At 61.7% G+C, this 56,816-nt stretch overlaps 6 protein-coding genes across 14 annotated transcripts; 1 reads left to right on the top strand and 5 right to left on the bottom strand.

Moving 5' to 3' along the window:
- Window positions 1-2,564: 2,564 nt before the first annotated feature.
- LOC311201813 (UBX domain-containing protein 6-like) lies at window positions 2,565-9,803 on the bottom strand. 3 transcript variants are annotated; one of them, XR_014617885.1, is made up of 12 exons: window positions 9,683-9,803; window positions 9,309-9,463; window positions 8,988-9,049; window positions 8,723-8,854; window positions 6,254-6,351; window positions 5,225-5,300; window positions 5,053-5,137; window positions 4,648-4,867; window positions 4,440-4,570; window positions 3,202-3,347; window positions 2,794-3,097; window positions 2,565-2,713 (listed from the first exon to the last, which is right to left on the bottom strand). XR_014617885.1 is itself a non-coding variant. In XM_084276273.1 (11 exons), the coding sequence occupies exons 1-11, from the start codon at window positions 9,763-9,765 to the stop codon at window positions 2,585-2,587; spliced, it is 1,317 nt and encodes a 438-aa protein (XP_084132399.1). In that variant the 5' UTR covers window positions 9,766-9,803; the 3' UTR covers window positions 2,565-2,584. The 3 variants fall into 3 exon arrangements, 2 of the variants coding, with proteins under 2 accessions (XP_084132399.1, XP_084132400.1); XM_084276273.1 differs by lacking the exon at window positions 2,794-3,097; XM_084276274.1 differs by lacking the exons at window positions 2,794-3,097; window positions 9,309-9,463; window positions 9,683-9,803 and adding an exon at window positions 9,236-9,270.
- Window positions 9,804-11,958: 2,155 nt separating this feature from the next.
- HDGFL2 (HDGF like 2) lies at window positions 11,959-23,794 on the top strand. 3 transcript variants are annotated; one of them, XM_084276536.1, is made up of 16 exons: window positions 11,959-12,097; window positions 14,562-14,638; window positions 14,720-14,858; window positions 16,704-16,883; window positions 17,961-18,077; window positions 18,242-18,313; window positions 18,515-18,656; window positions 18,873-18,948; window positions 19,056-19,341; window positions 19,998-20,095; window positions 20,622-20,692; window positions 21,041-21,111; window positions 21,325-21,426; window positions 21,535-21,739; window positions 22,439-22,562; window positions 22,777-23,794. In XM_084276536.1, the coding sequence occupies exons 1-16, from the start codon at window positions 12,026-12,028 to the stop codon at window positions 22,871-22,873; spliced, it is 1,929 nt and encodes a 642-aa protein (XP_084132662.1). In that variant the 5' UTR covers window positions 11,959-12,025; the 3' UTR covers window positions 22,874-23,794. The 3 variants fall into 3 exon arrangements, with proteins under 3 accessions (XP_084132662.1, XP_084132663.1, XP_084132661.1); XM_084276537.1 differs by having other exon boundaries at window positions 17,958-18,077; window positions 22,780-23,794; XM_084276535.1 differs by having other exon boundaries at window positions 17,958-18,077.
- A 1,400-nt stretch (window positions 23,795-25,194) lies between these two features.
- On the bottom strand, window positions 25,195-27,880 carry LOC311201941 (perilipin-3-like). Its single transcript, XM_084276433.1, has 8 exons — window positions 27,870-27,880; window positions 27,591-27,648; window positions 27,196-27,391; window positions 26,859-26,941; window positions 26,472-26,769; window positions 26,148-26,338; window positions 25,946-26,068; window positions 25,195-25,867 (listed from the first exon to the last, which is right to left on the bottom strand). Exons 2-8 carry the CDS (start codon window positions 27,639-27,641, stop codon window positions 25,523-25,525), a joined length of 1,287 nt encoding a protein of 428 aa, XP_084132559.1. The 5' UTR covers window positions 27,642-27,648; window positions 27,870-27,880; the 3' UTR covers window positions 25,195-25,522.
- A 1,170-nt stretch (window positions 27,881-29,050) lies between these two features.
- LOC311201884 (perilipin-3-like) lies at window positions 29,051-32,966 on the bottom strand. Of its 4 annotated transcripts, none has more exons than XM_084276356.1 (8): window positions 32,930-32,966; window positions 31,782-31,837; window positions 31,490-31,688; window positions 31,292-31,374; window positions 30,838-31,069; window positions 30,182-30,363; window positions 29,754-29,867; window positions 29,051-29,674 (listed from the first exon to the last, which is right to left on the bottom strand). In XM_084276356.1, the coding sequence occupies exons 2-8, from the start codon at window positions 31,824-31,826 to the stop codon at window positions 29,237-29,239; spliced, it is 1,293 nt and encodes a 430-aa protein (XP_084132482.1). In that variant the 5' UTR covers window positions 31,827-31,837; window positions 32,930-32,966; the 3' UTR covers window positions 29,051-29,236. The 4 variants fall into 4 exon arrangements, with proteins under 4 accessions (XP_084132482.1, XP_084132484.1, XP_084132483.1 ...); XM_084276358.1 differs by having other exon boundaries at window positions 29,051-29,662; XM_084276357.1 differs by having other exon boundaries at window positions 31,490-31,685.
- A 793-nt stretch (window positions 32,967-33,759) lies between these two features.
- LRG1 (leucine rich alpha-2-glycoprotein 1) lies at window positions 33,760-35,244 on the bottom strand. Its single transcript, XM_084276229.1, has 2 exons — window positions 35,187-35,244; window positions 33,760-35,018 (listed from the first exon to the last, which is right to left on the bottom strand). Exon 2 carries the CDS (start codon window positions 35,007-35,009, stop codon window positions 34,023-34,025), a length of 987 nt encoding a protein of 328 aa, XP_084132355.1. The 5' UTR covers window positions 35,010-35,018; window positions 35,187-35,244; the 3' UTR covers window positions 33,760-34,022.
- Window positions 35,245-35,862: 618 nt separating this feature from the next.
- On the bottom strand, window positions 35,863-55,445 carry SEMA6B (semaphorin 6B). 2 transcript variants are annotated; one of them, XM_084276410.1, is made up of 17 exons: window positions 55,415-55,445; window positions 43,201-43,349; window positions 42,838-42,967; window positions 42,492-42,552; window positions 42,332-42,394; window positions 41,850-41,951; window positions 41,613-41,703; window positions 41,399-41,518; window positions 41,207-41,295; window positions 40,896-41,113; window positions 40,636-40,767; window positions 39,859-40,008; window positions 39,031-39,225; window positions 38,515-38,655; window positions 38,163-38,240; window positions 37,846-37,904; window positions 35,863-37,756 (listed from the first exon to the last, which is right to left on the bottom strand). In XM_084276410.1, the coding sequence occupies exons 2-17, from the start codon at window positions 43,313-43,315 to the stop codon at window positions 36,765-36,767; spliced, it is 2,736 nt and encodes a 911-aa protein (XP_084132536.1). In that variant the 5' UTR covers window positions 43,316-43,349; window positions 55,415-55,445; the 3' UTR covers window positions 35,863-36,764. The 2 variants fall into 2 exon arrangements, with proteins under 2 accessions (XP_084132536.1, XP_084132535.1); XM_084276409.1 differs by lacking the exon at window positions 55,415-55,445 and adding an exon at window positions 47,043-47,051.
- Between the last annotated feature and the right edge of the window lie 1,371 nt (window positions 55,446-56,816).

Below are 56,816 nucleotides of genomic sequence, written 5' to 3'. Positions count from 1 at the left end.
GGGGCTACACAGCACAGCTTCCCCGTCCGGGAAGCTAAGCAGGGACCACCTCGGTCAGCGCCCGGATGGGCGATCTCACCCCGTGTTCGAATCCCCGCACCTGACAGTGACCCCCCCGCGCGCCCCCTCCCAAAATCTGCCCCCCCGAGGGAGTCCCATCGCCTTCGGGGGTTCCCCGGACCTGACAGTGCCCCGGCCGACCCCGCGACGGGCGGCGGAACCCCCCCCCTCACCGGGAGGGAGCGGCCGCCCCGCAATGGCGGCGTCCCTCGTTAAAGCGCCCTGCCGCTCGCGCTGCGCCGCCCGGCCGCAGTCCGCACGCATCGGGCTTTGCGCGCACCCGCGCAGGAACGCGGCGAGTGTGCACGGAGGCAGCAGAACGCGGCGGCTTCCGTGCGCTGCGCCACCCGGGCGCAGTACCGCGGCGTGTCCGCAAGGCGGCAGCACCGAGCGGACTACGCGCGATCGTGCCTGCAGCTGTGTTTAAACCCTCCCCTCATTGGACCACGGCACTCCAAAGCGCATGCGCAGGCTCCTCCGGGCAGCTTCACTGCGCCTTACTGCGCATGCTCCTCGGTCCTCCGGCGACTCCGCGTCACGGTCGCTAGGCAACGCCCGGCCCCGCTCCACACACAGCGAGTCCCGCGCGGCAGCGGGAACCGGCGCCGACCCGGCCAGGAAGTTTCCCGCCTCAGCTGCGCCGGCCCTTAAAGCGAGAGCAGCGCTGCTGACGCACCCCTGCTTTCACCTGCTGCCCAGCAGCCACACACCTGCCCGCTTCTCCTGCTGCCCGGCTCGGAACAGGCGGGGGGGCACCCAGGAAGCTGGCAGGGGACAGGGACAGGGCACGTCACCCGAACTAAGCAGAGGGCGACGCCACACCAATGACACCGTGCCCAGCGTAAAGGGATGCTTGGGGCTGGGGGGCAGCTGTGGGGCTGGAGCGCACGGCGACAGGCCGGCTCTGGGGACAGGCCGGCTCCGGGGCAGCTCTGAGCTGTACAGCCTGAGCCCTGCACTTTGGGGAGAAACTGCACCGCCCATCACCAGCTTCAAGTTATCTTCCCACAAGGTCCTGGTTTTGCTAATTCTCTCTCTGTTACTTCTGGATAAACTCTCCTCAGCCCTGCACACTGGAACTGCGCCTTTGGTTTTCTTTTCCCTCCCTTTTCCAACCTCCTCCCCTTGCAGAGAGGGTTGTTATTTGCCCCTTCCTTTTTCCTTCCCTTGCCTCTCACCCCCCCCTTCCCCTTCCCCTGCTCTGTTCCTTTAAGGAGCAGGCAGCTGCGTGGATCTCAGCTCTCAGCCAGGGTGAAACCACGACAGTCCTTAATGAAGTACTATTGAAATTTTGATATTCCTTTGCAATGGAAGGTATCTAAATTATCTCTAGAACGAGTGGAGGGGAGTTGAAATAAGCTTATTGTGATGGCATGGGGCTGGGGGCTTGGGAATTGCTCTGTTCATAATCCATAGCATGGCCTTGGGTATAAATGATGTATAATTATATTTGAATATCTTCTATATCATCCTGTTTGTGGTCTTACTTGCTCCAAGGAACAGCAGAGGGGCTTTACCTTCAGAAAAGAGAAATGCACCATGATTTTGGGGATAGAATGGTATTAATTACACATCAGGTTCCTGGTAAATGATCGGCCTCCTCTGCATCTCACTGTATGGGAAGCTTTAGATGTAAAAGCTGGTCTCCACCCCACAGGACACCTTCAAGATTGATAGATAAAGGACTGAGTGAGCGTTGGACTCAACTACTGAAGCCATAGAGAGTTCAAAGCCCCAGCAAGGGGCCCCTTAGGGTTAGGGGGGGGGGGGGGGGGGGGGGGGGGCTTGCTGGGGCTTTGAACTCTCTATGGCTTCTGTAGTTGATAAAATTAGATCCCTTGACCCCTGGGTGTAGTTTGAGGTCTGATCTCTCACCAGTGGGCAGCACAAGGAGCTGTTACCAGTCTCCTGCTCTGTCCCTGAGTCTGTCTCTGGGTGCTGTGAACTGAAAAGTTGGGTGATGCCACAGCTCCACCAGTAACACCAGTGCCAGCCCCAGCACTGGCTGGAGTTCCTCTGCATTACAAGTGCTACAAGTCAAAGATCTCAAACTGGGTCTTTAAATACTCCATTTAATCAGACTAAATAGGACTTTACCTAAATAAACTCTCTCCAATAGGAGTTACAGTGCACACAGAAGCAAGAGGGAAAGCTGAGTTCCAAGCCCAGCCTGCTCTCCAGGCTCAATCTGGTGGGAATCCAGCCTGGTGCCAGCACCTAACCCCTCCTCGGAAAGAGTGTGCTGCTTCCTTGCAGCCTCAGGAACACCTTGAGCACTGTGAGACCTGGGCTTTAAAGCCAGCCAGAGCAGTCCTGTAGCACCTCACTGGGCAAGGCTGCTGTAGTATCTGGCTGCTGGAGCTGTGGAGGTGCCTGCAGGGAGGTGTGACAGGGCAGAACAGACACTCTGCAGAGATAAACCAAAGTCCTTTCTGAGGTCACACAGCTGGAAGCCCCAACAGTCTGTGTCAGAAAACAAGGGCAGAGTCTCTAACAGCCAGGACTGAATCCACTCCCCTTTATTTCATGAGAGTGTCTGGACTCTGGAGAGAAGTTTGGGTTTCAAGGGGCTGGTTGGCTGCTCCTCTCCTGCTGCCTCAACGTCTGCCATGACTGCTGCGTCCCAGGCAAGAGTCAGGAGGGCTGAGGGCACCTGGAACAGAAAAGACTCTGGTGTTAGGCCAGGGCAATGTTATCCTTTGACCTTGTAACATGCTGGGTGTGTTCACAGACCTGGAAAGACTTGTTGAGAGTGCTTCAGCTAAAAAGGACAAGGGTGGACTTCTGCAAGAAGCTCCTTAGGGGATGCTCCTTGGGGCTTTCTGGGTTGGCCTTGGGCTAGAGCTGCACTTGCTTCACAGCTGCTGCCTTCCCTCTTTTTCCACTGTGGCGGCTCAGCCTGACAGAGCTGCTGGCAGCTCCCACAGCTACTGTTTGCAGTTCCTTCCAGCCCGACCTAGCTTCCAGCCAGAAGGTTCCAAGCAGTTACTTAGTTGCTCAAGCTTAAAAAGAAGGGGGCAGAGCACAGCTTCTGGTACTGAAAGGAGAAGAGACAAACTTCTAAGGTCAGGACCAGCTGATGAGTCTGTAACAACCTAAAGACCCTCCCACAGAAGGCACCAGCTCTCTCTTTGTACTCACCAGCCCACATTCATTGAAGGCCAAGTTCTCATCAGCCAGTTTGCTGCCTCCAGGTCCCAGCAGCTCAAAGGGCAGCCAGTCATCTCTGAGTGCTTCTCTCACAAAGCTGTAGAGTGCAGATACTGATTCCCGTGCATAAAAAGTCCCTGCCAGGAGCAAACAAGGTGAAAGAGAGCCAGAGTTTCTCATGCACCTCCCCATCTAACCTTTTGTGGTGGGTTTCGTGGGGCTCATGTACTGACACCAACTTAGGAATTACTTCAGTGGCACAGAACCAGCCTGATTCAACTGAGAAGTATAAAAGCAGAACCCCCAAAGAAGAAAATAAATTAATAAAATTATACTTTAATTGTCCCAAGCCCTGACCAGCCTGTAACAAAGAATTGGGAAAGCCTGAAATGATTCCCAGAGTTCTACTGCAAAATCCAAAGAGGGTTTCTGCTGCTGTAGAGCCTGATGCCACACAGGCAGCCTCATGCTGCTTCCTGTAATAAAATAGATCTAACGAGTCCAGCTCGTTGGCAGTAGCCTGGAAAGAGCAGGATTTAATTAACAGTGCCTTGAGATTCTTCCCTCTCTGCTCAAACCTGGCTGCTGGTCCCAACCCCGGGGCCCTGAGGGAGGTGGGGGGCTCAGAGATTGAGAGATCAGAGGGCTGGAGCAGCTCCCCTACGGAGAGAGGCTGAGGGAGCTGGGCTGGGTCAGCCTGGAGAGGAGAAGGCTGTGGGGGGACCTCACTGCAGCCTCCCAGTCCCTGGAGGGAGCAGAGGAACAGGAGGGGAATCAGCTTGTTAAAAGGGGAGATAATGGCAGGACAAGGGGGATGGAGTAAAGCTGGAGGAGGGAAGGGTGAGAGGAGATATTGGGGGAAGTTCTTTGCAGAGAGAGTGGTGAGGGGCTGCAAGGGGCTGCCCAGAAGGGGGTGGGTGCCCCGTCCCTGGGGGTGTTCAAGGCCAGGTTGGCTGGGGCCCTGGGCAACCTTGTGTAGCTCCAGGCCTGGAGGTTGGTGTCCCTGCCTGTGGCAGGGGGTTGGGGCTCTGAGACCCTTGGGATCCCTTCCAACCCAGACCAGTCCGGGATTTTATAGAAAAATATCGCCCCCACTCTGCTTTTTGTTGCTTTATTCTACCAGCTGTGCTCAGCCCACCTCAAGCCTCCTTATTATTCCAGCTATTAACACCACAAGTGTCCTCAGAAGCTTTTGGAGGGTGTACAGATAGGGTAAGGAGCCTTTTTACCTTGCAGGATGTACCCATCGGGAAATCGCACTCGCACCAGGGTGTAGTTGTACTTCCTCATCTCCCTTTGTTCTTCTTTCTCTCTCATGGCTTTTGTCCTCAGCATGGAAGCCTTCTCCACCGCTTCTGTCCTGTAGAGAGAAAGCAAGTGAAGGAGAGGTACAAGCCCCCTTCTCTGGGTGCTCGGGGCTCTCTGAACCCCCCTCACCGCAGCTGCTGCTCTCGTTTGATCTCCTCTGCTGTGAGGTTGTAGAAGTCGTTGGGCAGCTCAAAGTGAGCAGCTTCAGGGGATGGTTTGAACACACAGAGCTGCCTGTCCAGCTGGGCTCGCACAGGCTCAGCACTTAATAGCTGCTCTTTGAAGTCCCTGAGGTCTTCCAGCTTGGTCAGCATCTCTTCCTTCAGCACGTAGTACTCCTCTGTGGTCTCTGCAGCCAAAGGGGGGTGGGATTTGAGGCTCTTGCTTCTTATGTTGGAAATACAAGAGCAAAGATCTCCCAGAAATGTAACATCTTAACAGGGAAACTGCAGGGTGAGAGGTTATTCCTGTTCCAGCACCCACCACAGCCTCCCCCACCACCCAACCCTAGTTCCACATGCTTTGATTTCTTACCCTGTCCTGGAACAGGCAGTGTTTTTGTCTCAAATCCAATAGACTGGAAAAATCTATGTATCCCTTCCAGGCAGCTTATCCTTTCCTGGAAGAAAAGGGAAGAATTTAAAGGTAGGCTGCTCCAGGTGAGGCCTTTCCTAGGCAGAGCACCTACAAATAGCCTTGATCTCACCTGAAACACTTTGTTCTGCAGTTTGATTTTCTGGTACTTCTCTTCTTCTGGATGGAGATAGATGTTATCCAAGTACCTACAACAAGAGAAATACGCTGCCTGGATTAAAGGAGGCTCGTCAGGACACACTAACCCTGAGGTGTGAGGAGAGACAGAGTGTTTCTCATGGATAAAAGAGCTGAAAAACTGAGGAAAGTAATAACACAGAATTACAGAATCACAGGGGTGGGAAGGGACCCCCAGAGCCCATGGGGTCCAATCCCCCTGCCCAAGCAGGGTCCCTGGGACAGGGCACACAGGTCGGTGTCCAGACGGGGCTGAGATCTCTCCAGAGAAGGAGACTCCACACCCCCTGGGCAGCCTGTCCCAGGGCTCCCTCACCCTCACTGGGAAGAAGTTCTTCCCCACATTGGGGGGAACTCCCTGTGCTCCAACTTGAGCCCATCGCCCCTTGTCCTGTCCCCACAGACACTGAGCAGAGGCTGCCCATGTCCTCTGTGTCCCACCCTTCAGCTATTGATCCCCATTGATCAGATCCCCTCTCAGGCTGCTTCTCTGCAGGCTGAACAGCCCCAGCTCACTCAGCCTTTCCTCACAGGGGAGATGCTCCCGGCCCTTCATCATCCCTGTCCCTCCTCTGGACTCTCTCCAGGAGATCCCTGTCCCTTTTATCCCAGGGAGCCCAGACCTGGACACAACACTCCAGGTGGGGCCTGACCACGGCAGAGCAGAGGGGGAGGATCCCCTCCTGTGACCACACTCCTCCTGATGCACGTTGGTGTTTCATGCCCAAACCAGACAGAGGGTTGGGGTGGCTGATCTCAACCTCTTTGAGTAGTGGACCAACTGAATACAAACATCAGAGCCACTGACCTTCTTTCTCAATTAACACTTAAGGCTGTTCAAACCTTGGAATTGGGTTTGCTTTAGACTTTGCCTGGAGCACAGCAAGAAATCCCACCCTCCTGTTGGCCTTGCAGGGAAGAGACGAGCTCCCCATGGTCTCAGCCCTTCCCACACCACACTTACTTGGCCACGGTCTCCACACCCACTCGTACTTTCTCCTGGTCCTTATTCAAGGTGTGAATCTCCATGATGGAAGCAGCCACTGGGTCTACAGAGAAATACTGGTGGAGAAAGAAGAGGGATCAGGAGGAATGATGGTGCTGCTCTGCACAAAGGGGTTACAGTCACCCTAATTAAATAAAACCATCGTCAGACCAAACTCAGGTAACAAACAGGACTCAGAGACAAACCTGTAACTTGAATGATTGGTAAGTAGAAGTAGGTGAACAAACTCAGATAAGGAAATAAACACAAATCAAATCTCAAAAGTAGGGAAAACTAAAAAAAATAGATTATAATTTGATTGAAGAATTTGCAATTTGGCAAATTGTATCACCAATTACTTTAGGATGGCTACACTGGGTTCAACTGGGAGAAATCTCCCTTTAAAGGAAATAAAAATTTGCATTTGGCACAAGGGAAAGGATCCAGCATCAGATGACAGTTTGATGTCAATAGAGCCACAATTTGTGACCCTGGGACAGGGCACACAGGTCGGTGTCCAGACGGGGCTGGAATCTCTCCAGAGAAGGAGACTCCACACCCCCTGGGCAGCCTGTCCCAGGGCTCCCTCACCCTCACTGGGAAGAAGTTCTTCCCCACATTGGGGGGGAACTCCCTGTGCTCCAACTTGAGCCCATCGCCCCTTGTCCTGTCCCCATAGACACTGAGCAGAGGCTGCCCATGGCCCCTGTGTCCCACCCTTCAGCTATTGATACCCATTGATCAGATCCCCTCTCAGGCTTCTCTTTTCAAGGCTGAACAGCCCCAATTCTGTGAAAGTACTGAGTATAATTATCAGTCCTTTGAAAGGGGGGAAATGTTCCAGTCACCCTAATAAAACAACTGAACTTCTAGGTTCTTTTGGTTTTAGTTCAGGATTCTATTTTGATTTTAAAGGAGTTGCAGTAGCTATGAGAACACACAGCATGTTCAGGCTTTTAGGGACAAGGCGGTGTGTGCCTTCCTCACTATGGACTCTTGTTGCAGAGTGGCTTGAGCAGCAAGGCCACGAGCCTGTGGAGCGGCTGTCCGAGCAGTCGCCTGTGTAGCTCGGTCAGACCAGGCCCCACGCCGCCTGGTGAGAGCAGAAGGATCAACAATCGGTCAGTGTATTCCTGTGTGTCGTGCAGCAAGGCCACGGGATGTGGGAGCAGGAGGTGTGATAAGGATTCAGTGCTCCTGGGACTGAGAAAGAGACATGATTCCCAGGCTGCAAGATGCATGGAGTATGTAAATGTAACCTTTAGTTAAGAGCCAATTAAAATACAGTAAGTATAACAGGTGGTAGGAACAGTATAAAAGCAAGTGTGTGCTTGCAGTAAAGTTGAAGTTGCTTTATCAATCACACTGATTGGCAGCATCTTCCCTCTCGTCATGGCAGAAACTGAATTAAACCAGTGGGTACTGGTTATGGGCCTGGAGTTAAAACAACAGGTGTATGAAGGAACTGGCTGTGCTTACTAAAGATCAGCCAAAGATGAGATGAGCTTGAACATGGATGGGGTTCACTTGTGGACACAATGAGGAAGACTATGGATGACCACCAGAGGAACCTGTTCAGCATAACTACACATGCACAGGGGGCATTTATATATGATAATGATTTCCAGGAAATAACATGAATATGCTAATTATTGCCCCCCCCCCCCTTTGTATTTACAACAATCAGCATAGCTAATCAATGATTTTTCTAGAATAAGAATATAGGTGAAGCGAAGCAATCAGAAGCCAATCATTGCCAAGGTCAAGCCAAGAAGTGAGCATTTCTGGGCAATGATTTTTGCTCTAAATTGTACAAATACATTGTGCTTTGTACCTGTGGGTGAACACATCTTTGGAGGAGCAATCCCCTCTGTTCCTCAGCGCTGGGATAAAGAAGTGCCTGCCTATCTGCTCTGTGGAGATGAGTTCTTTATGATTGTGACCACTAACAAAGGGATGGTGCTGGTGGGGTTTGAGCCTGACCAGCAGCTCAGCACCACGCTCCTTTTCCCCACAGTGAAGAGAATGGGAAGGGTAAAAGTGTGGGGAAGGGGCTAAAAGTGATTTATTAAGTAAAAATTAGGTGAAATTTAATGGTTAGCGCTAAAGCTAAGCATTGTAAGCACAGGGATTGATTCACTGCTTCCCAGTTTAGCTGTTCCCAGTGTGTGACCAACACTGTTGTCATCACCAGCTGCTACAGAGGCAATTCACTCTGTCCCAACCAAAACCAGTACAAGGCCTGAGTTCCCAGTTGCAGGGTTTCCAGCAAGCTGAGGGGAGGGTGCTCAGAGAGGTGTTTGTAGGACTACAGAGGAACAGAGCTGCCCATCAGGGACAAGGGAGGGGGAAGGTTTATATGGGGTGTGGTGAGGTCACTGCTCAAGGGGACCCATACCCCAAACCAAGTTAGGAGAGGGAGGAAAGCTGCGTGGCTGTGGCACTTACTGACTGGATGGCTTCTCTGAGGTGCTTTTCCTTCTGGTCTCTTCTTACAACTGTGCCAGTCAAGGGGCAGATGAAATAGACTCCTGAAACAGAGGGGGCAGCTGCCCCTCCCTTGTCAGGGGAGGTGAGGTCCTGAAGAAGAAAAACACAGGCGCTGAACTGATCACAGGAAGGGTGGTGGTTTTAAAGGCCCCAGTGCATCCCTCCAGGACAGGGACAGCAGCACAGAAGGGAATGCATCAGGGAATGGCAGCATCTCTCATACCTTGTCCTCCTCAGAGAGCCCCTTCTCGCTGGCAGCTGCCTCAGCCATCAGCTCCTTCCTCACTGGGAGAGACAAACATGGGTCACGGTGGCAGGAGGAGCAGAGATTCAGCCCATCTCAGAGGGCTCCAGACCACAAACACCTCCCAGGAAGAGGAGAATCCAGGAGTGACCGTGACCCCTGTTCCCCACACTCACAGAACCCGGCTGTGGCCCATAACCTCCTCAAGAGTCACACCCAGCACTCACCCATCCAGGAGCTCCCTCTCTGGGCTCAGCTCGGAGCTACATCCATCCCTGTGACCCCCCGGTGAGCTCCTACCCTGGTTCCCGGTGGCCTCCTGGGATGAAGGCAGCTTGGCCTTGGGCTTCAGCTCCATCCGTGCCAGCGCCGCGGCCGCCGCCATCTGCGCTTCAGCCGTCGGTGCCTGACGAGGCTTCGGTGCCACTTCAGCTTTCGACTTCTGCTTGGGGACCCTGGGCAGGTGGGAGCGGCAGAGAGGTCAGGAGGATGAAGGCTCCAGGACCCCGTCACCGGTGCCCGTGCTGCCGCGGCCGGAGACAACAGCTCCACAACCGCCACGGCTCCTCCCCGGGGGAGGCAACCGGGGAACCGGCAGCGCTGGGCACAGCGGGGCCGGCTCCGGGGTGCTCAGCCCCCCCCCCCCCCGCCCCGTTACCGGCCGAGCCCCGTACCGGGACGGCTCCGAGAGCTTCTGTCCGGGCCCCGCGGTCTTGAACTTGAGGTCGGCTTTGATCTCCTGGAAGAACTTGCGCATAGTGGCGGGACCGGGATGGGGACGGGGACGGGGCCCGGAACCCGGAACCGCCAACCCCCTCCCCTGCTTCCGCCCCGCCCCCGTCACCGCCCCCGGAACGGGCGTGTCCAGGCCCAGCGCCCGGTGCTGCTCTAGGCCTCTGCTGCTCTATGGCCTGCGCGGTCCTCCGGGGATGGGGGGGGTATAGACCCCCGGGGCTCCCGGGCCTGCACCCGCGGCCCCAGCCCCGCACCTACAGGCTCTCCAAGGCCTCCCCCCGGCCCCAGTTCTCCCCCAGCTCGGCCCCACGGACTCCCACAGCCCCCCCCTCCCCCCGCCCGTCCCCCCCAGCCCAGCAGCCCCCCGGCTCCCTGGGATGAAGCGGCAGCCTCAGCACGACCAAAACAGCTGCCAGCACCGGTGTGAACTCCCCCCGGCCTGAGGGAGCCTGAAGCACTGGGGGATTCTCCATTCCCTCGCCTACAGCCCCCCCGAAGACACCTGGCTTCCCACCCCACCAGGCAGCTTGAGGCCAGCTGGTGAGCCCAAGGCTTGGGGATGGTTGAGGTTCATCCCCACAGCACAGCTTGTCCTCCTCACAGCGACACACAGGGTGGCTGCCGAGGATGCCACCTCATCCCCTCCTCGGGCTGGGCATGTGCCGTTAGCGGGACCAGGGCCCCGTGTGCTCACCACATCAGCAGCTCGGCCAACGGTGCCGCGCAGGTGCAGGACCTGATGCCTTGGCCACCGCAATGGCACTGACCAACACCAGCACTATGCACCAAGCCATGGCCTCACCAGCTACCAGGACCCCCATGCCCACGCCACAGGAGATGCCACAGAGAGCATAGACTCCCCTGAGACCTGTGTGAGGATGTCATCATCATTATCATCGTTGTCACCATCCCAGCACCGGTCACACAGCGCAGGCTCTGCATGGCTGGCAAGCTGACACACAGCCTGGCATAGGGCATGGGTCCGGCCTAGCACTCGCTTTCAGGGGAACTTAGAGAAACACAGATCCTCCCCGGACCTGCTTGCTCCCCAACTCCCTTCACCAATTCCCTGTGGCAAATCCCAGAGGAATTCTTTCCTATGGCCAGAGCAGCCACACATATCTCCACCATACTGCAGGTCATACACTGGATGCTCCCCACAGCTCATGGAACCGTAGAGCCATTTAGGTTGGAAGAGACCTTTCAGATGGAGCCCATCCCCACTTGCCTTGTCCTGGTGCTGCAATGGCCCCATAAATAATCCCTCCCCCAGTGCTTTGTGGTCTGTACCTGCCCGGCTCTCACTGAGTGCTGTGGCAGCACCCCCATCCCAGCCACTTCCAGCTCAGGTTGTGACCTCAGATGGGCAGCAAATGCCAACTGTTTGCATTTTCATTCCTTGCAGACACCCAGCATTGAGTTAAAACCAGGTTTAAGACCAGGTGAGCTTTGGTTTTGCTCTGGCTTAGCTGGCTTTAGTTCAGGTTTGAAACCCAAAGGTAGGCAAAGCAGCTCCAACCGCCCTACCTCGCCCTGCGCAGCACTCACTGGTGGCTCTGTCCCGGTCCCAGGGACGGGGAATGCTTCCCACCCACCCCAAACCAGAGGGGCCTGGACCCTCTGGGATGGCCACAGAGCTGTTGGCACTGGCCAACTCTGGCAGGGGTTTGGCTGAGCCTGCGCAACCACAGAGCCCCATCCTGCGCTGGGGACCTGGGTGGTGGTGCTTGGCTGGGGCAGAGTGGGAGGTTGTGCTTGGGTGCAAACCCCACAAGTCCACCTGTGAACCTCTTGACCCTGGGGCCTGGCCCAGCCCTGTGGCCACAAACCCGGCTGCTCAGCCTGGCCCAGCCCTGACCCCCACCCTATAGCCGTGACCCTCATCCCACAGCTGTGACCCCCACCCCACAACCCTGTACCCCACTCTATAGATATGCCCTCCCACCCTACAGCCATGCCCCCAGCCCCTCGCCCCAGACCCTCCCTCGCCCCCCTCCCTCGCCCCGTCTGGCCCCGCCCCTCAGCGCCTCCTGCTTCGGCGCCTCTGGCGGCGCGACCCAATCCCGTTATCCCGCCCTGCTTTCCCCTGCCTTCCATTGGGCGAGATGACGGAGCGACCTCTCTCCGAACCAACGGGAAGCCGGCGTCGCGGGGAGGGGCGGGACATCCTGCGGGCCGGGCCGTCCCGTCCCCGCCCCGCTGCCCGGTGCTGCCCGCGGCCTGGGCCTCCGCCGCCGCCGCCGCCGCCGCCGCCGCCGCCCTCGCCCTGCCCTGCGGCCGCCATGCCGCACAGCTTCAAGCCCGGAGACCTCGTCTTCGCCAAGATGAAGGGGTATCCGCACTGGCCGGCCCGGGTGAGACCGCGGGGTCGCGCCGACGGGGGGCGGGGGGGACGGGGACGCGCCCTGAGGCGGGGAGCAGGCCCGGGCTGGGCCGGAGATCCCGGACCGGGATGGGGGGCTGGCACCGGGATGGGGACGCCTGCCGGCTGCTGGCCCGGGGCAGGCTGCCCTCGCCGGGATGGAGGTGCTGTAACGGTACCGGGCTGGAGCCGGCACCTGTCCCGGGCTGGAAGGACCCGTCCCGGGCTGGGCGCCCGGTACTGGTGTGAAGGACCCGTGCCACCGCCTGTCCTGGGCTGGGATCTTCGCTTCCAGGGTGGGAGCTCATGTAACGGGACCTGTACTGGGATGGGGAGCTGGTACCTGGATGGGATGTCCCGTGCTGGGATGAGAGGTCCCATTCCAGTGCATGTACTGGGATGGGGACCCAGTACAGGAATGGGGTGTCCCATGCCAGATTGGGGGACCCCATGTTGGCAGCTGTACTGAGATGAGGGCTCGGTACTGGCACAGAGATCCCATGCTGGGATGGGAGCCCAGTACTGGGATGGGGTTCTGCGCTGGGATGAGGGTCCCATGCCAGCACCAGTACTGGAACTGGGGTTCAATCCCAGGAGGGGCTTGCCGTGTTGATGCCTGTACCAGCGTGGAGAAACCCTGACTGGAAGGGGGTATCTGGGACTGGAATTGGGGCCACACGCTGGCACCTGTACTGGGAGAGGACCTGGTGCCAGGCTGGGGGTCTCGTACTGGCACCTACACCAAGGGAGAGACGGGGACTCCTGCATCGGTGCCTGGACCCAGCAAGGGATGGGAGATACCCTTAGCAGGAGGGCATTTGAGAACCCCATTCAGGAGGCCACCCCTGTGCCCCAGTGGCACGCTAAGCCCTCCCTTTTGACCTGCGCCCCGAGGAGACCCCGACCCCTTGGGGTGACTGCATGGGGCCTCAGCCCTGCTTCACCCAGCAGCACCCCTGGCTTGGGGACCCTCTGTCCTGCTGGGGTGACCCCGACCACGCCTTCCTTCCTACAGAACCCCCTCCCCTGCTGCACCCTGTGACTGTGGTACTCCAGGCACCCCGATGACATGGGGTGCCCTACCCCTGCAGCCCAGAGAAGTCCTGCCCTTCACCCTCTATCCTCATCCTCCCACTGCCCAGCAGGGATATCCCTGTTCCCTCATTCCCCTTCCCAGTCTGGATGTCACCCACGCTCTGTCTGCTGCTGGGGAGGGTACAGAGCTGGGGCCTGGGGCTCTCTCCGTCGGCGGGGATGGTGAGGATGCGCTGGGGACAAGGAGGATGTGCTGGGGACAACTGCCTAAGCATGACCCGTGTTGGGGGGCTGCTGCTGAGCGCTCGCGAGACGCAGGATTGGAGGGTCCCACTGCAGTTTGAGGTTGTGGTTGGGGCAGTGGAGCGTGCGTACTGGGGGACAGCTGGTCCCAGCGGCCGGGTGACAGCGTTGTGCCGTGATGGTGCTGGCAGGAGACCCAGAGGAGCGAGCAGAGCAGAGGCTGGTGTAGGATGGTGCTCATGGGGGGAGCACGAGGTGGCTTGGGGGCTCGGACCGGGGGGTCTGTGGTGGTTCCTGGTGCCAGCTGAGGGTGAGGCAGGTTCGTCTGCGACCGATGGGAAGAGAGTGGCAGGTGGAAATCGTGCAGGATCAGGGCTGGCAGGTACTGGGGAGGCTCAGGGTGCCAGAGACGACGATGCTTCGCCACACGACGCCGTGAGATCTAGGATGCCGTCCTTGCTGTCCCCACGCTGCCACGGCTGGCCTAGTGCCGAGAGGACTCGCTCGTTCCAGGAGAGCCCTCGCGCTGCCGGCGTCTGCAGCCCCTCCTGCTTTAGCTCGCTTGCACTTTTGGGGGAGCCCTCCCCCCAGCCCCGAAGACCTCCCTGGCATGCAGCGCAGCCCCTGTGCACCCCGAGGCTCCCACTTGCGGCTCTGCCTGCAGCCCAGACCACGTGGAGCAGACAGATGGGCGCCGGGAAGAAGACGGGGTGGTCCGCTCACCCCACCGGCAGCGGGGCTTTACCTGCAGCCGGTCACCAGCCAGGAAGGACCCTCAGGCCACCCCGTTGGAGCAATCACCTCCCAAACCCCTTGGCTGGAGGGGGCTCCCCTCTGGCATCCCCCCTCCAAGGCGGCTCGTGCGATGGATCTCTGGAGAGTAGCACAAGGCCCGCGTTTCCCCGGGCGTTGAGCCCGGCGGTGGAAAGATGACCTCTCACTGAGCTCTGGCCATAGAGCAGCCGTGCTGGATCCCTTCTGTTACTCTTGTAGAGATCCCGCCGGGCCCTGACTCCGCAGCGGGACCCGCTGCGTGTCCCCATCAGGGTGCTTTCTTGCCATGCTTGCCTCCAAAGGGGTGCTGGAGGCCGACGCTGCTAGCTGGGGCTGACGTGCCTTGCAGAGGACATGCTCAAGCCGCTCTCTCTGACCACCTCGTGCTTTGGGTTTCCTTTCAGATTGATGACATCGCGGACGGCGCTGTGAAACCCCCACCGAACAAGTACCCCATCTTCTTCTTCGGCACCCATGAGACGTAAGCGTTGCCTCGCTCCCCTCTCTGGGCTGTGCCCCGCTGCCTCTGCTCCGGCCTCACCTCTGCTTTATTTCTCTCCAGCGCCTTCTTGGGCCCTAAAGATCTCTTCCCTTACGAAAAATATAAAGACAAATACGGGAAACCAAACAAGAGAAAAGGCTTCAACGAGGGATTGTGGGAAATCCAGAACAACCCTCACGCCAGTTACAGTGCCCCTGCGGTGAGTGCGGGCCTCGTGCGGCGGGCGGGCAGCGAGGACGTGGGCTGCTGGCGCCTCCACCTCTCCTTTCCTCTGAGTCGCTCTCCTCCTTCCTCTGCTTCTCATTCCTGTGGTGCCTACACGCTTCCAGCTTGGCTTTTTTGGGGGGTTGAAGTAGTTTTCCTTTCCCTGCCCTCTCCTTTCCTGAGGGAATCAGCCCTCTTCCTCCTCCTCCTCCTCCTCTTCACCATCTTCAAGGTGGAACCAGGGATGTGCTTTGTGCTGCTTGCCCAAAACCATGGAGGATTTTCTTGTCAGAACTTGAGGCTTGCTTGTCCCCAGCTCCCAGACCTGCACTTGGACTGTTGGGTGGTCCCACTCTTCATCCATTTCTGAGCCAAAAGCCACCAGGCTGCTCCTTCAGCAGGTTTCAGAGCAGGCCAGGAGATGGCTCTTTGCTGTGGATTTGCTTGCGTGGGCGTTTTGTAACCATAATTGTGTGATACAATTTATTGTATAGTGATCTTCAAAGGAGGCGTCCAAAGCAGCTTCATAGGCAGTTGGTCTGAAGAGGCGCAGGAAGGTTTTGAAGGTGAGCTCCAAGGACAGGGTGATCTGGAGGTAGGAGGGCTCAGGGAATGAGCCCCCCCCCCCGTCTGTGCCGCTGCCAGTGCAGGAGAGAGGATGTGGTTTGAGTAGCTGTGGGAGATGGTTGGACCCAAGACCTCAGATGTGTAGGGTAAGGTGAGACCGTGGAGATGGTTGAAAGCTGTGAGAACAGCTTGAGCTTGTTGGGCGGGCAGTTGGTGATGGTGAGGGTACAGCACCTACTTTTTCTTCACCCTCAGCTCCCAGCAGGGGCAGGAAACCCTCTTGGTGAGGGACTGGGGTGGCACTGACGGCCACAGCAAGGCTGAGGATTCACCAACGCCAACAGTGGCTTGTGGCCAAGGGGCCTGGAAGAGCAGAAGACAGACTGAAGTGGAGTTTCATTTTGGTTTTGAGACTGAAATGAAGTGAGGTGCCTGGAGCAGTCAAGGATGAAGAGAGGCTTTCCAGCAAGAGGGCTACAGCACTGGAAGCATTCCAGCTCCAGGAAACCCCTTGGGTGCGATGTCCTTGTGTAAGGAACCTCAGGATGAGCTGGTGAGAAGCCAGGAGAGCTTCCCTACATGGAAGTGAGGGAAGAAGACACAGAGATCCCAACTGGGAAGAGCAGCGGCCACCACACTGCTCTTCTTGTGTGGACCTTTCCCACAGGGGAAGGCGTGTGAAGTGCTTTGGGGTGAAGCCATCTGAGAAGGAAGAGGCCTGACCCGAGTCAAGGGCTGGTGGCCAGCCTGCCAGAGGAGAACCACTGCTCCCTGATGCCTGGAGGAGAGGCTGAACCGAGCCACCAAGCCCCGTTTGTCTGGTGCCATTAGGGCAGAGGAGGGCTGGGGTCTGCTCGCCCAGGACAGGCTGTCAGTGCCAGGCTTCTCTGGGGGTCTTTGGCAGAGCACAAGGGCACAGGGCAGCCTGGCAGCAGCGGTGGGTGGAAGCCGAGCTGGGGGATGCAGAAGGAAGGTGGTGCTGGTGGTCTTGGGATGGTGCATGAAGGGCCTTGGGAAAGGGGGTACAGGGGAAATTTGAAGGGGGTCGGCTGAGTGTTCTTGTTGGAGAGCTAGTCACGTTGTCCTGAGCCACGATGAAGGGTTCTGTGCTGGGAGGGGAGGCTGCCCCACGCTCTGCACACACACCTCTGCTCAGCACTGCCGCCCCCCACCTCCGCACCCTTCTGTACCCCTGCTCCTCTCCCCACCCCACCTCCCTGCACCACAGGCCCCTCGGGGCCATAACATGACTCTCATCCCCACTGCCTTTTAGCCTGCCAGCTCCTCGGACAGCGACGTCCCTGAGGATGACCCAATGGGGGGAAGTGATGCAGGTGATGATGAGGAAGATGCTGCCATAGCTGCAGTTGCCACGGAGAAGATGGAAAGCGATGAGGACTCGGATGGAGGCAGCGACCACAGCGGGCTGAAGCGAAAAGCACTGGCTATGAAAGTGAGCGTGGGCTGAGGCAGTGGGGTTGGGAAGGTGGCCTGGCCAAGAGGACACTGGTCTGGTCCTTGGGGGTCTGTTTACCACTGAGCTGCAGCTTTCAGCTGCTCTGCAGCACACCAAACCCAACCGTGGCTGGAGGGGGTTGAAGAAACCACTCTCTTTGGATTCTCCATTGGGGAACGGGGCTCAGGGCATGTTTGGGGTGGTGTCTCAGGTGTGACTTGCAGCCAGGAGCTGCACGGCTCTTCCAAGTGCATGTGGCTGCTCTTGCAATGATCACAGAATCACACAGGGCACACAGGTCGGTGTCCAGACGGGGCTGGAATCTCTCCAGAGAAGGAGACTCCACACCCCCTGGGCAGCCTGTCCCAGGGCTCCCTCACCCTCACTGGGAAGAAGTTCTTCCCCACATTGGGGGGGAACTCCCTGTGCTCCAGCTTGAGCCCATCGCCCCTTGTCCTGTCCCCAGTGATGGTTGAAGAGTTGTGCAAAGCTCTGTCCTGGCAAACGTTGGCTTTGTTTGGTGGTTGGAGGAGGAGGGGGCTTCTCTCATGGTCTCACTTCTTGAACAATACGAGAAAGATGTAGAACTGGTGGAGAGGGGTCAGAGGAGCCACGGGGATGCTCAAAGGGCTGGAGCAGCTCCCCTACGGAGAGAGGCTGAGGGAGCTGGGCTGTGTCAGCCTGGAGAGGAGAAGGCTGTGGGGGGACCTCACTGCAGCCTCACAGTCTCTGGAGGGAGCAGAGGAACAGGAGGGGAATCAGCTTGTTAAAGGGCAGAGGCTGGCAGGACAAGGGGCCGGAGTGAAGCTGGAGGAGGGGAGGGTGAGAGGAGATATTGGGGGAAGTTCTTTGCAGAGAGAGTGGTGAGGGGCTGGAAGGGGCTGCCCAGAAGGGGGTGGGTGCCCCGTCCCTGGGGGTGTTCAAGGCCAGGTTGGCTGGGGCCCTGGGCAACCTTGTGTAGCTCCAGGCCTGGAGGTTGGTGTCCCTGCCTGTGGCAGGGGGTTGGAGCTCTGGGACCCTTGGGGTCCCTCCCAACCCAGACCAGGCTGTGACTCTGTGATTCTATAACAGCAGATGCAAGTGGCAAAACGACCTCGGAAATCCTCCAGTGATCTGGATCAGGGGAGTCCCTCCCTGACAGAAGAGGAGAACTCAGAAACGTCTTCTGAGTCAGAAAAAAACAGTGACCAGGTGAGAGGTTTTGGGGATAGGCTTGTGTGGAATCTGGCAGGGTGGTGGGTAACAGGCTGTAGGAAGAGGGTTGCTGTCTGGGGGGGGCAATGACTTGAAGAGATCTGACCAGCTTCTGAATGTGAGGAGTGTTTCCTGTTTCTTCTATCTCTGTGTTCCTCCAGGACTTCACTCCTGAGAAGAAGCCAGTGGCCAGGGCTCCCCGGAGGATGCCAGCAGTGGGGAGGAAGAAGAAGGTAAAAGACCCTTAGTCCACAGTGCAGCAGGAGGAGGCTGGAAAGGGGTCTGGGGTGTGGGGGCGCAGAAGGCCTCAGCTGTGGGCGGGGTGTAGGTTGGGTGCTAGGAGGGGCCTCACCGATACCCTGTGCTGCTGTGTTTTGGGGCACAGTGCTGACCCCCTGCCACCGTCCCTGTCCCACCCTGCTCTGTGCCTGCAGAAAGTGGAGTCCGACTCGGACTCCAAAGTGGATTCAGATTCAGAGATTGGAAACGCCACTGTGGACATGACCAAGTCAGAGTCCAACTCCGATTCAGACTCGGATGTGTCTGTGAAGAAGGCTCCACGGGGCAGGAAGCCAGGTAACACCAAGGAAGCTCTTCCAGCCACTGCTGGCTTCCTCAGGGGACTGGAGAGCGGTGTGAGGTTGGGGGGTCCCGAGGCTCTGGGGTCTCCTTCTGCTGTGGACACCTGCCAACCTCCAGCTGAACAGCTCTCTGTCCCCCGCCCCGATTTGGGGCTGTTTTAACAGAGGGACAAACAGGGCTCCTGCTGACCATCTCCCCGTTGTCTTGCAGCTGAGAAACCCCCTCCCAAGCCCCGTGGCAGGAAACCAAAGCCTGAGCGTGTCCCAACCAGCTCCAGCAGCGACAGGTGGGGTCAGCTGGGACACTGTCACCCTCAGGGCTGGGTTTGGAGGGTCACAACCCACCATCCATCCCCTCCATGCAAGGGGTCTAAGAGTGCTCTGTCCTTCACAGTGATAGCGACAGCGACGTGGACCGCATCAGCGAGTGGAAGAGGCGGGATGAGGAACGACGGAGGGAGCTGGAGGAGAAGAGGAAGAGGGAGAAGGAGGAAGAGATCCGTCGGCTCCGGGAGCAGGAGAAGGAGGAAAAAGAGAAAAGGAAGGAGAAGGTGGAGAAAGGAGAGGAGATGCACTCGGACTTAGACAGCAGTGCAGAGGATGAAGTGGCCAAAAAGGGCCGGAAAGGTCGGGCCAAGGCCCCGTCCTCCTCAGACTCTGAACTGGAGCTGGAGAAAGAGGTGAGTATGGAGCTCTGGGGAGCTGGGGACAAACAGGTGGCCCATCCCCTCATGTCAGGTCAGCAGGGACCTCAGGAGCAGCAGGGACCGTCTGTCTTGGTCTTGTGGTGGCCCACAGAGCAGCAGGAAGGGTTCTGTCCGTAGAGGTATCTGTGCTTTGTGTATGGGAGCTCTTTCCCTATCCTGGGACACCCCATCCAGCATCTCAGTGATGCTCTCCCTCCCACCACAGTCATCACGTTTGCTCCTGCCCTCTCTGGAGCCTGGAAGAGCATTGGCTGGATTCCCTGGAAGCCAGGAGCCACAGAGGGTTCCTGGGAGCCATGGTCAGAGCTCACTCACCCTTTTACCCTGACCAGTTCTTCCATGGGGGGTGGGAGCCTGGAAAAAGCAGCACGAAGATCCTGAGACCTGGCAGGGTCTCCCGGTTGGGTTCTGCAGGCTGGGTGGGCCACTGGAGGCACTGGGATATTTCCTTTCAGAGCAGCACGTGGCTGTGTTGCAACCCCAGCCTGTGTTTGCCCCTGTGGGGGGTGCCCCTGCACGCAAAGCCACTGGCAGGGGCAGGGTGATGGGTGCTGGAGGCCGTGGTGCTTGTCTCCCTCCTGCAGTAGGGAGGGCTCTGCTGCTCTCCTTGCATTGTTCTTTCCTCCAAGGTAAAGAAGCCAGCGAAGAAGCAGCAGCCCTCAGAGTTGTCAAGGAAACCGAATCAGAAGGAAAAGAAGGGCCGAGCAGAGGAGAAACCAAGGAACAAGTCAGCATCTCCCCTCCCCAGCACTGTGCTGCTTCCCCTGGGGATGGGGCTGCTCCTCCACTGCTGCCCAGCCCTCACTGCCTGACACCCCAGGGTGGGGATGGGGCTCCCCATGGAGTTTCCCCGGAGCCATGGAGGGGCTGGGCTTTTCCCTCCCCTCCTGCCTTCTGGAGTTGAAGGGGCAGAAGGAGCTGTTGGGGGACACCAGGTCCCCAGAAAACAACCTTTCCTGGTGTTTTCTGTGTGGAAGGGGAAGATCCCCGGGGCGTTGCTGTGGGATTTTGGGGGGCTGCCATCCTGGGAAGTTGAGGTGTGGGGGAGCCGCTGTCTCAGGGTTTCCATTGGCCTGTGAGCTGGGGGATGTGTGTGGAAACATGAGTGGAGTGTGGCAGGGTTCTGCTGCCTGGCTTGCATGATCAGGCAGGCCAAGGGGATGCACTGACCTGTGCCATCCCTGCTTTCTTAGCCCAGCAGTGAGCAGGGGCTTTCACCTGAAGGATCTTACCTCCTCCTCCTCTTCCCACAGACCTTTGAAAGTGGAACGAGGCCGGAAGAAATCTGACCCAATCCCCGAAAGGAGGATGGAGAAGAAAAAGGGTGAGCGAGCCATTGCTTGCCCTCACAGAGGGGAGGAGAGAGAGAGAAGGGAGCCAGGGTTGGTTCTCCCATCCCAAGGAAGGAATCTTTCCCACAGGGCCCATCCCAGCACCGCTATGGTCCCAGCATCGTGCTGGAAAGTATTTACAGGGTGTGCAGAGACACACGCTTCCCTCTGTACACCCCCTCCCCGTCTTGGCACCCATCCACTTCAGAGAGGCTTATGGGCTGTGTTGGGGATGCAGGAGGAAACTGTCCGCTTGCTGAGGGAGAGGTCCTGGGCCCTGGGCAGTGCTGTGTTCTCCTCCAGTGCCCTGAGGTCTTGAACTGTGTCTCTTGCTGCTCCAGAGCCCACGGTGGAAGAGAAGCTTCAGAAACTTCACAGTGAGATCAAGTTTGCCCTGAAAGTGGATAACCCGGTGAGTGTCGGAGAGCGATGGCCTGACCTCTGAGGTCCCTGCTCCTTGTGTCCATGGCCACCATGTCCTTGGCTCCTCGTGTCCTCAGCCACCACGTGAGCCTTGCTCTGGGGGTGCTCAGCCTGGCCTAGCCTGCTCTGGCCTTTCCAGATGCTGGGTGGCCATGGGACTGTGCTGTGTGAGCAGCTCCTGATCCTGGTGCCATCTTTGCAGGACATCAAGCGGTGTCTGAACGCGCTAGAGGAGCTGGGCACGCTCCAGGTCACTTCTCACATCCTCCAGAAGCACACTGACGTGGTGGCTACGCTGAAGAAGGTCGGGCAGAGCACCGAGCCCCTGCCTGGAGGGAGCCAGACAGCCTGCTTGGGCTGTCCCAGCTTCTCAGGGCATCTTAGAGCTCCCTTCTTCCTCTTCCTCATGCAGATCCGTCGCTATAAAGCAAACAAGGACGTGATGGAGAAGGCTGCTGAAGTCTACGCCCGGTTGAAGTCGCGTGTCCTGGGACCAAAGATGGAGGCCATCCAGAAAGCCAACAAAGCCGGACTTGAGAAGGACAAGGGCGAGGGGGAGAAGGGTCAGGAGAAGCCGGAGACACGGAATGAGAAGGGGGAAGAGGAGACAAACGCTGGTAATGCCACCTGTACCTCTCAGGCTGGTTCCCTGCACTGTCTGGGCACGTAGCGATCCCAGGACTCGTTTTGGGGCACATCCCACCCCCTTGGGAACACAAACAGGGGGGGCTCTTGGCCTCGATGGTGGAGGGGAACAGCAGCAACATGTGGCACCTCTGATCCCTCGTTTGCTGAGCAGCAGGAACTGAAGAACAGCAGAACAGCGAACGCTGGCAGCATTGGGAGCAGAGGGCAAACCTCAACGCCCACACCCTGGCTTTGGGTGCCTCTGGGCTGAATTTTGGGCCAGGATGGTTCCTCACTGCCAGCTCAAGTGCTGGTCTGAGGCACCAGGGAGACTGGAATGCGGAGACGCCCTCAGACACTGGCTCAAGCTCTTGCACAGGCAGCTGGTGACTGGGATCTTCCACTGTTGCAGCCTGTTCCCTGCCTGGGGATGTCCTGGTGATGCTGCCAGAGCCTTCCCAGAGGAGCTGATGGGGAAAGTTCCCTCTTGGCTTGGGGATGGAGTCTTTGGGGCCCTGCGTGTAACTGTAGGGGTCAGACCAAAACTGGGGTCTCCTCCATCATCCCCTTGCCTGGATGGGGACAACCTGAGCCCGCTGGTCCTTGGTTTGCCCAGCACCTCATGGGTTGGGGTGGATGAGGTTCGCCACGGGGACCTGAGTATCTGAACCTCCCTCTCTTCCCTTTAGATTTGTCTGGTCCTGTGAATGGAGAATCCCTGTCCCAAAAATCAGAGGGTGCAGAGGAGAAGGACAAAAGCCAAGGGTCAGGAGCTGGAGAAGCTGAGACGTCTGCTGAGGAGACCCACAACAAGTGAGCATGCAAGGGGCAGGGCTTGGGGGGGGGGGGGGGGGGGGGGCTTGGGAGCTTCCCTGACCGTGATGTGCAGCAAGCTGGGCTCTCACATGGGTGTTTCAGGGGGTCTTGGGGGTCATGTTGGGTTTTCCCAGTTTTGGGGTGCAGGAGAGGGGCTGAGGAAGGCAAACATGGGTTGGGGAGACCCTCACTGAGCTGTACTCTCCCCCAGCAGCATGCAGGACTATCCCAAGGTGGAACGAGCCGGGACGGAGTGGGAGAGGGCTCACGGGGAGTCGGAGGCTGTGGATGATGTGGAAGAGAGCTGAGGAAGCAGCTCCCAGCCAGAGGAGGAGGAGGAGGCAGCAGCAGAGGGGATACAAAGGGGAGACCAACCTCTGCCTCATCCCCTGCTTGAGTTACTTCACTAAGTCACACAGTAGCTGATGTCCTTGGTCTTGTCCTGTGCCCCGGGCGCTGTGGAAGCACTGAGCGTGGGGAGGGGGACGACACTGTGCTGGTTGTCTGTATCTGTTCCCCTCTTGTTTTGGTTTGTTTTGACCTTTTTTGAGGGGTTTGTTTTAGTTCTGTTGGTTCGTTTTGGGTTTTGCTCCCCTACCCCCTGGGTTCCTGTGATCTCCACCACCATCAAACCAATATAAAGGTGTTTTTTTTTAATGAAAAACCTCCAGGAGCTGTAGTGTCTGTTTCTTGAGGCATCACTGACTGTGACGAGGGGAAGGCAGGAGCAGCCCCCTGCCTGGGGTGGGGACTGGAAAACACCCTTCCAAATCCCCCTTTCCCCTTTCCCTCTGGTCCTGGCCCACCCTCTGAGCCAGGACCAAGCACCCATGGGTGTCCCCATCCTGGACAGGGCAGCGGGATGACTGCCTGGGGCTGCTTTCTGCTTGATTTTTCCAGTGCCCTGGGCTCTGCCTTGGATGGGGGGGGGGAGGGGGGCGGGGGCTTCTCTGAGCCTCCTTCCCCACCCTCATCATCTCTCTGGCCAGAACCAGCTGCTGGAGCTGTGTCCCTGTGCTCCAGGAGAGGCAGCAGGGGTTGGGCCACCAGCTTTTTGGTTAAGAAACCAGAGTAAAACAGTTGTGTATTCTCTTCTCTCCTCTCTCAGACAGGGAGGGACCGAAGCCTGGCAGCATCCTGCATTGTGCTGGGCAGCATCTTTGTCTGTCTGTCTGCTCTTTTGCAAAACTCAGAAGCTTTTGTACATGTAAAATAAAGACGTTCCCAGCTCAACCAGACGCTGCCTCCCTGAGTCCTGTTTGTGCCGGGGCCGAGGGAGGATTCCTGACCCTGCTCTGAGGCTGCTGTTGCTGTAACTCTGCCCTGGGGAGAGTGTTGGTGCTTTGTTGGCTTCCTTTCCAGGGGTGATTTTGTGCCCTCTGTGTAAACAAAACCCAAATAACCCCCCCCCCCCCAAAAAAAAAACAACTGTGTGCTGCTTGCCCAACTGCTGGGAGGCAGAGAGAGAAGGGATATGAGATGGGTTTGGGGGGGGGGGGGGCTTGGCTGCATCCTCAGGCTGGGGAGACAGGGAACGATCTGGGATGAACCTGTCCCCTGGCAATGGGGACAGGGGATGGGGACACAGAGCTTATAGGGCCCTCCCCTTGGGCTCCTCCCCTTGAGATTCATCCCTTGGGACCCTCCCCTTGGGCCAATGCCTGTCCTGGCAGCATTGCAGGGGTCTGACACCCCTCAGATGGCAACGCCACTGTGACCCTGTGGAGGACCAGGCTGGAGCAGCCTGAGCCTGAAGGTCAGCAGCCCACAGCAGTGACCCACACTGGGGCAGCTGGTGAGGAGCTGCAGGCCTGTGGGAAAGGACTCACATTGGAGAAGTTTGTGGAGGACTGTCTGCTGTGGGTGAGACCCCACAGTGCAGCAGGGGCAGGGGCTGAGGAATGACACCACCCCACCCCACCCCCCCAGCTAAGGAGAACAGCTCTTGAGGAACTGACCCAAACCCCCATTTCCCCAGTCCCTACTCCCCCCCACCCCCCCCCCCGCCCTCCCCGTGCCAGAATCAGGGCAAAGAAGAAAGGAGCAAAATCCTGAGTAAAGTCTGCAAATACGGGAGGAGTGGGGGAGATGCTTTGAGATCTGTTCACACTTCTCACACAACTCTGCTGTCACTGGGGGGGGGGGGGGGGGGGGGCAGAGCCACCAATTTGAGAGTTTCTGTCCTTTATTCCCTGTTGAGTCTGTTCTGCCCGTGATGCTGATTCTGGAATGATCTCTCCCTGTCCTGATCTCCGCCCCTGAGCCTCTCAGTTTCTATTTGCTCCCCTGTCCAGCTGAAAAGGGCAGTGACAGAGCAGCTTCAGTGGTCACCCAGCCTCCAGCCATGGCCAAACCCCCATGGGGGGGCACAAGCCACAGGGAGTCAGGGGCAGCTCCTCCATTGCCTCCGCCCCCCTGCCATCACTCACCCTCAGCTATGGGCTCTGCTCAGGAGTAGAAGGAGGAGGTGGGGGTGGTCCTGGGAGTCTCACTCCAGTAGAAGCCCCAGCCCCTGTGAAGTCAAGCAGCTCCCTCCACCTAGCCCTGGCTTTAGGTGGGGTGCAGCCACCACAGTCCCTCACATGCCCCACCCCCCCAATCCCCCAAAACACCTCAGTTTTGTGTTGGACTAACAGCAGTTTATTGCTTCAGGAGATGCCCCCAACCCTACATGATCCGAGGCTCAAAGGCACCGAAGACAAGGGGCCACAGGAGACGCAGCTGGGGCAGGATGTGACCCCAGAAGGCACTTGGTGGGGGGGGGGGGAATGACACCAAGGCACTTTGCTGTGCAGTTGACAAGGGACAGAGCCACACAGGGGGCAGGCAGGAGGGACCCCCAAAGAGACAGGCACTAAGGTTATGGTTATGGCTAAGACAGGGCAGGCAGCAGTTAGTAGATACTCCTGGTGAGACTCGAGGTGGGGCACCACCACCATAACCCCCCTCCAACGATGCTACTTCATCTCCATGTCCACCAGGGCCTGGCCCGAGGGGGTGAAGGGTCCCACCAGCCAGGTCAGTGGGGTATTGTAGGCCACGTGCTCCACCAGTTCATCCATCAGCTGGCGAGCTTTGGTGGCATGGGCACGGGCTTGGGCCAGCACGCTGCCCGTCATATCCTGGAGGGAGGCAGCAGAGGCCAGAGATGCCCGTAGCTCCTCCACGTTGTGCCGGACCTGCCCCGCCATGTCCTGGATGCTGGTGGGGAGGCCCTGGAGGCTGGAGACCAAGGGCTGGCAGGAGCTCTGGAGCTGCTGTGTCAAGCCCTGCAGCAGGGCCAGCGTGCCTGACTCTACTGGCTGTGGGGAACAAGGGGGCAATGAGGGGTGGACATACACACACCAGGCAGCTCCAGGGACCCTCTGCCCTGTCCTTACCTCTGGTGGCACCAGGTCCTTGCCACCACCCAGTTGCTTCTTGCTCCATTCCAACCACATCTGCTGCACCTTCTCCTGCCCTCCCTGCAGCTTCTGGTCCATGCCCTGCTTGAGATGCTCCACCTGGAGAGGCAGAGCCTGGTGTGGGCAGAACTGCCACAACCCAAGGGGACACAGGGGGGAAGGTGGGGATGGGTCCTACCAGGTCGAGGGTGCGCTGGAGCTGGGCCAGCAGGTCCTGGCTGCTGTGGCGGGCGCTCTGCAGCTTGCCCAGGGAGTGCTGGAGGGCTCGGTGCCGCAGCTTGCTCGAGAGGGAGCCCAGACGCACGAAGTAGCTCTGCTGCTGCTTCTGCTGCTCAGTTTCAAAGCCCTCCACATCAGTGGCCAGCTTGGCTGAGGGAGAGAAGCTGCTGAGGTACCACCATTACCACCAGCATCACCCTCCCTGGCTCTACCCACCCCTCTCCAAGGGGACCCCCCCCCCAGCCCATGACACATCTCCCAGGGGCTGTGATCAGCTTCTTACCCAGCTCCTCATCCGTCATGGGCAGGTAATGGTCCACCAGTTCCTCCGACTTCTCCAGCATGGAGCCCATCCCACTCACCACCATCTGTCCCACAGTCGAGCCCATGACTGTGCTGACACCGCTGCTCACCGCTGACTTGGTCAGCTCCACACTGCCCTGCACGGCTCCTTTGGTCATGTCCATCACACCCGTCACCCGGCTGGTCACCGCATCCTTGGCCCCAGCCACAGTGCTGGTCAGGACATCCTTGGCCCCCGTCACCGTGGATGTCACCAGCTGCTTGGTGTCTGAGATGAGCTGGATGGGGGGGAGTGGACAGCCCGCTGTTAAGCAGCACTGGGGAGAACCTCAAACGTGGTTCTCTGTGTGTCCCCCTCCTCCACTACCTTCTCCGGGGGCTGCTGCAGGATGGGCAGCTTCTCCTCCAGCTTATCCAGCCCTTTGCAGGCGTATTCGTTGGCCGTGGAGACTACAGAGAGGGAAACAGATGGGTCTTAATGCCAAAGCTCCGTGGGGGCCAGTTTTGGGATGGGTGTGGGTGTGTGTGTGTCAAAATCCATGGGGTGCCACCCCCCAAGCTTCTCCTCCAGCTTTGCCAGCCTTTTGTGTGCTTATCTGTCAGCATCACAAACTAGAGACAGACAACCCACCTGTTCCTAGCCCACTGCCTTGCAGAGGACAGCTTTTGGGTGCCCCAAACCCTCCTCCCCCAGCCCCACTCACTCTGTGGTTCCAGCTTGGTGAGGATGGGCTGAGCCCCACTGACCGCTGCTGCTGTCAGCGTCTTCACCCCCTTCTCAGCGGCATCGCAGACGGATTTGACGTAAGGGTGGCTCTCCTTGGTGGAGGCGTAGGCCGTGGACACCATGTCGTAGGCAGAGCTCACCAGGGGCAGGCTGGCCACCCGCGTCCCGATGCTCTGGGGGAGGAGAGTGAGGGGGGGGTCAGGGTAAGTCAGGGGGGTGACAGAGCACCAAATCTCACGGGGTACGGGGAGGGAGAGGGAAGCACTGCATGCCCTCAAGGATGCCCAAGGGTAGGACGAGAGCTCTGTTCCCAAGCAGGGACACCCCCCCCCGGACACCCCAACCACCCCCCCCGCCCTTGCCCTCACCGACCTGCTGCTCCTCTGCCTTGGGCTGCGCTGTCCCGGCCTCGCTGGTGGCCATGGCTGGTCTGGGGCGGGGGGGGGGGGGAAACACAGCGGGGAGAGAAAAACTGTGAGCTGAGCCAGACCCCACCCCCAACGACCCCCCTTCCCGGGGTGGGGAACCCCATCTTAACCCCTCCCTAAAATGAGGCAGCCCCCCGAGACGGGGAACCCTAAGGACAGTGGGGGGGGAGGGAGGGGGGGGGGGGGTCCCCACCCCCTCCTGGGCCCCCGAGCCGGGACTCACCGCTCGCAAACCGGACTCCACAACCCCCGCTGCCACCCCACCCGCCCTTATAGCTCCGGAGCCCGGCCCCCAGCGCATGTGACCGGGACCCGCCCTGCGGGGCTGGCCCGGGGCGGGCCGGGCGCTCCGTCCCACCGGCGGCGGGTCTCAGGCAGGGCCCGGGCTGCAGCGACCCCTCCCGGGACCGCCACCGACACCCCCCCCCGCCCCCCGGCACAGCTTTGCCCCCGGGAACGGGCCGCACCGGTCGCCCCAAGACCGCAGCCGCCGAGACCGGAGCTCCGAGGGGCCGGATCTTCCGGGACGGGCTGTACTGACACCCCCTCCCCGCGCCCGTCCCCCTCCCCCTCCCCGGGACCGGATCTGCCCCCGAGACCGGATGCAGTGATACCCGGGACTGGATACCCCGGGAATGGGATGCGCTGAGCCCCCCAGGCCGGGTTGTTCCCAGATCCGCCCCTCCTTCCCACCCCCCAATTTCACCCCCCCTCCCCAGGACCAGAGTCCCCCCGGGACCGGGATGCACGGACCGGACCCCCCAAGCCGGGCTGCATCGTCCTCACCGACCCCGATCCCCTACCCCCCACCAAAACGGTTCAGTCACACGCCCCAGCCCCCCCAAACCTCACCCTCCCCTCAAGGGCTCCCCCAGCACTGGGGTCCCGCTGCTCCCCCTAACCTGGCCCAGTAGAAGCCGGACTGGTCCCAGTGGGTGGCAGCAGGACAGCCAGCTGCAGAGCACCCGGTGCAACCCCCCCACCTCACCCCCAGCGTAGGGGACACACTGAGCCCAGCCCTGCAGGGTGATAACCTGGGGGGCGAAGTTCAGTGCCACACGGCTGCGGTTCACAGTCCAGCCCCCCCGGCACCATGCTGGCACCCTCCACCCCAGCACCCTGCCAGCACCCACCTGGCTCCCCCCACGGACAAACCCCACTCTGTGGGGTCAGCCTGCACCCCCCAGCCCCCCCTGAGCCTGTCACGGTGCAGTGGCTACAGACAGTGAGTCACTTTGAGGCCTAAAAAGTTCTTTTCTTCCCTTTAAAGCTGCACAGACACGGAATCCAACAGTACCTGGGCTGAGGAGACACAGAGGGGAGCCCCAGACCCCCCCAGGGGATGCCACACACTGCATCCCCTGCACGCCACCATCCCCTCCCTCCCCAAACGTGTCCCCCAGCTGCAGCATCAGGGATTCCACACAAGGCCCCAGTGTCCACGGTGACTTTGTCCCCATCAGGAATGGGGTTTGCTGCTGCAGGCAGGTGGGTGGGTGGGTGCTCCCCCTCCCCTGGGTAGCTCCCCTGCCCAGTTCGCTGCTGCAGGTGGGTGGGTGAGCCCCCCCTCCCCTTTGGTGGCACCATGACTCAGTGCTGGCTGCAGAGCCGCGCCGGCGCTGGCACCCGGTGCGAGTCCCCCACCGTGACACAACCTTCCCACTTGGTCATCATCTCCATGGGACCATCCTCTGGATACTCCACGAGGGCGGGGGCGAAGGGTCCCACCAGCCAGGGCAGAGCCGTGTGCTGCCCCACATACTCCAGCAGCTCGTCGATGCTCGACTGCGCCCGCATCACCGTCTCCCGGCTCTGCTCCAGCACCAAGCCTGACAGGTCGTGGAAGGAGCGGGCACGGGAGAAGGAAGCCTGCACACCCTCCACACTGTGCTGGACCTGACCCGCCGTCTCCTGCACGCTGCTGGGAAAACCCCGGGTGCTGGCAGCCAGGCGGGCGCAGGCAGCGTGGAGCTGGCGCAGGAGCCCGTGCAGCATGGCCAGCGTCCGCGTCTCCACCTGAAAAAGGGGCTGGGGTGGGATGCCTGCCCATGCCCTGGTGTCCTCCATGGGCATGGCCCACCCTGTGAGTCCCCCAGCCCCCCTGTACCTCGCTCTCTTCCATGGGTACAGCATCCTGCTGGCTCCACTCCTGCCACATGCAGTGGAGATGCTGCTGGGCACTGTGCAGGGACCCATCCACCTCCTGCCACCCCTGCTCGACCTGGGGGGAAGGGATAGCACTCTGGGAGTGGGATTGGGAGCGTGCCACAGTGGAGAGCCCTAGACCCCCCCAGGGGACGGGCAGCACTGGCCATCCACTGCATCTCCTGCACTCCACCGTCCCCTCCCTCTCCAAACGTGTCCCCCAGCTGCAGCATCAGGGATCCCACACCTGACCCTGGCGCCCATGGTGGCTCTGTCCCCATCAGGAATGGGGTTCACTGCTGCAGGCAGGTCGGTGCTCCCCCCCACCCCGGGTGACGCTGAGTGCTGGCCCAGCACAAGCCCACAGCACGGTGCCCCCCACATCCTTACCAACTGGAAGATGCGGTGGAGCTGAGCCAGGAGGCGCTGTGCGCTGTGCCGTGCCCGCCGCAGCTCGCCCAGCGAGCCCCGCAGGGCTCGGTGCCGCAGCCTGGCCGAAAGGGAGCCCACGCGGACCAAGTAGCTCTGCCGACGACTCTGCGGCTCTGGTGACGTCGCCACGACACCCGCCACTGCAGGGGCAAGGGTCCAACCAGAGAATCCCACTGCTGATGCTGGGATGAGATTCCAGCCCCCCCCCACCCTCTCACCCAGCTCCCATCATGGGGACACCAGGGTAGGACGCGTGGCTGCAGGATGCTCAGCCATCAGGTCGTGTGGAGGTGCCATCAAAATGCCAGGTGGCCTCTGCGGTCACCTCTGCTGTGACACGGGGTCGGCTCTGCCTGCTGACGCCCCGTGCCGAGCTATAAATACCCGGGCTGGGTGGCACGGGGCTATATTTGCTTTCTGGTTTCCAGGTGAGAGGTCACCCACTGCTGGGCCACATTCCCTGTTGGGTGGGACCATCCCCAGCACCGCATCACATTGGCCACGGGGCTCTGGGTGCAAGTGATCCCAGGGCAGCATAGGGGTGGGTGTCCCGTGGGGTCTTGGCACCCCTAAATTTGGGACACAGTTCCCAGCGCGGCACAGTTGGCACTCACCCAGCTCCTCATCTGTCCTGGGCAAGTATCTCTCCACCAGCTCCTCTGACTTCTCCAACACGGTGTCCACCCCCGTGGCCAGCAGCCGGCCCACACCAGAGCCCACCACAGCGCCGACGCCGCTGCTGAGCACCGAGCGCGTCCTCTCCACGCCGCCCTGCACCGCGCTGCGGGCCAGGCCCACTGCACTGCTCACCGTGGAGGACACCAGCTCCCTGGTCCCTGCCACCACCTGGGAGGGGACAGCAGAGGAACACCTTGTCCCAGGGCTGGATGTGACCCCCCCACATGTCCACAGTGCTGGTCAGGACATCCTTGGCCCCCGTCACCGTGGATGTCACCAGCTGCTTGGTGTCTGAGATGAGCTGGATGGGGGGGAGTGGACAACCCGCTGTTAAGCAGCACTGGGGAGAACCTCAAACGTGGTTCTCTGTGTGTCCCCCTCCTCCACTACCTTCTCCGGGGGCTGCTGCAGGATGGGCAGCTTCTCCTCCAGCTTATCCAGCCCTTTGCAGGCGTATTCGTTGGCCGTGGAGACTACAGAGAGGGAAACAGATGGGTCTTAAAGCCAAAGCTCTGTGGGGGCCAGTTTTGGAGGGCAGCAACCCAAAACCACAGGGTGCTGGGTCCCTCCTCCCCCAGCCCCACTCACTCTGTGGTTCCAGCTTGGTGAGGATGGGCTGAGCCCCACTGACCGCTGCTGCTGTCAGCGTCTTCACCCCCTTTTCAGCAGCATTGCAGATGGTCTTGACGTAGGGGTGGCTCTCCTTGGTGGAGGCGTAGGCCGTGGAGACGGCGCTGCAGGTGCAGCTCACCAGGGTCAGGCTGCTCACCCGGCTCACCACGCTCTGCTGGGGTGGGGGACACGGTGGTGAGGGGGTCCCTGGTGATACTCACAGCACCCCCATCCCTCCTTGCACCCCCATTCCTCCTTGCAGCCCTACCTTCAGCTCCTGCCCATCCTCTGCTGCTGTGTTTCCAGCTGACATGGCTACTGCAGCTGCAGTGGGAAGAGAAAGCTCGTAGGGTGCTGTGGAGACCACCTTGGGTGGCCAAATGCTGTGGCCACCCCACACTGTGCTGAGAGAGCAGCATACAGTGGGGCTGAGTGCCCCGTCACGCCTCGCCATAGCCCCCCACACCTCTGGGGGCTGAGACCTGTCAACTCATTACATGAGTGGGAGGCAGCTGGCAGACTCTGCCTTGCTCTAGGGGGTGTCTTGGGGGTCTGTAAGGAGTATGGGGACAGGGGTGGTCTGCTGCCCGGCTGGGATGTAGTGGGGTTGGGTCCCCCCACCCCGTCTTGGCCCCCTCTCCCCGTTTGGGGCCGGGCAGGGATTTCGGTGATTCACGCGGAAGCCGGGCTGGATTCGCCTTTCGCAAGCCTGAGGTAGGACGTGGCGCCGGTCACCGTCACCGCGGCCGGGGCGGCCCCAGGACCCACCGCAGCGCTCCCCACCCCCAGCACCATCTCTGCCCCTGGGGGTCTCCTGCCGACCCGCAGCTGCCCCCGGCTTCCCGGCTGGGCAGGTCCCCTTGGGTGCCTGGGGGGAGACAGGTCTCCTTCAGTCCCTGGGGGTCTCCCTTGAGTCCCTGGGGGTCTCCCTTAGGTTCCCAGGGGGTGTGAGGGGTCAGATCCCCTTGGGTCCCTGAGGGTCTCCTTTGGGTGCCTGCGGGGGGGGGGGATCCCTGGGGGTCTCCCTTCGGTCCCTGAGGGTCTTTCTTGGGTCCCTGGGAGGGAGGGTCCCTGGGGAGGGCGAGCAGGTCTCCTTGGGTCCCTCCTTTGGGTCCGTGGGGGGCAGGTCCCCGGGGGAGGGGCGAGGGGGAGGGCAGGTCCCCTCGGGGTCTCTGGGGTGCTCCGGAGCACCCTTCAAGGAGAGGCGGAGGGGCAAGGGGGGAAACGGGCAGGGGACACCCGCCCCCCCCCAGCCCCCCTTTCCCGGCGCCCCCCGGCTCTCAGCGGGTCCTGCCCCCCGCCAGCCTCCCGCGGGATAGAGCTGGGGACCCCCGTACTCCCCACGCCCCCCCCCCCCCCCCCCCGGGCCCGCTTTCCATCCTCCGGCTGCCGCCAAGTCCCGCGGCCGGTACTTACGGGAGGGAGGGGGCGGCGTGTCGCGACCCCCGGTCGCGATCGCGATCTCCAGTCGCGCTCCCCCTCCCAGCGCCGGATTCATAGTTGGCGGCGGGAGCCAATCAGCGAAGGGGAGGGTGGCTCAGCCACCAATTAGGAGGGAGGGGCGGGTCGAGGGGGCGGGCTTTGGGGCTCCCACGTGGGGCGGCGGGACGCGGGACCGATCGTGCCCCGGGGCGGCGGCGGGGACACCCGGCCCCGGCTGGGCGGGCAGCGGCCCCGAGCCGCCCCCCCACGCCGAGTGCCCCCGACTCGGGTGTCCCCTGGCCACGTGTCCCCAGCCCAAAGAACCCCCGGGCGGGGACCCCCCGGGAGGTGTGCCCGGACGTGGGGTGCCCCTGCCGAGCATCGCCATGCCCCCTGTCCCCGCGACATGTGGCCCCATACAGGGGGGTGTGTGTCCCCCAAGCATCTCCATGCCCAGTGTCCCCACCCCAGGTGTCCCCATACGTGTGTCCCCCCTGCCAAACATCTTCATCCCCACTGTCCCCTCAACATGTGTCCCCACCGCAGGTGTCCCCAGACAAGCAGAGCCCCCAGGCCTCCCCCAGCCCCTGTGGGTGCTCAGGCCATCACAAATAGTGTGATGTCACCCAGCGACACTGAAGGGTGGGAGAGGGCCGTGGGCCGTCCCTGGGGTGGCCCCATGGCACCCTATCTCTGTGGCCAGCTCCATGTTGGTCTGGAGAGGAATGGGCATGGGGAGGGGACACTGTGGGTACGGGGGACATGGTGCCTGTCACTGCCTTATTCCCAGGGGCTTCACAGGACCACATGCAGGAGGATGTGCGTGGTGGCACCAGGTGACCACGTTTAATGTGCTCTCATGGGGTGGGGACAGGGACACATGCCAGGCAGGATGGGATCAGGGATGTAGGGCAGCCTGAGCTGTGGGAAGGGGCTGGGGTCCACTGGGATGGGCATAATGGGATGGGGACAGTGGCCACTGCCTGGGGGGACAGGGCTGCACCCCTGCTCTCCCTGACTCAGTTTCCCCATCTCAGCTGGGGATGGAGCAGCAGGGAGGGAGGTGACATGCACTAGCACGGGGTGCTTAGGGGTCCAGCAGGCGCTGCCTGTCCCCCTTGGGCTCGCAGCCCGTGTCCCCAGCCTGGCTCACGAAGGCCACCTCCCATCCCCGGTAGCGCTCAGGGCTGGCACAGAGGGTGTCACGCGTGGCAGTGAGCTGCGGGGCCGCGCTCCGCAGCAGCGCCAGCAGTGGGCACTCACACACCCAGGGGTTGCCCGAGATGTCCAGGTCCAAGGCAGAGCTGGGGGTGGGGGGGGGCAGCTCCAGCACCCGCAGCCGGTTACGTGCCAGGTCGAGGACACGGAGATTTCGGACGGGGGTGAAGATGCCCTCAGGCAGCGCCTGCAGCTCGTTATCCTGGAGGAAGAGGAGGCGCAGGGTGGGTATGGGGGTAAAGGTGGTGGGGGGCAGTGTGCCCAACCTGTTCCCTTCCAGGTCAAGCTGCTCCAGTGCCCGCAGCCCGGCCAATGCGCCTGGTGCCAGTGTCACCAGGTGGTTCCGGGACAGATCCAGGCTCTGGAGGGAACCCAGAGGGTGGAAAACTCCCGGTGGCACCTCTGCCAATGCATTGGCAGCCAGGTCGAGCCACTGCAGCTCCGGAAGGTGCTGGAACCAGGCGGGACGTAGCTCCTGCAGCCGGTTCCCTTGCAGCACCAAGTGCTGGAGGTGGCTGGTGCTGGAGAAGGTGCCATCAGGAAGATCAGCCAGGAGGTTGTTGGTCAAGTCGAGGATGCGCAGGGCGGGCACGGGGTGCAGGAGGGTTTCGGGGAGGGCGGTGAGGTGGTTGGAGGAGAGGTGCAGCTCCTGCAGCTGTGGGAGCCCAGCCAGGGCGATGGGCAGGAGGGTGGCCAACGCTGTGAACTCCACCGAGACAGCCAGGGTGGTGGGGGGCAGCCCCGTGGGGAAGGTGCTGAGGGTGGGCTCCGTGCAGACGAAATGGGTGGTGTTGGGTTGGGGGGTGCACGCCGTGGCGGGGCCCAGCAGCAGCAGGATCAGGATGGGTGGCATCATGGCGCAGGGCTGTGGGCAGGGCGGGCATCGTCACTCGGGGGGGGGGGGGGGGGGGGTGTTGTGCTGCCCCCTCTGCAGCACAGCGTGGGCTGGCCACAGCTGCAGGGCTGACCCCCCCCCCCCCCCCCCAATCCCCCCTCCCTGACCTCACTCCGAGCCCCCCAGCCCTGCTCTCACCTTCCCACTCGGCTGGCAAAGCTCCTTGGGGACCGTCCTTCCGTCTGCTCGGCGGGTGGCCGTCACCCAGGGGTGTGGAGGGGAAGTTGGTGGCTCTGTGTCACGTGCCAGTTGGGAAATCACCTTCGCTGCCAGCTTGCAGGGTGCTGGCATCCGGGGCAGGGGGCTGGGCATCCCCCTCCCCCACCACCAATTCTTGGGGGACACGACACTGACACCCCTCCATTCACCCTCATCTCTCCCACGGACCCCAGCACCCACTGTGTGCCCACGTGGGAGAAACTGAGGCACAGCACAACACAGGCACTGGGGAACAAGGGGGAGGCACACACCCCCCCGTGTGGCACCCGCTGCCGTGGTGACAAAGTGGTGGTGATGCAATGAGCTGCTGCAGGCTGAGCACAGAGGAACTCATTGCATGGGAGAGGAGACAGGAGTGGGTGCCCAGGAGCAGGGGTGGAAGGGGGGTGAGGTCAGGCTGTGCGTACATGGGGAGGGTGTGGGTGTACACAGAAGGGGCTGGGAGAGGGGTGTATGGAGATGTGCACAGCGTGGGAGGGGGCTCTGTGCACGGGGGGAGATCCATGTCTCTCCCCATGCCCCCCTGGCAGCATCCCCTGAGCCCCGGGGGGTCCCGGGGGATGAAGATGCCGAGAAGGCGGCGGGGGAGTCGCCTCCGGTAACGGGCGTTTATTGGGGCCGCGGGGTACAGACCGCGGGCGGCCGCATGCATGGCCGCGGGGAGGGAGGGGGCTGCCCCCCACCCTATTTACAGCCTGCCCACCACTCCGGGGACCCACCACCCCAGGGCTGGGCAGGGGTGGCACCGAAAGGGCACCCTTTGCCTGCAGAGAGTGGGTTCGGTGGGGACCCCCCCCAGCCCCAGCAGTGCCCCCCCGCCCCCAGGCCCCCCAGGCTGTGCTTTCCAGAAGGAGAATTTTGGGGGGAAGGATGAGTGTCCCCTCCACCAAGCTGGCACGGAGCAGGGGTTCACCCCAGGCTGGGGGGGATGTGAGTGTGCCTCATCCCCAGATAACATACCCATTTGGGGGGGCCCCCCCACCCCCTCGCACCCTAAACGTCCACCTTGTCCCATCACCGCAAACAACACTCCCTTGTGGCACCCATGAGCCCCCCACCCCGGGGTGCTGGGTGCAGCTGACAGGGCTGAGAGGGCAGCAGGGAGACTGGGGGGGCACAGCCCTGCTCTGCCTCGGCTGCACCTGCGTCCGTGTGTCCATCCTGCTGCCTCCCAGGGATCCCCCTCCCAGGGTGCTGCAGTCCCTGGGTCCAACCAGGGAGGGGACGGGATGGACAGATGCCCCCCCCCCACACACACACTCTCCCCTTATGACCCTGGGCAAAGCAGCCAGACCGGGGGACGCTGCCCCATGCTAGCCAAGGACACCCCCAAACCCTACCCAGCGTACCCAGGGGTGTGTGTCTGTCCTTACTCCCACCCATGCAGCATCACACCCCATGCCTGCAGCTCCTGCTCGGCCACCCCTCCCTGTCCCCAGGGAGCCAGGGGTCCCCTTCAGTGCCCCGGTGTGGGGGGTACACACACGTGGTGGGACCCTATTTCCCCGAGGGAGTCCGCTCCATGCCGTAGCGCAGGAGGTGATGCAGGTCCGTGAGCGCCCGCGGGGGCCCAGTGCCGCCCGGTGCCCGGGGTGCCGTAGTGCCGTGGCGCCCATAACCACCCGCCGACGCCTCGCCGCTGTTGAACGTGTGGTTCCTCTTGAGGTGGGAACCGGGGCGGCCCGTGCCATTGTTGGCGTTGAAGTTCAGCTGCTCGGGGTGCCAGGGTGGCCCCTCAGTAAAGTCTCCCCCCTCTCCGCTGGGTGCCGAAACCACCCGCCGGCGATCGGGGCTGGGGTGCGGCGTGCTGGTGAAGTCACCGTAAGAGCTGCGGGGAGGGCGGCGGGCACCAGAAGGTGGGTGCTGCCTGGTACGGGGACCCTCCTGGGGGTCCCGACCCCAATGCCCATCACCTGAGGAGTCGCTGAGTTCGGCTTCCAGCTCCTGATCCACCAGGATGGCGTGGCAGGAGAGGGGAATGCCGCGAGCCGGGCGGCCAGAGCCAGCGTGAAGCCGCCCGCCCGCGGTGGTGGTACCAGACCCGCCGGGGTCCCGCAAGGCGGCGTTGATGATGTTGTGGCTCTGCTCCCAGGTGCAGTTTTGGAGGGCGCCGGGGCAACGTTTCTGCTGCAAGGGGGTCTGCTCCGGCGTGGGCAGGACACCCGAATCTAAGTCGTGTTGGGTGACCTTCCCCAACTCCTTGGGCCAACCGTTGGGCATGAGCGGGGCCAGCAAGGCGCCGGGTTGCCCACCACGTGCCCGGCGCTCTCCCAGCCGGCTGACGCTCACCACTGACTCGCTGTGTGCCAGGATGGTCTCCTTGTCCTTGCGGCGTGCCAGCTCCTTGCGGTCCCGGTGCCCAATGAACCAGCAGACACTGAAGCCGGAGATGACCGCGCCGATGACGAAGGCGGCTACAGAGGAGATCACCAACAGGTTCACCGACACCAGCCCGTCTGGCTCGTCCACGAAGCTCTCTGTCACCAGCCCTGGGTGATGATGGCAGGGGGACAGCCATGGTGAGGATCTGGTGGTGCCATCGCTGGGTCCCCGAGCCCCGTCCCTGCCCTGCACTCACCCTCGCACTCGCCCAAGTGTGACGTGCTGCCGCCAGCGATGTCCTGCTCAAAGGCCACCCTAGGGGGGTTAGAAATTGTGGGAGGATCAGTTGGTCCCAAATAGCCTGGGAGAGGGATCCCAGCTTGCTTCAGCATGCAGTGAGTTGGATGGGTCTCAGTGTGCAGTGAGTTTGCTGGGTCTCAGCATGCAGTGAATTTGCTGGGTGTCAGCGCTGGAGGGAGTTTTACAGGAGCCGATGCTCTTTGGGGAGACCCTGAGACTGTCTCCGCCTGTGTCCCCCAACGACACCCCCTCCCAAGGGCCTGGCAGCATTACCTGGGGCTGGGCTCCAGGAAGATGCAGGAGCCCTCAGGTGTCCAGCCACAGTAGGGGTCCCGGCTCCCAAGGCAGTTCCTGGCAGGGAGCAGAGACATCAGGATCATCCCTGACATGAGGGTGATGACACCCCAGACCCCTATGAGGGACCCTGACCCCATAGCATGCTGTGCCTCAGTTTTCCCTGCCCGTGCTCCCAGCCATGCTGAGCCCTTCCCAGCTGGATCGTGGCACAGGACAAACTCCCAGGGAATGAAGATAACCCCGCCCTGCTCCTCCTACCCCCCTCCCCCCCCATCTCCCCAGAGAGTCCTGCCCACCCTGGGGGGGCAGCTGAGACCAGCACACTCACTTCATGCATCCCGAGTGCTGCTGGCAGCGAGCCACGGGCACCCTGGCCACACACGGGGGAAAGGCCAGCAGCAGGGACCCCGCCGCCTTGTCCAGCTCCAGCCCCAAGAGCCGCCGCTCATCCTCTGTGTCCCGGCCACACCTGGGGAAGGGGCAGAGCTCATCGTGGTGCCGGCCTTGCTCCCCGCCTGCCTGCCATGGAGCTGCTCCCAGAGTGGGCTGGTCCAGAGGAGCGCATCTCACCCTCCCATACAGCCACCCAACCACCCCTTGTATCCCCTCCAACCATCCCCCACTGACTTACCCCATCCATCCATCCATCCATCCATCCATCCATCCATCCATCCATCCATCCATCCATCCATCCATCCATCCATCCCTCCACCCCTCCCCTCCAACCATCCAACTACCCAAGCATCCATCCCACCACTTACCCATCCATCCACCCACCCACCCATCCATGCATCCTTGACCACCTACCCACCCCACTCCTCCCTCCTGACACCCCAGCACCCACCTCCCAGGCTGGTAGGTCTCAAACTCCTCCAGGAAGATGCTCTGGCTGCCAGGGGGGGTGGGTGCAGGGCTGGTGCTGGCATTGGGCTGGATGAGGAACTTGAGGATGGTGCCTGTGCTGGAGCCCAGGAAGACCACGGTGTGGTTGCCCCATGGCCCAGCTGCGTTGTCCACCACGATCTTGCGGAGCTGGTACCTGCACGGTGTGAGCAGAGCAGAGCATAGGGGCATGTGGGAACTCATGTGTCCCCAGGGGGAAACTGAGGTAGGGTGTGTGGGGGGGTGGATTTCCCCCAGGAATGGACAGGCAGAGTCCCCAGAGAGCACGAGGGGCCATGCAGGTCCCAGATGGAAACAAGTCCAGGTCCTGGCCAGGCCCTAGCTCAGATCCCACTCAGGATCCTGCCCACATCCTGCCTGGACTCAGCCTGGATTGCACCCTGAGCCAGCTGGGACCCAGGTCTGTCCCTTGGCAGGATCCTGGCTGGTCCCCGGCCCTGTGTCCCTGTTCCCAGCCCCGTGGGGTCCCCGTCCCCAGCCCTGTGTGTGCCCCCAGCTGCCCAGCCAGCAGGGAAGCTACGGCTGGAGAGCACGGCTTGATTAATTCCCCATCAAGCAGCAATTAAGGCAGATTTAATTAGGATGAGACAATCTTGACTCTGCAAAGTTGATGAGATTTATCAGGTCTCCCGGCGCTCTCCCGGTGCTGGCACACACGTGCCAGGGCAGCACGAGAGAGGCTCCAGCCAGCACCCACCAGCACCCAGAGCCAGATCCTGCCCCCCCAGCAACCCTGGGGGTGGGGGGGGTGTGTGTGGGGGTCACTCACCGGCTCATGGTGCGGAGGATCCAGGGCGCGTTGCCTAGCGATGGCACCGCCTCGTCCATCAGCGGGTGAGTCTTGACAAAGTTGAGGATCTCGTCGGGGAAGGTGCTGGAGGAGTTGTAGCGCATCCCCGGGGACGCACAGCACCCAGGCCTGCAGCCATGCACAGCTCAGTGTCCCCACAGCCACCTGTCCCTCCCTCTCCTGGGCACTAGCCCTGATCATTCCTGTCTCCATCTCCATCCCCATCCCCATCCCTGTGCCCACCACCATCACTCTCCCTGCCCGTACCAGTCCTGACCATCCCTGTCACCATCCTATGGGGACAGGCTGAAAGAACTGGGGCTGTTCAGCCTGGAGAGAAGCAGCCTGAGAGGGGATCTGATCAATGGGTATCAATAGCTGAAGGGTGGGACACAGGGGACATGGGCAGCCTCTGCTCAGTGTCTGTGGGGACAGGACAAGGGGCGATGGGCTCAAGTTGGAGCACAGGGAGTTCCCCCCAATGTGGGGAAGAACTTCTTGCCGGTGAGGGTGAGGGAGCCCTGGGACAGGCTGCCCAGGGGGTGTGGAGTCTCCTTCTCTGGAGAGATTCCAGCCCCGTCTGGACACCGCCCTGTGTGACCTGTCCCAGGGACCCTGCTTGGGCAGGGGGTGGGACGCCATGGGCTCTGGAGGGACCTTCCCACCCCTACAGTTCTGTGATTCTGTGATCCCCATCTCCATCCCCATGTCCCAGCCTGGCTGTCCCCATCCCGGTCCCCAGGGCACGTTGCTCACCGGGGCTTGGGCACCATGTCCTCTGGCACCGGTGTCCAGATGGATTCGGGTGATTTCTGCTCCCGGAACCGTCCCTCAAACACAGCGGCCACTTGAGTCATGTCGAAGGCACAGACAGCTGAGCCAGGAATGCTGCGGGGATGCGGGCACAGGGTGAGCACCTCCACCCATCCCCCATGTCCCCCACAGACACCAGGGCAGCCGGAGGGGTCTCAGCCCAGCCCCGGGGTGAGTCTTGATGGAGCACACAATGATCTGACCTGTTGGCAGGGGTGGAGAAGACAGCCAGCACCACAGGGCGCCCGTCCAGCTCCAGGATGTCTGTCACAGCTTGGATGACGTTGAAGTAGAAGTGTGAATCACCCGGCACGGAGCAGTTGAGCCGGGCCTTGAGGAAGGAGGTCCACTGCTTCTCCAGCACCCGCTGCGAGCCCCCCATGTCGTTCTTGCACACCCTGGCCACCCGGGACACCACCACCTACAGGATGGACACCCATCACCATCCGGTACCCACCCCCTTACCCCTGTCCCCACTCCAGGTGTCTTGGGCCACCGCAGGGATGTCTCCCACCTTCTCCAGGTAGTTGAACTCCATGGCGATCTCCCGGAAGAAGAAGTAGACGTGGCTCCTCCATTCCACGGCGTGCACGAAGTAGGGCTCTGTGGGGACAATGACAAGGTCAGGAATGTCCTGGGCTGTTGTTGAAGGGGACAGGGACTGGTGCCTTGTGGCACGTGGTGGGCACCACACCGCAGGAGGCACCTTTGAACCATTTGGAGTCGTGCTTGACAGTGCGGAGGGTGGGACTGTCCCCAAGGCTGCGGTAGATGACGGCGTCGATGGCCAGGAAATCTGTCACTGTGGCAGTAAAGAGCATCCCCCCTGCATGGGAGAGGGGTGTCAGCCAGGCACGGGGCAGGGGGACAGCGAGCAGAGTGCCCAGCACGGTACCAGCACGGTGCCAGCACTGACCTACCTGTGAAGAGGGCCACGTTGGCATGCTTGGGGTCGTAGGGACACCGGGCCATCCCACTGATGTTGTCCCCGATGCGCTCCAGCGTGTCCATCTATAGCAGGGGGACACAGGGATGTGGGCATCCCCCTGCCCGCGGAGCCAAGTGCAGGGCTGGGGGGGGGGACAGGGACACACACACACACATGTGGGGTCCCAGGTGTCCCCATCCAGGGGAGGGGTGTGTGTGGGGTGACTCACGCTGTAGTTGGCACAGACAGGGTTGAAGGCATTGGTGCCACAGACGAAGAGCAGGCTCTCGTTCCGCACCAGCAGCACCTTGATGAAGTTACGGCACTCTGCCTGCGCCAGAGAGAGGGGACCCTCACCCCGTGGCACCCAGAGCCCCTCCCCACCCTTGGGTGCTCCCAACCACACCCCAACTTTTGGTGTTTTCTCCCCAAAATGGCCTTTTCAGGCCTGGCTGCTTGGGGTTCTGGTGGATGCTGGGCTCTGCTCCATAGGCCCGAAATAATTAATTACAAACCCAATTATCCGAGCAGCCAATGAATCACAGACACACAAACACTGGCAGGGAGCAGGGAGACAGAGGGTGACACCAAGGGGGCACGTGAGGTGGCAGAGGGTGACACTGGGGTGACACGTGGGGTGGCAGAGTGTGCTTGGTCCCTGCCCTAGGGGGTCTCACAGGGTGCAGACATCCCTCCTCTCATCCCTCATACCTCATGTTTCCCCTTCATCCGGCAGATGCTGATGTCATGCTGGTTCGAGCGCCACGTCAGCTTCTGGCAGGGGGGAAGAGGGAGACATAAAACCCAATGTGGGTCTGGGGAGAAGCCAGCAACACCTCCCCCCATCCCAAATCCCACCCTCCCCACTTACCCGGTGGTAGCGCATCTCCCCAGCGCCGGCGGGCTCCAGGCTCACACGGTAGACGTTGTCCCTAGGGAGGAGGACATGGGTGTCACCACCCATGCTTGGGGGCACCCCAGGGATTGCTTGGGGTGGGCTGTGGGATCTGCCACCACCCCCCCAGAGAGATATGGGGTGTGGGGATGGGCAATGAGCACCACCAGAGCACAGACAGTCCCCCCACCCCGGTGTGTCCAACCTGCCACGGTGCCCCATGGCAGATGTTGGGGTGCCCTGGACAGGTAGTGGGTTGGGGTGGGTGCCCAGTGCCCCATTTTGGGGGCGGGAGGAGGCTTTAGGGTGCCCCAGTTCAGACCTGTCCCCGATGAAGAGAGTCCGGTTGACCTTGAGGATGCGCTGAATGTTGAGGCGCTGGGTCCCCCCACCCTCGGGGCCGGCGGGGCGGCTGGTCCCATGGCCCACGAAGACAGAGTAGTGCTTCACATCTGGGGGAGGACATACGGGGTGGGGATGGGGGGGGTCACACACTGCCAGGGCACCCTCACCCAGCACAGTCCCCCCCAGCCAGACAGGGTGACCACCCTCACCCAGCCTTGCCTTCACCTCACGGCACCCCAAAAACCCATCCCCTGTCTGTGCGGAGATGTGCCCCCCACCCCGCCTTGCGTATCGATGCTGCGCCCTGACCCCCACCCTGCACCCCCGGGTAGGCACTCACAGTCCTCGGGAGCCACAGCGATGGGACCAGGCTCCTCGGGGAAGGTGCCACGGGCTGTCCTCTCCACCGTGAGCAGCAGCAGCAGGACAAGGGGGACGCGGGGGGGTGGCCCCATGGTGTCCCCCAGCACAGGTGGGCACCCACTGCACCTGCAGGCACAGGGAGAGGTAAGGGGGGGGGCAGCACCCACCCTGACGCTGAGGTTCCCTCCCCAGTGAGTGCTGCTGAGCCCGCCCCACCCTGTAGCACCCATACCCCAAACCCATCACCGGTGCTGGAGCCTGGGGGAGGGTCGCAGGGAGTGGGTGGGGGGCTCAAGGCGCTGGCGCTAGGCTGGTGCCAGCGGGGAGAGGCCTGCACGGGCTGAGGGTGGGATGGGGGATTGGGAAGTGAGTCCTTCTCCGCCGGAAGAATTTCAAATATGCTGGGAAAAGCGGCCCCCTGAGCACCCCCCCGAGCCCCTCCTAGCGCCTGCGCGGCTCCACACTGGGGTTACTGGGCCCAAACTGGGGCTTTAGCAACTGCTCGACACCGTGAAGCCACGGGGTGGGATGAGGGAGGGGGGGGGGAAAGCAGCACGTGGTGGCAGCACTGGGGACGTGGGGACATTGAGGAAGCTGGGAACACTCTGATCCCCCACCCCCCACCCCAAAATCCCATCGGGATGGCTTGGGGACACATCAGAGCAACCAGTACCCCCACCATCAGACAGCCCCCGTGCCTCCCCATCACACCCCCACACATGATGCCACCCCCCCCCCCCAGCTTCCTGCCGGGTAATTAGCAGCCAGGCGGGTGATTTAATTGATGATCAATTCCGGGAGCACAGGGAGTGGGCTGGATCGAACCGTCGCCCTCCTGCAGCCCGGCCCTTGGGGGAGCTGGGCGGGGGGGGACGGGGGATGCGACATCGCATGGGGCTGAGGGGGTCACAGTGCCTGGACGCGGGGTGATGCTTATGGGGAGACTCGACCTTGTCCCCTCCACGGTGTCACCAGCCCCTGGGTTGGATGCGACCCCGGTGGGACCTGACCCTGAAGTCACAGTCCCCTGCGGGGGGGGGACGACCCACAACTGACCCCATCCCCAGGGTGTCACAGGGTGCTCAACCCCTTCTCCACAGCGTCACAGCCCACAGGGACAGGCAGGCACAGGATAAACAGGTGTGCCTCAGTTTCCCCACTTGTCTAAAGGGTGAACAGCTGTGTCCCTTATTACATTTATTGTTATATATTTCTATTAATTACATATAAAAGCACCTACTTCTCTCTTAAATCCACCCAACGGGTGCCTGGGAGAGCAGCCAGGCCCTGCCCCCGCTCCCCCCTCAGCGCTGAATTTGGGAGGGGGTCCCCAACACACCCCCTCACCTCCCCCCAACATGCCTTTTGGGGGCTGCCAGGGGTTCCTCGTGCAGTCTTGTTACCCAAATGAGCCACCCCACTTGGGTAACGATGCCCCCCCATTATAACTCCCCCCCATGCCCTGCTCCAGCTGACATCAGCAGCATCCCAAAGCCACCAAATTTAAGTGTCCCCACTCACCCCCCCAAATCTCAGCCCAAGGGAGGTCTCAGTGTGTATCACCCACTCTCAGTGGGTGGGATTTGGGGTCTGGGGAGGCTGTGCCGCAGCCTGGGGTGCCTGTAACCCCAAGCTGGGGCTCCAGTGTCATCATCCCCCCCCCGCAGCCTGCGTGGTGACAGCGACATAGTGGTGACAGTGGGGTAACCGGAGCCTCCGGCAACATAAATGCTGCTGATTGTGTGGGGAAAGAAAAGGCAGCGGGGAGGAGGGGGCCAGAGGGGAGAGGGGCACGAGAGGGGAGGGGGGACATGGCTGACAAACAGGGGTCCATTCACAGTGGTGGTAGAGGAGAGGGGATGGTCACCATGCTGGTCCCCAACATGGCTGTGGGGAAACCGAGGCAGCAGGTGGAGGGACAGGGCAGCCACACTGGGAGTGGTGGGATGGGGAGGAGTATGGGGAAGGGGGTCTCCAGCATGTCTGGCATTGAGTGGCTGAAGAGCCTCAGGCACGTCCCTTGTCTGTGCTGGAGCTTCTTGCTCCGTGCCTCAGTTTCCCCACTTGACAGCATACATAGCCCTCACCCTCTGCACACAAAGCTGAGGGGGGGGGAGCCACTCACCCTGTTCCTCTCCCCCTGAAACACCTCCCCAACCCCCAACCCAGGGGTGATGGAGAAGGGGGGACACACAACACAACCCCCCCACTTTCAACTGCCCCCCCACCCCATTCCACCATTTCCAGGAGATGATACAGGGGGGACTGCAGTGATCCCCAAGCACAGTGGGGGGTCCCTGTGACCACAAAGCGGGGGTTGCCAAGCCAGGGGAGGGGGAATATGCTGCCCCATTCCCCTCCCTGTGATATGGGGGCTCTTGTCCCCCCTCCTCAGCCCCCCTGTTACCCCGCTCTGCCCACCTGAGCTCTGCCGGCCGCCTCTGCTGCTGGCCCTAGGGCCTGGTCACCACTCTGAGGGGGGGTCCCAGGCTCCTCAGTCCCATAGCTGGGGGGTCAGCATGTGTGTGTGTCATGTCCCCCCCCTCCAGGACGCCCCAATGGCGCTGGGGGCTCCGGCGTCTCCAAAGCAGCTCAGCTGTCATGTAACCCCCCCCAGGGACCCCCCAGAGGAGGGGGAGCCCATGCCCCCCACCCGCGCCAGGTGGGAAGGTAGGGCTGATGTCACCGTAACCGGAGCCACCCCCCCACCCCCCAACGGCAGCTGTCACCACAGCCGGGGACCCAGGCGTGGGGGGGGGGGGTGGCGAAAGGGGGGGTGGGGGTGGCCACCCCTGAGGAGCACCGTGGTGTCCCTTCCCAAAGCATCACAGGAAAGACGCCAGCATGAGCCCACCCAGTGATATCCCATTGAGACGCCCCCACCCCAAGCCAAGGTGGGACAGAAGCACCGTGGGGGGGGCTGTATCTCCTCCCCCCCCATCCTCACCGGTCACTATTGGGGGGGGTGTGTCCCCCAATTCTCATCACAGGAGCGCTGACTCGGAAAATAAACCCATTAGAAGGCACTGGGAAAAGGGGGGGACACCCCAAAAGCGGGGGGAGGGCAGAGGGGGAGAACACAAGCCCTGAAATCCCTTAATATAGAGCTTTTTTGGGCAATACTGCTTGCCCATCACTAGCGGCCCCTAATTAATTAGGGTTCATTAGGAGGCATCTGATGAGGGGGTGTTATTCACCCACCTCCTCTTTCAGGGGGTGTCTCTTGGGGGGGAGGCAGGCATGATATTATCTCACTGGCCAAGTCCCTTTTCAGCCAGCAATAATAAGTAATCAGGAATTAGATATGCTAATAACCCTTCTAAGCACCTTTAAGGCTTCTCATACCCCTCACACACCCCCTCCCCCTCTTCTCTTGCTCAGGGTCATATGTAAGGGGGGCACCACCTCTGTGCCACAGAGCGGGGTTTGGGGGTCACCAGCCCCCCCAAAATTGCCATGAGGGGAATGAAACACCCCCCCAACTCACCAACCCAGCTGCTGCTGCTGTCGGGGCTGGGGGGCTGAGCCCCCCCCCCCGGGTTTCCGTTTGGAGGCCGGTTCAGATGGCAGAGCCAGGAAGCAGCTGTCCCCACGGCGGGGACGGAGCAAATGTCACCCCAGCCACCTGGCACCACGGCCTAGCCCTGGCCCTGGGCCCCGCCATGTGTCCCCCACTCAGGCAGCAGCTCCCGGGGGTGCCTAGAGCAGAGGGGGTCTCAAGAGGATGGGGGGGACACCCCAGCATTGGTGGAGTCCCTGTGTGGGTGACAGGGAAGCAGGGGGATCCCAAGGGTGGGGACACACACACAGAGCACCCACCTTGGTGCTTCTGCGGCCCAGCCAGCGGCTCAAATGTCCCCCCCGGGCCTCCTGCTCCGGTTACCGGCTCCGCTTACAGCTGCCGTTTATAGCCCCCTGTCCCCATCCCTGTTCCCTCCCCAGCGCCTGTGACCCCCCCCAGGGTGGGGACCCAGGCACCCTGGGCCCCCCAGGACATCCCCAGGCACCAGGGGAGCCTGACTCTCCCCCTCCTCCCCCAGGCTTTGGGGATGGGGGGACTCCACTGTCCCTTCGGATGGCTTTGTCCCCACCCCCATCACCCACTGTGGGGTGACACCATCAACACCTTCCACACACGATGGATGACACCCATGGGTGCCCCCCCCCCCTGCGGTGGGTCACTACCACCACATCAGGGCAGTGCTGGTGGTCGGCCAGTGCCGCATGGTGATTTGCATATTAAATACATGCTCATTTACATATTAAGTCTGATTTCCTACTGAGGGGGCATCACACTGCACCCGAAAACAAACCCCATGGAGGCGACAGTGGGGGGTGGCAGGCAGGGTGTTGTGTCCCCCTCCCAAGTCACAGCCCTTGTTCCCCTTGGGCACACAGATCCTCCTGTCCTGTCACACATCCCCCCCCATGGCCCTCCGGCCCCCCCAAGACTGTCACTCCCCTTGTCCCCACAGACACTCATTCCCTTGTCCCCAGACACTCACAACCCCTTTGTCCCTCCTGCCCCCCCCACCAGCCATCCTTTGTCCCCAAGGTCACACATCCCCCTTGTCCCCAAAGACACTCACTCCTCTCATCCTTCCCGGTCTCCTGTGCCACCCCAGGCATTCTGCACCCTTGCCAGGTCCCCTTAGGCTGCCAAGCCTCTCCCCAGCACCCCGTTTTGGAACCCACATGGCCCGGGGCCGCACTGGCCGTGGGCAGCCACAGACAGGTCCCGTTGGCAGAAGCAGGTCCAGCTGCTCTGAGTCATGGCTTCCAGCCTCGTGCCTCAGTTTCCCCTCAGTATGGGAAAAAGGAACCCCGCTCGGGTCCTGCCACAAGCCTGCCCACTGCTCCTGGAAGCCCCCATCCGAAACCCTCATGGTCCCCGGGACCACACCTCCCCTGTGCACCCCAGGGTGCTCCATCCCCAGGGAGCCCATGTCCTCAGGGAGACCATGTCTCCAAGGATCCTGTCCCCAGGGATCCCATCCCCAAGGTACCCTGTCCCCATTTTCCAACCCCAGGGATCCCATCCCCAAGGATTCCATGTCTTTAGGGACCCCATGTCTCCAAGGAGCCCTGTCCCCAAGGACCCCAAGTCCCCAAAGTGCCCCATCCCTAGAGAACCCATTCTCAGGGATCTCATCTCCAGGGACCCCACGTCCTCAGGGACCCCATGTCCCCAAAGTGCCCCATCCCCAGAGACCCCAAGTCTCCAAAGTTCCCCATCCGCAGGGCGCCCCAGCTCAGAGAGGACAGAGGGACACACAGCTTCCAGCTCACCCCCAACCACCAAACCCAGCTCCACATGGGACACCCTACAATAGCAAACCCTCCTGCTTATACCCAGCTCCACACAGGACCACTACAGCAACAATCCAGGGCACAGAGCCCCCACCACTGACCAGACACACCCCAAAACAGCCTAAATCCCGAGAAAGCCCCAATCCCAGCAGCTGGGAAGAGCCGGAGGAGGTGCTGGTGATGCGGGGGCCGGGAGCGAACGCTCAGCTCTTCAGCCTCCTCAGTGGTTTGTTCTTTTTTTAAGCCTCAATGAAGTTCAGTTGGTGGGTTTGGGGGGGGGGGGGGGGTATTTCCATTTTGGTCCCCCCTGCCCCCCCGCCGGCCGTGCTCAGAGGCTCGGCTCCAGCCAGGAAAATGGGGCTTTTAATTGCTCCAAGCCCAGAGCCACCACTTTGAGCTCCCATTTCTCTGCTTCAAAACACTTCACTGGAGTTAAATAAGATGAAATATCTGCTTGGCCAAACAGCACGGAGAGGGGTGAGGGGGTTGCAGTCACCCAGAATGGGTTCCCCCCCGCCCACCCAGGGACACCGCTCTGTGACCCCCCCTCCTTCTCCTCTGAGCCACCCACCTCCGGGGACAGCAAGGGATGGGGATAATCCTGGGGATGCTCCTGGGGACAGGAGCTGCAGCCATCCCTGGGGGTATAGCCAGGCAGGAAGGGGCTGGTGGTGCTGGGGCATGGGGACGTGAGCTCAGCCTTCACTCTACAGCCTTCCTCCTCCTCTTCCTCGCAGCGAGGCTGCGGGCTCGCCATGCGACCCAGCTCCATCCCCCTCTCTGCTTTGAGGCACCAACTTCAAAGGCTTCCATGGTGGCACCCACCCGTGACAGCTCAGGGACAGATGGGTGACACCCACCCCCACCAGTACCCTGGCATGGGGCATCCTGCACCCTGGCCGGGCTGGGGGATGCACCGGAGCAGGGGTAGTGTGGGTGCTGGGGGTGCTGGGGATGGGGTGTGGGGTGCAGGGTGGGATGTGGGATGCAGGATGCGTAATGAGATGTGGGGTGGGATGCAGGATGCAGGATTGGATGCAGGATTTGGGATGGGATGTGGGATGCGGGGTGGGATGTGGGATGCATGATGGGATGCGGGATGCAGGCTGGAATGCAGGATGCTCGGTGGGATACAGGGTGGGATATGGGATGCAGGGTGGGATATGGGATGCAAGATGGGATGTAGCATGCTGGCTGGGATGCTAGATATGATGCGGGATGCTGGATGGGATGCAGGCTGGGATGCGGGATGCCAGCAGCCGCGCGGAACAAAGGGCCATTGTTCGCGGGCGCGCACCCAGCCCTGCTGCCTCCGCCTCGCCGGAAGGTCAGGTGTTCCCTCGCTGCCCTCCAAACGGCTCCTTGTTCTCCTCCAGCTCCAGCAAAACCCCCTCAGCCACGGACCCCCACTGGGCCAGCACAACCCCCAGCCCACTCCCCACCACCACCACATGCTCCGGCCCCCGGCGCTGCAAAGCTTCTGGCAGGACGGGTGCTAAAGATCCCTGTCCCCAAGATGGTCCCACTGGATGGGATGGGATGGGATGGGATGGGATGGGATGGGATGGGATGGGATGGGATGGGATGGGATGGGATGGGATGGGGTGGGATGGGTGTCATCCATGTGCGGGTGTGTGCACACCACGTGTCCTCCGTGTGTGTGCCGGTGTCGCTGTGTGCACTGGCTGTCATGTGTGTGCAGATGCCTGTGGCCCGGCTGTCACACACATGATGGGTGTGCATGCTGTGCACACCTGGGGGTAGGCACATTGAGCTGGTATGAGTGTGCACACACGTGTGCACGGGGCTGTCACGCGTGTGCACACAAGCAGCAGGAGCTGTGCAAATGCACCCCAGCTCTGACCTGGGGGCTGCTGGGGCTGTGGGAGCACAGCACCCCACACTGGGGAGGCCAGACAGCTTCCCTCCCCCCCAAATCCATCCATCCCATCCAGCATCCTGGCCTGTGCCACCACACTATTCCCAGCGCTGACCTCACACCGCACCAGCTCAGTCCCCGAAAGGTGACACAGAGGAGAGGGCACAGGCAGTGCTGGGGCAGCTGCCGGGGTTATTTGCAGCCCAGCGCTCTGTACCTGCTGCCCTGAGCAGGACCCAGCCCCGTGGGGGGTGAGGATGGATCCCAGCTCCCAGCCTCTCCCATCACTGCCTTTTAATCCTTCCTAATTTCCCAGCACTTTATCTCATCCCTGGCGGGAGATGAGAGGAGGGATGAGGTTGATAATAAACCCCAGTCACCTTCCCACTGCCCAAACTGCGGCCTGATCTGGTCCCTCTGTGGGGGTACATGGGTGCTGGCACCACTACTTCTTCCCACCCCGCCCTCCATCACCCTGGGTTTGTTCTCAGCGCTGGGATGGGAGTTGCTCTTAACCCCCACCCCCCCACCCCCCCCAATCCAGACCACCAGCTACAGCAAAGCCACACACTATCCCCTGCTCCGTGCCTCAGTTTCCCCACCCAGTGCCCAAACACACCCCAGGCGCTCGCAGTCCCGTATCACTAAGGATGCACCCACAGCCACCACTTCCCCTAACCAACCCCCCCCCCCAAATCCATCCAGCACCAAACCCAGCACCAAGATCAGCCGTGGTGCTGCTGGGTTTGATGGGATTATCCCGGCAGGCAGGATTACATGGGGAAGAGCCAGGGATTAGCCACAGTGCATCGACACACCAACGCTGCCACAACCATGCCTGGCCTTGCTTGCCACAACTGGGTTGAACTGGGTGGAACTGGAACTGAGGGGTGACTGTCAAGCCCTGGGGCTGGGGTCCCCTAGGACCTTCCCCTGGGGACCAGTGGCTGGTGAAATTTAATTACTCAGCTGCCAGGAACTGACACTAAGAGGTGAGAGGAATCTTCTCCCCCCCCCCTTTATTTTTAATTTGACAAAATTGTAATTAAATAGGGAGTAAAATCCCGTTAGGATGAGGCAGCCCCTCTGGGATCTCCTCCAATGCCTCATATTCTCCATTCTGCCTTCACAAAGGGAACTGAAACCTCCATCACCCCTTTCAGGAGCCACAACTGAAGCCTGAAGGTACCCCAGGGGTGAGCTGGGATGGGTGGTCCCAGCAGCATCCCTGTGGGTACCACGCTCCAGCAGTCCCCAGCATCACCCCCCCCAGGGATGGAGGCATGAGAAGAAAAGATCACAGAGCCTCTCCAGGACGTAGCATCCCACGATGCTGGTGACCACTGGATGACAATCGGGTGCAAATGGGTTAAGCAGGTGCAGTGGCACATCCCAGATGGCACTGGGATTGCTCTGGGGTTTCTTTACTACTCTTTATGTTACCAGATGCCACCAGCACCACCGTGAATCCATCCCACCCAGGGTCGGAGGGGAACTGTGTCCCCCCCAGCGCGGGCAGAGGTCCTGGCACCCGGAAAGCCACCAGCCTGGAGGGAAAACCTCACAGAAGGCAGGTGGCAATGCCAGGAAAAGGGATCCGGCTGGAGCAGCCCTGGTGTGGGAGAAGCACCGAGGGGCCAGTGCAGCTCAACCCACTGAAAAATTAAATGGCATCCAAACTGGCAGGTTTAATTAACAATATTCCAGCTTGTCTGAGGGATCCAGAGCGCAGCCGGTGCTGCAGCGGGGAGCTGCATCCAGCACCGGTACCCGGCAAGCATCGCGTCGGCCTCCAGGCCTGGCTGAGCTCTCCCAGAGCTGGTGAGGAGGGACGAGCCCTCCCAGGAGGCACTGGTTTAACTGGGAGCCAAAGCGTCAAGTGGCGTGTGAGGGACAGATGTAAGGGACAGAGTGCGAGGGGGACCGGTGACACCCAGGTGACACCCAGCTTGGTGTGTCACCACCCTGCCCGGTGACTTTGAGGTTGGGGAGCGGCAAAGCCACCAGGAACCTCCTGGTTTGGGAAGAGAACTGGGGACCCACAACCTTCCCGCCCACTCTGGCAGCCAGGGGCAGCTGTGCCACGGTGAGCAGCACACCCACACGTGTGAACACGCGTGAACACGTGTGCACAGCCACCTCCAGCCCGCTGCGGCCACCGGGCAGAGCGGCCCAGTTTGCCAGTGGCTTCACTGGATACTGGGGGGCGGTTGAATTTGGTGGTTTCCCTTTGTTTATGGGAACGGCAGTGAGAATATGTTGGGAAGCAGCTCCTGGGGGTGGGGGTGGGGGATAGAACCATCTCCCCCGCAGCCGAAACACCAGCAGCACCATCCTTGCTCATGGAGGCTGAGCTGTCCCCCTCCCCCAGCATCCCCAGAGCCCGAATTCAACCTCCCAAGGCAGCACCTCCAGACCCAACCCTCCCCCCACAAAACCTTCCCCCCCCCCCCCCCCCCCCCCCCGCTTCCCCGCCGCAGCCACGTGCCCCGGTGACAGCGGTGACCCAATTCCCGTGTCACCCCGGGGATGCTGCAGAAGGGGCACCCGCCTCAGCACCAGCCTGGATCTGGCCCCCGGCACCCAGAGTGGGGACACACACACCTGCAAACACCACACACCCCCCACCACCATGGCTTGGGGAGGGGGGACACATGGACACCCTGCACCAGGCTCCTGGCACCCAGGGCCAGATCCTGCACCTGGGTACTGAGCAGGAGCTGCTCCAGTGTCACCAGTTCAGGCCCTAAATTGGGGCTAAAATTGCCGGGGTAGGGGGGGGGGGCTCCCCTTCAAACCAACACACCCCTTCCCTGCAGCTCCCAGCAGGACAGCATAGGGGATGCTCAGCCATCTCCCTCTCAATTCACCCCCCAGGGCTGGATCCAGCCCCACTGGGGCACCCCAGAGATTTGGGGGGGAGGTACTGGAGTGGAGACATTGGGGGGGGTGGGGGGGGCTTGAGGGTGCCACATGTGCTGCCATCATCCCCACCTCTCCCAGGAGCTGGGGGACAAGCAGAGGTGGCTGTCCCCAATGGGAGGGCACACGTGGCAGGTCGCCCCCCCAAACTTGCTCCCCAGGGTGGGTGGAGGGGTTGGGTGCAGCACCCAGGACTCAGGAGGGGGTGCTCCTAGCTGCACCCCACGGAGCTCACAGCCTCAGGGGAAACTGAGGCACAGCAGGAGGCAGCACTCACCCAAGGTCACCCCGAGCAGATGGCAGAGCCTCATGCCCCCCACCCCCCCAAATCCCCAGGGGGTTGCTGCCCCCCCCCAAAACCCCCCACTCCTTCCCGCCCCATGGAGGTGGGGGGGGCATAGTCACCAGATGGGGTATGTGGGGGTGCAGGGGGGCTCAGCACCCCGACTGCTCTGAGTTATGTGGGTGCAAAGGAGGCCAGGCCTGGGGGGAGCCAGAGGCACCCCATGGTGACGGTAACAGGGGCAGGATTTGGGTCAGGCTCAGCACCCCCCATCCCATGATATTTTAGAGTTAATACCGCCCCCCCCCCCCTCAAATCTGCAGATGGCATGACAGTGCTGATCCCCAAAAGGAAGGATGGGTTCCCCCACAGCCATGGCCCCCCCATCACACAGATGCTGCCTGCATGGGGCTCCCCCAGCATTGGTCTGATGCTTTGGGGGGGGAGCGGGGGGCATCGTTAGCCCCCCCATGCACAGGGGGCTGCTCCACTTCTGCCAGGCATCACCTCCCCCCCAATCCCTTGTCCCCACCAAGTTACAGCTCAAGTGAGATGGAGCCGGGCAAACCCCCCCCCCGCCAAATTTGTGCTCTACCAGCAGCCCCCCCCCTCAGGCTGAGCCCTCACTGCTCTCCCCCGCCCTTTTTGGGGCTGGACTGGTTGGGCCCACCATTTAAGCCCCTCCGGCCCACCCAGTCCAGCAGAGACTGCACGGGGGGTCACACACAGAAGCCCCCCAACCCCTTTTTCTGCACAACAAGCCCTGGCTGTTTCCCAGAGAGGTGTCGGAGGCAAAACAGAGGCCGATTAAGCAGAGATCCCCACCCCCATATCTCCATCCTTCCAGCTCGGGTGGGCCCCCCCAGCACCTTGTACCCATCACTGTGGGGGTCGGGGTGCTGGCCCGGGGTGCTGATGGGTGGGATGGGGGCGTGGGAGAGGAAGGGGTGGGACTGGGTGCTGGGTGGTGGAAATGGGGGGGGGGGGGGGGGGGGGGCGCGGGTGTGGGATTGGGGTGCTGGGGGACTTAAGGTGCGGGGGGGTACGGGATTGAGGTGCTGGGGGCATATGGGGTGCGGGATGGGATGCTGGGGAAAAGCTATGGTGCTGGGGGGGGGATACTAGGGTGCTGGGTGGGGGGGCTGCCATAGTGCAGGGGGCGGCCAAGGGTGCTGGGGAGGGCATGGGGGTGCAGGATCAGGGTGAGGGGGGGCTTGCTGGGATGCCGGGGTGGGCTCAGGGTGCAGGATCAGGGTGCCGGGAGGCTCGCCAGGGTGCCAGGGTGGGTTGGGGATGCTGGGGGTGCCCAGGCTGCCCGGAGGGGGCTGAAGGAGGGAGGATTGGGGTGCCGAGGTTGGGGGGGGCACCCCATGAGTGCTGGGGTGGGGACAGGGATGCAGGATGGAGTGCTGGGGAGGAGGGAGGGCGCATGCTGGGGGGTGCAGGGGTGGGGAGCAGAGCGATGCGGGTTGGGGGTGCGGGAGGTACCGGGGAGGGGGGTGCGATGGGGGGGCCCCTCCAGCCCATGACCCTTCAAGGTTCCGCCCGCTCCGCCCGGAGAGCCGCTAACAAAAGCGCCGCTTCCCAATGCAGCAGCCGGCGGCAGCGGGAGGGGGGAGGGCGGGGAGGGGGGGCAGCACCCCCCCTTTCCTCCATCCCATCCCCCCCCCTCGAGGGGGCAACCGATGATGGGAGGGGGGGGGGAATGATAAAGGCGGAGAGGGGGGAGCGACGACACCGGAGACCGCATCACCGGGGGGGCTGGGGAGGAGGGGGGGCCGCCGGCCGCACTCTTACCTCACCGTCCCGGTGATGGGGGAGGACCGGGGCACCGCGCACCTGCGCCCGGCGGCAGCGCGGCTCGGCCCGGCCCCGCTCCGCTCCGCTCCGCCGCGGCGGGAGACGCCGGGGCACCGGAGCCCGGGCGGGGCGGGGCCGCGGGCGAGGGGGCCGTGGCCGGAGCTGGGCCCGCCCGGTGGCTGCGGCTGCACCGGGGCTGCTCCGGTAACGGCGGCGCTGGAGGAGCCGCCGCCGCCGCCGCCGTCGCTGCTCCCGGAGCGGCTGCGCCCCCCCCCGCCCCGCTCCTCTCCCGCCCTGCCCCCGCCCCGGGGAGGCGGCCCGGCCCGGCCCGGCCTCGGGGCCCCCCGCCCCCGGCGCGGAGAGGAGAGGAGGGGGGAGCCGTCCCCGCCTGTCTCAGCACACACACACCCCCGTCTGCACCCCCCGGCATGGAGAGGGGTTGGGACCGAGCCCTCCCCCAACCCCCCCGACTCGCCTTCCCCCCTTTCCTGGCACGGGGAGGCGGTGGGACCCCATCCCCCCGTTTTGCCTCAGCTTCGCACCCCCCCTCCGGCAAGAGGGCTCCCCGTCTTTGCTTCTGAGCACATCCCTGTCCCTGTCCCCCTGCCTCAGTTTCCCCCTGCGAGAGGGGCTGCCCCCCCCTTCCCTTCCTGGCAATGGAGAGGTGGCATGACCATACCCCCACGCCCTGCCTCAGTTTCCCTTCGCACCGACAACTCAGAGCCCTGTGGGTGCTGCCTGACTGCAGCAAGGGGAAGCCAACCACACCCCACCCCCCTGCCAAGGTGGGTGCCTGGAGCGGGGACGAGGAGGGCAGGAGAAGGTGCTTTGCTCAGCCCCCCAAGGTGCCAGGGGCCAATGCCACCAGCCCCCCGTGTCACAGCTCTGCAGCTGGTTTGGTTTCTGGAGAAGCAAAGCAGCGCAGCTCCTACCTGCCCCAGTGTCACTGGTGCACTGAGTTGTGCCCGGTGCTCAGCCCACCCTGGGAAGCAGGATGTTTCTCACTAGGCAGGTGATTCACCTCTTCCTGCCTCTCCTCCAGTTTCTCCTGGGGTGGGGAAGGGGGGGACACTGTGGAATGCTGGTGCAGGAAGAGGGGGTCCCCAGGGGAAGGAAACCGCTGCCATGACTCAGTGCCTGAGTCACCATCCCCAGGGGAACATGGCCAAGACCCTTGACCTATTCACACTGCCCCCCCTTCAGCTCTCAGGTCCCCACACTGGCCAAACCCTGGCTAATTAACACCTATTAATTGGGAGTTAATTACTCCCTGATTCCTGTGCCTCCTCCACACATCGCCCAGATGCTTTTCGCCAAACATCATCTACATCCCACAGCACCCTGATATCCCTGTGGCACCCTGATATCCCATTGCACCCCAATATCCCACGGCACCCTA

This window comes from Gallinula chloropus, assembly GCF_964237585.1.
Source record: "Gallinula chloropus genome assembly, chromosome: 28".
Taxonomy (NCBI): domain Eukaryota; kingdom Metazoa; phylum Chordata; class Aves; order Gruiformes; family Rallidae; genus Gallinula; species Gallinula chloropus.
Note: the sequence above shows the minus strand (reverse complement) of the source record. Positions and strands in the feature narration are given on the sequence as shown.

Excerpts from the sequence above, each read along its gene's own strand:
- LOC311201884 (XM_084276356.1), bottom strand. The coding sequence starts at position 31,826 with ATGTCAGCTGGAAACACAGCAGCAGAGGATGGGCAGGAGCTGAAG. Across the intron at positions 31,375-31,489 it reads CACCAAGCTGGAACCACAGA|TCTCCACGGCCAACGAATAC; the intron begins GTGAGTGGGGCT and ends CCCTCTCTGTAG. Across the intron at positions 30,364-30,837 it reads CAGGACAGATGAGGAGCTGG|TGGCGGGTGTCGTGGCGACG; the intron begins GTGAGTGCCAAC and ends TTGCCCCTGCAG.
- LOC311201813 (XM_084276273.1), bottom strand. The coding sequence starts at position 9,765 with ATGCGCAAGTTCTTCCAGGAGATCAAAGCCGACCTCAAGTTCAAGACC. Across the intron at positions 6,352-8,722 it reads TCAGAGAAGCCATCCAGTCA|TATTTCTCTGTAGACCCAGT; the intron begins GTAAGTGCCACA and ends TTTCTCCACCAG. Across the intron at positions 5,301-6,253 it reads GGTGTGGAGACCGTGGCCAA|GTACTTGGATAACATCTATC; the intron begins GTAAGTGTGGTG and ends CTCTTGTTGTAG.
- LOC311201941 (XM_084276433.1), bottom strand. The coding sequence starts at position 27,641 with ATGGCCACCAGCGAGGCCGGGACAGCGCAGCCCAAGGCAGAGGAGCAG. Across the intron at positions 27,392-27,590 it reads CCAAGGCAGAGGAGCAGCAG|AGCATCGGGACGCGGGTGGC; the intron begins GTCGGTGAGGGC and ends CTCCTCCCCCAG. Across the intron at positions 26,770-26,858 it reads TGCAGCAGCCCCCGGAGAAG|CTCATCTCAGACACCAAGCA; the intron begins GTAGTGGAGGAG and ends CCCCCCATCCAG.
- HDGFL2 (XM_084276535.1), top strand. The coding sequence starts at position 12,026 with ATGCCGCACAGCTTCAAGCCCGGAGACCTCGTCTTCGCCAAGATGAAG. Across the intron at positions 18,949-19,055 it reads ACCAGCTCCAGCAGCGACAG|TGATAGCGACAGCGACGTGG; the intron begins GTGGGGTCAGCT and ends TGTCCTTCACAG. Across the intron at positions 22,563-22,776 it reads GCTGAGGAGACCCACAACAA|CAGCATGCAGGACTATCCCA; the intron begins GTGAGCATGCAA and ends ACTCTCCCCCAG.
- LRG1 (XM_084276229.1), bottom strand. The coding sequence starts at position 35,009 with ATGATGCCACCCATCCTGATCCTGCTGCTGCTGGGCCCCGCCACGGCG.
- SEMA6B (XM_084276410.1), bottom strand. The coding sequence starts at position 43,315 with ATGGGGCCACCCCCCCGCGTCCCCCTTGTCCTGCTGCTGCTGCTCACG. Across the intron at positions 38,656-39,030 it reads GAGACCTACCAGCCTGGGAG|GTGTGGCCGGGACACAGAGG; the intron begins GTGGGTGCTGGG and ends CCCCTTCCCCAG. Across the intron at positions 38,241-38,514 it reads CAGCACTCGGGATGCATGAA|GAACTGCCTTGGGAGCCGGG; the intron begins GTGAGTGTGCTG and ends GCTCCCTGCCAG.